The 72,089-nt window shown below is 34.6% G+C and overlaps 2 protein-coding genes and 1 pseudogene across 2 annotated transcripts; all 3 read right to left on the bottom strand.

Moving 5' to 3' along the window:
* Positions 1-9,386: 9,386 nt before the first annotated feature.
* Positions 9,387-12,400, bottom strand: LOC142611673 (uncharacterized). The gene is made up of 3 exons (XM_075783774.1): positions 12,068-12,400; positions 11,507-11,922; positions 9,387-10,805 (listed from the first exon to the last, which is right to left on the bottom strand). The coding sequence occupies exons 1-3, from the start codon at positions 12,131-12,133 to the stop codon at positions 9,620-9,622; spliced, it is 1,668 nt and encodes a 555-aa protein (XP_075639889.1). The 5' UTR covers positions 12,134-12,400; the 3' UTR covers positions 9,387-9,619.
* A 20,733-nt stretch (positions 12,401-33,133) lies between these two features.
* On the bottom strand, positions 33,134-41,289 carry LOC142612159 (membrin-11-like; annotated as a pseudogene).
* Positions 41,290-42,687: 1,398 nt separating this feature from the next.
* LOC142611556 (putative beta-D-xylosidase 2) lies at positions 42,688-50,271 on the bottom strand. The gene is made up of 7 exons (XM_075783618.1): positions 49,806-50,271; positions 48,304-48,582; positions 46,995-47,164; positions 46,610-46,707; positions 44,853-45,203; positions 44,115-44,528; positions 42,688-43,713 (listed from the first exon to the last, which is right to left on the bottom strand). Exons 1-7 carry the CDS (start codon positions 50,220-50,222, stop codon positions 43,112-43,114), a joined length of 2,331 nt encoding a protein of 776 aa, XP_075639733.1. The 5' UTR covers positions 50,223-50,271; the 3' UTR covers positions 42,688-43,111.
* Positions 50,272-72,089: the final 21,818 nt, after the last annotated feature.

Genomic DNA, 72,089 nt, shown 5'->3' with positions numbered 1-72,089 from the left:
TATTCAATTTATATACTTTTTTATTATTAATCCATCCATTATAAGAACATATATATTTTTTATGTCATCATAGCTAGTATTGTTACCATAAATTTTTTTTACAAGTTTTTTATCCAAACTAGTTTGAAAAAATTTTCTTCAAACGTGACGATTTATAAAATTATTCATAAATTTTATTTTATCAAGTCATATAACTCATTAAAAAACTATATATAACTAAAAAGTACTTATAAATAGTCTTTTAACCTCCAAGTTGTGGGTTGGAGGAAGTTTTTTCCAAATCAATTTAGAGGTAATCCTTTCCCATACCCAGGCCCCATCCCTCCAAAGTTTAATTCAACAAACTTGAGTTAAGTGGGCCTCTCTAGTCATGACATTAAGATTGAAGAACCAGGCTGTTTTAAGAAACTATGGGCTAACCCAACGTGCCTTCCCTCCTTCCTGCTAAAAGAGTAAAAACTTATAAGGCCTTTGTGATGAGTATTTTTTTGGTTTATTAACAATAAGTGACCAATTTATTCTTTTATCTCTTTGTTTGTTTATCTATACTACTTATTAAAATAGAATCTTTGGTGTCCCTTTTTCATTTGGTAGCAAAAAATAATTCTTTTGTTTAGGGTAAATTTGCTTTTTCCTAAAGGACAAATGAACGAAACATAAGTAAATTCACCGACTCCATATTGATAAGAAAATGTTCATTCCATTATTCTTCCCACAGAAACAAAAGAGTTAGGTCTTGCTATATATCCACATGATAATCACTCCAACAAAATCCAAGAAATTAAACTATTTTGTTTGCCTATGTCTATTAGTAAGTTTAGCACATTCTTGAACCAATATTTGGAGGTAAGAGTCACCATTAGTAAAGTTTAGCGCATTATTTTTCATGAACATTTCTCTTCCCTGGTCTAATGACTAAAGTGTTAGAATTTAAGTGATAGCTCAATAGTAATAGTATTTTTTTGTCATGTATTTGAAGTTCAACCCTTACTTCTCTTCTCTATCACTATTTGTATTACGTCAGAGGATATCATTCTTTCAATTCATATTTGATATATGACTAACAGATTAATATAGTAGTTGATAGTTTTTCAATGACAACTTAGATTGATCAATTGGTATGGATGCAGTCAAGAATTCAAGATATTTACTTATTTAAAGATCACCACGAGTAATTTATTCAATATTTTTTTGAGTAGTGATTACCATACTTACTAGCAAGGACGGACCTAGGTGGGGGCTCTGGTCCCCCTAGGTCCAAAATTTTTTTATAGTTATTATATATCTTATTTTTGTAGTTGGACTCCCTTCCAAAACCTTAGGCCCTCTTTTTTCTTAATAAGTCTATTTAACTTCACTCAAATAGCAACTATCCAACCCAAAAACTTAATTAAAAAAATTCACAATGATGATTGTATTATAGCCACACAAAAACAAAAACAAAAACTATTTTACAACCAAAGAACCAAAAAATCATGGGTTATAGGAGAAGCTAAAGCTAATTACAGTAAACTGGTATAAATACCAATTGACTGTAGTAAATTGTTAAAAATAAAATACAATATTGTATTAAGATTCTATCTATTCCTTCAATTAAAAAAAAAACTCAAATTATTTCTCTTCCTTTATTATTTTAATGAGTTGTTTATATTATTTTAAATGAAATGATAAAAAAAATAGAATATTTGATATTGGGTGTATTGTAAGGTAAGGTGGTAAAATAGATAAAGTAGTTTTTTAAGATGCTAATAGCTAAAATTTTTAGCAATATCACTACGATACTCTTAACTTCAACAAAAAAAAAAAAAATCTAGCCAGCTTAGTATTAAAAAAATATTATTTTGTTTTTGTTTTTGCCTTTGATGGTAAATGATTGCATCTTAATGTATTTAGAAAAACGATTTTGTGTATTTATAATCTTTTAATATTATATAGATGTTTATTTGGAGTTTTTTTTTTTTCTTTATACTCTAACCCCTGCTAGCTTAAAATCTGGAGTGTGTCCATGCTTACTAGTATATATATCTTTTGTACACACTATTACTATTCACATCTTATTATGGATATCTAAAAAAATATATATATATATATATATATATATATATATGTATGTATATAGAAGACACTATTGTGAGTGTAACAACAATTTTTCTAGCTTAAAGCTTATGTACTTTTTACTGATAAAGTACAAGTGTACAACACAATGGCAGTGGTTGGCTACATGTTCTTCTTCCACCTCAGTCCTATGCTCCCCATCTTTACCACTTCTATATATTTTAAAACTTCAAAGTCCAAACATTGTACTTTTTGGTACAGATGGAAGAGGCAAAAAGAAGGGAAAAAAAAAAACCATCCCTTCTTAATATCCATTTGGATCCTACTCACAAGTAAATTAGTCTTTTCTGTAGTCCATTGTTATTCCTACAAATTTGTAAATGTAATATTTCTTGTAAGACATCTGTGAACCATTTACACCTAACCTGCATTAAAAATGCAAGTAAACCAAATTAGTATTTAAACACGATCCTACTCATTCATTAAGGAGAGTAGGGTTTTATCTACAAATTTGTAATGTTATTTCCTATAGGATATTCGTGTACCATTTACACCTAATTTGCACTAAAAATGTAAGTAAGCCAAATTAGTATTTAAACACGATCCTACTCATTCATTAAGGAGAGTAGGGTTTTATCTACAAATTTGTAATCTTATTTCTTGTAGTACATCTGTGAACCATTTAAAATGCAAGTAAACCAAATTAGTATTCAAACACAATCCTACTCATTCACAAAGGAGTGTGCTATATTACTTTTTATTATTTTCTTAAAACCGATGAATTTGACAAATTTTAAAGGTCATCCTTTCATATAATTCCAACTTGGTAAAACTAGGACCTTTGACATGAGGATCATTCAAAATAGGATGCAAAAGGTTAAGACTCAGAGCATTTACATCTGGTCTCTTAAATGTCATATGTTGATATATTTTACCATCAAAATACAAAAACACTCTGTTACCCAGTCTTGTATCCTAAAAAAATTTACAATAGTGCTATAGTAGCATCACAAATTTGTGACCATATTGTAGCACAATTGTAAAAATAAAATATTCTTTTTTACGCAGTCTTTCTTTCTCTCTGACTCACTTGTCTCCCTCTCTCTTTACTCATCCTCTCTCTTCTCTATTTTATCTTTGTCTCCTTCTTCTCTATTTGTTGCCATGGGGGGGGGGGGGGTGGTTGCTATCATGGGGGATGGATTTCTACATCGGCGTGGAGATCGACATTAGAGACCGGCGTTTGGTTTCTTTTGGTTTTTTTGGCTCCTCTCTCTATTCCAATAGTCACATTCCAATCAGTTTCTTTGAGATCGGCATGGTGGTTAGGCTGGTAGTGCGATTGAGATTGACGTTATGGCATGGAGGTCAATGTGGTGGAGATCGGCATGGAGACCAACGTGGAGACCGGCGTGGAGATCGGCATAGAGACCGGTGTTTGGTGGGTTTAGTAGTGGTTACATGGTGGCCAGTTTCTGGGTTTGGTGGCCGGCGTTAGGGTTGTCCATGGGCTGGGTCGAATTGAGTTTGGATCTAACCCGTACCCAAATCAATAGAATCGGGAGATTGAAAAACGAACTCGCGGCCAACCGAATATTCAGTTCTCAATACAATTTTTTTTTAAGAAAAAAATAATAATATTTTTTTACTAACCCATAGACTACAAAAATTAGAGGAGATTTCAAGTAGATTAGAGGATGGATTCATCAAGATATGGAGTTTCAAGTTGATTTTTGAGTCAGCGACAGCGGCAGGAGGCCCAACTTGACGACAGCAACGATATGGAGGCTAGGGTTAGGGGTAGAAATAGAACCCAACTCAGCGACAGGAGATAGCGGCAGCAAGAAGGCTAGGGATAAGGATTTTAGAGAGAGATCAGTGAGTGAGAGATCAGAGAGAGAGAGCTTTTTGGAAACTAAAATGTTTGAGGTGTGTTTTTTGTTTTTGGGAAAGTTGTTGAGGGCTGACTGCTGAGGCGTGTTGTGGCTGAAGGCAAAAGATAGAAGGTAACCTAGGTCAAAGATTCTTTTTAAAATTATGAGCAGTCGGGTCGGTTTAGACGGGTTAGAATTCAAGAGACCCGAAACCGACCTGTAAAACCGAATTTTAAACTTATAAGACCCACACTCGACCCGTCTGAGGATTTGGATCTGCCTGTGGGTCTTCAGGTCGGGCAGTTGGATCGGGTCAACGAGTTGATGGATAGCCCTAGTCGGCTTTTGGTGGGTTTGTCTGTCCTTTGATTCTCACTGTGGCTATGATTGGTGATGCAAACCTCAATCGACACGCTTTGAGACCCAACAAAAATATTGGAATATTTAATACCAAATGATGCGAACCTCAATCGACACGCTTTGAGACCCAACAAAAATATTGGAATACTTGCCCAAGAAAGCTAAAATTCAGATTTTTGATAGAAACCCTGACCCAACGTTTATAATCGAAACGCGAACCAAAGGTATAAATTGACATTGACCCAATGATTATAAAGAATCACGAACCGAAAGTATAAAGTTTGAACGCCACAAGGAATAATCCCTGATAAGTTCACAGTTCTTGAAGAACCAAAAGAGAGCAAAGCCTCACCTTTTCTGAATTTTATTCAATAATATTCTAAAAAACGTTTACAGACTTCAGAGCCTATTTAAGGGCTCCATAAAACTTGACAGACAAGAAAATATATTCTAAAATAACTCCTAATTGATATCTTACCATATCAGGAATCAAGTTTGACCTAATAAGCATTAAATGCACCTAAAAACAAGGAAAATACCTAAAAAACGTACTAAATAATAAAACCCTAAACAAAAGTTGATTTGGTCTGAAATTAGCAGATCCAAAATAGGAAAAAATCTGCCTTAACTGATACAGAGCTGGAAAGTCAATCAGCCATTAATTCATGCCATAAATCACTCCCAATTAAGTCAGATCAGCCCTAAATAGCTTGAATTAAATTTACTACACTTTCATCTTCCTTTGGACCAAGCTTGGAATATCCTGCGTTAGAATCAGCCCAAATCTCTTGAATCAGCCCATAAGTGCTTCTTGGATCTTGCTCTTGTAATAGGCCCAACTAAAACATGCAATGGATCCTTGAATGCTTGTTGATTCTCATCAATTGGTGTTTGGATTGGTTGGTTGGGTTGCTATGGCTTTTTTGGGTTTTTAGTGGGTACTTGGTGGGTTTTGTTTTTTGGGTTTTTTGTTCCGGTGGGATTTTGATGGGCAGAGGGCAGTGGTGGGCATGGTGGTGGCAGCGTGGTGGTGATTGTTTATTTGGTTGTTGAGAAAGTGAGGGAGAGGAATGGACAAATGAGAAATAGATAAATAATTTGTTTATTATTTTATTGTATAATTTATATTATTTTAATTTGTTGTATTGTAAATTAAAAGTTGGGATGTTGAATGTATTGTAAAATGATATAGTACAATAAATAAAATAATTTTTGAAATGATAAAATAAAATAGTCTGAAAATATCAAGGGCCTGTTTGTTATACCATTTCAAATTCACATTTTTACATTTTAAATAACATTACAAACATTTTTGCACAATTTTTTACCCACACGTATTTCAAAAAACTACAAAATTCACATCTCAAACTATTTTACCAAACATCCCTAAATGTGAATGCTCTCATATCTCACTATATTGATCCCAATTCTCAACTACTACAACCCAAAAAACAAAAACAAAAACAAAAAAACCCAAAAAACAAATTGACCTCAACTACTAAAAAAAAATAAAATAAAACATATTCTTTGTACTTATCCTCTGTTTTACGTAGGAACAAATTAAATTAGCTAGTAAATGTGAATGAAATTTGTCAAATTCTTTCGATGGCTATTTGGTTTTGACAAGACTCTAGCTAAAGCCATTAAGAACCAAATTCTGATTTGTGAGAGAGAGAGCCACATGATAGCATCACATGCTATTACTGACATCATCATATCTGGCCACGACTACCCCTCTTTCCAATGTTCCCAACATTCAAACATCACGTGTAATTTTTCCCAAAACCCCTATTCTCCTTTCTTTACCAATATCAAACCCACACACCCCCCAAGTTTACTAATCTATCCTTAAGTTTTCTTCTTTGGATGCTTGTGTTTACAAAACATGGGGTATTACTGTCACTCTATATAAGGAATAATTGCAAAATGTGTAAATTCACAGTACCAATTTTGTGGATTAAATTTAAAAAAAAAAAAAAAAAAAAAGAGATGCTTCAAGTCCAAAGCCTCTGACCATAGAATAAAGTAAAAACAAAAATTGTTGTCCTCGTGAGTAACACCTTTTCTTTCGCCACAAGATATTCTTGAAAAGGGAACTACAAAATTTAAATAGTGCAGCAATCATATACATTAACCTATTAAAAGCAAAAAATAGTATTATTTTGTCAGAGATGTATAATTGAAAATTACTGAAAATTAATTCTGGCTCCAATTCCCCCTATTGCCAATTTGCCAGAGCTTAAAAAAAGAAAAAAAAAAAAAAGATGAAGACGTGCGAGGCTTGTTTCAGTTTTATACACTTTCCCATCATTTTGCGGCCCTTCCAGGCTTTCACCACTTTTAAGTCTTAGTTTAAATCTTTTTTTCTTTTTTTCTTTTTTTAAATTTTAATGCTAGTCTTTCTTTTTTTGCTGTATTTATAGTCTTTTAGTATAATCAGAAGCTGTGCATGTATTAGGCAAGCAGAGCTAAAAATACATTACATACAGCTGGTGTTTGCCTCAGTTTAAAATCGGAATTATTCACAGAAAGTCCATACAGAAATCTTCAAGTTTGACAAAAATTTTCTAGTGAAAGTGGGGTTGTGGCTGTGAGACATACAACAATGCTGCTAGCAGAGAAGTGGGCTGTCATTATTAGAACATGGGGTGTTTTGCATTTCATTATTCATCTCTGTGGAAAACAAGTTAAGAGAAACGTGGACAGACAAAAAAAAAACACACAATTTTTCATGACATTAAACTTAAGTAGAGTATATTTTATTGTGAAAACTTAAGAAGCTTACAAAAAGTATAAGATATTTTCGTTGATTAATTACCATACTGGTGGTTGTGGATTCTCCATTGATTGGTCATAATAATTAATAATTTAACCTCCCAGATAAAACGTCATACCACTTGAAAATCGAGCAACAGATGAGAATTACCATAAGTCTATCTCAAGCTAATTATATGTTACAACAAAGTAGAATCGATTAAGTACAAGGTTCAATGCTCATCGATAATAGAGGATTATCATATTATTATAGCAAGGCCCTCTCTATGTACCAAACCGCTTGAGTTCTATAGTTTACTCATGAATGGAATTTTTTTTTTTTTATTAGAACTTGCTTAAAGAAGTCCTGAAAAGAAAAGGAGCAAACATAATCATTCAGTAGCGTGGAAGCATAAAGTCCAGAGTCCGATTCGTAAAAGAGGGCTTAAATCACTTGCAATGGAAGAAAAGTTACAAAATTTTAGGGCTAAAGATAGCTACTATTTGAGTGAATTGTAAGATTAGATTAAAGCCCCTTTTTCTGGACTAATTTCTGGACTAAGCAAAATGATATGGATAAAGAAATATAAAAAAAATTAAAAGAACTCAACTTAATTTGTACAAATGTCTGTTTTCAAAAAAAAAAAAAATTGTACAAATGTCTTTAATTGCTCAATAAAATAATTCCAACACATATTTGGCAAATTAATGTATTGATACATTGGCTAAGTTTTTGTCACCCAATTTTTTGACCATGCTAATTTTGTTAACTCACTGACTATAGTGGAGAACTTGCTAGTTTTTTATAAGACCGAGTTTTATTGTAATAGACTTATTCGTAGTTAATATTATTTCAATGCTAGTTTACCAAAAATTTTTTTAAAAAAAATGTCTTTTTAATTGAGGATGGAGAAGCCGCAAGGCCCGCAACTACAACTACATTCTCTCCCTCCACAATTCCCTCTCTCATTCTCAAAACATTTAAACACGTCAGGGTCTTGCTACTTTGCACTTGATATTGCTTAACATAAGTACTTGCTTTCATTAACCAAGCAACTCATACAATTTTGGGGTGTTTGGGAGAAAAGTTTGAATTATGTTATTTAGGTGTTTTTAATATAGATGTAGGTGAAAAAATGTGTAAAAAAATGTATAATATTATTTAAAATATGAAAAAATATATTAAAAATAACCTACCATACACCCCTATAACGCTTTAAATTTACCTTTAAAAAATTCAATATTTTCTGGCAACAATGGCATACCCTTTAGCAAAGTGACAACTGGGATCAGTAACACAATCATGCAACCTTTTCATAGCTCAGAAAACACAGGCTTTCCCTTTGAACCGAAGCCATGCCCTAAAAACCAATTTGACATTATTAGTCTTGGGAGGTTGAAACCCTCATTGATTTCTTCCAACAACCCCCTTTAAGGGCCTCATGAATTATTCTAGGACCTAGGCAAGAGAATCCTAGATAATAATAAAAATCATAAAATATTGTCCAAGGCATAGACACAAATTAATAGCCCTTCCCTTCTATACCATGCTGAGCATAATTATTTTGGATTCTTGTACACTGCTTACTCATTTTTACCTATTTTAACCATTTTAGTGTTGGCAAACAGTGCATAAAGGAAGCAAACCCCAAAGCAGTTATGATTCAAAGCAAAGGTTGATTTGACATCTCCTTTCTAAACCCATGTGTATTATTGTATTGAGTGTAAGATTAGACCTTTCCCTTGTTTGCATATTAGCCAGAGTACCAGAACCAGACCTGAAAAATCGAAGAAAAAAAAAACTGACAAACCCTTTTCCTCCATGGGTGACTTCACAATGTCCTTTGAGCAGTTTCCACCAGTGGAATCCTGCCACGACTTCATAAGATGCACGCAAAGCCATAACATCAAGAATCAAAAGGGTGCTCCCATTAATAACAATGGCAATTGCTCTTTCTTTTCCAGTTTCCACTACGATTCTTTCACCGTATTAAACTATAACCAATGGAGTGCAAGAAGCAATACTTTTGGTGGAGGTAGAAAACAAAATTAAATCTAGTGGAATGTCAGAAATGTCAGTTTCTTGGATAAGCTAACCAGAGAAAAATTAAATGAGACCACATAGGACATTAGAGAGAAGCCAAGGCCATCTTCTGTTTCTCACTTTCTGTCACTCTCTGAGCCACAACATTTACAACAACAATAGTGTCCCACCATCTTTCCAACACAAAGTTGCTAACCGTTAATGGCCCAGATTTTTTTATGGTCCAAAATTGTTTCCCAAATAATAAATATGAAAGCAAAGCGAAAAAAAAAGGAAAAAAAAAGAAAATGACATTCAAATTTAAGCTAAATAAAGCATACGCTGCTGCATAACCAAAAGTAGATAATCCGGTACTGAAAAATTCTGTACATGTAGTAGAAAAGGAAAATAAGAAAAAGGGTGACAAAATTTTCCGGCCAGTCCTAAATTTATCTTTTTTTGTACAAACAGAGAAAAAATGGACCAGAGATTAATCCCAATACCGGTGTAACATCTCAAAGAACATAGAATTTTCTACCCCCCACCAATCCAATCAGCAACTCAATGCCTCATACTTCACAGTAATTGGGCGGTTAAATCCAACTTGTGAAAGCAAATTCCCAACCACAGCAAGGTCCCGGCAAAACACCCCTTGGAAAACTGAATTATTCTTTTCTGATTCCAATTTTGCCTCTTGGGCTTGCTGGACTTGGATTGCCACAGCTACTTGTGCTTGTGCTACTTGTAATGCAGCTGCGGCTTTCTTTCTTTGCTTTTCAGCGGCTTCCTCATCCATAATGGTAGACATTACACTGGTGTAACCCTTTTGGAGCAATCTGTATAGCAACAAAGCAGACATCTTTGATCGGTCTTTAACTGAATCAAGATCACCATCACTAGCAAGTTCACACCTTTCAATAAAGTTTGTGGCTTTATCTGGCTTGTGCTTCAAACACAGCAACAGATGTGCTCTCTCTAACTCAGACCTTGAACACCCACGTCTCAAACCAATTAATGCATAATAATCCACATTCCCAGTCTCCCCAGAAGCAACTCTTTGCTTAAGTTCTTGAATCTTTGTAGTGAGTGCACACAGCTTCCCAGGAATCTCTCTGTACCTCATGTTGTGTCTCTTCCAAGCTGGCCCTGGAAGCTTCCTATCCCTCAAAACTGAATTGTACAAAAGCTTAAGATGTTCTAAATCATGCAAACAATCCGGCAAGCATCGAATTGTTTCTAATAGAGATGCTCTTGTATCAAGAGCTTGAATGCAAGCTGGGTCTAATGCCAAAGTCCTATTACAATCAGCTATAGACTCAGCAATTCTACCAGCTGCTCTGTATGCTGAGGCTCGGTGCATGTAGCATTCAGCTAAGAACCCTTGTGGGGCACCACGGCGACCATCAACAATCTTGGTGAAGTGGCGGATGGCCTCAGAGTAGAGGCCAGCATCAAGGGCTGCAAGCGCAGCCGTCTTGCGGCGTAAGAGGAGCTTAATTTGGGCAAGGAGTTGGTTCACACTCTCTGGATCAATTGGGTTGCGCGGGGGCGTGCTGGGAGCATTGGTGATTGTGATATCACCGGAAACAGGCACATTGGAGAAGGAAAAGCTGTCATCAGACCAGCAAATGCTCTCGCGGCGGAATGCAGCCGAGGCAAGGCGCTTGCCGGTCTGAAGAAGAGCCATTGCATCCTCCATTAGGCCTAGATGGCAACAAGCTTGCCCAAGAATCAAGTACCTGTGATTAACAATTGCGTATAGACCAAGTTACTATCAAATTCAAAAGGTGTTTCAATGATCTATATTTTCAATCAATAGAATTATTTTCACAATTTCTACGCCAAAATGTTTTGTACACATCTCTCATCCACATACAGTGAATATCAGTGATATAAATTAACAATGTGTCCATTGATAAAGGGTATACAAGAAGCATCTTTCCATTTTATTTATTCAGGATGGTGGTTAACAATCTTGGAAACTTAAATTAAGGGAAACAGCTACTATTACGAGATATAGTACTATTAAAAATCGCCAGCGAATATTTATCATGTTTATTTTTTATTCTTTATTTCGAGAAAGCTATCATGTTTAATTAGTTGTCATTTTTCTCTCTGGACAATTTTGTAACATTCAACCACAAACTCTTTTTATAAAAAGTTCTCAAACCCATTGAAAAAAAACGCATCCTATTAAGGAAATTTTAGAACATTGCATATGAATGAAGAAAAAGCCAGAGATATTGGCTTTATTGATAACAATATTAAAGTCCATTAAAGGTTCAAAAAGCTAGAAATTTTCATAATAGCCGGCTGTTCATTTACTCAAACCAATAGTTACGTTTCAATATTATATACCAAATAGTAATCATAAAAAGAAGAACCAAAACAAAAGGACAATTTCAAAAATTATAACAAATAGAAAAGAGAAGAATATTACCTCCATTGCCCTTCCTTGTCGCAATTTTTACTGAGCCCAGCCATGACTTTCTTCTTCAAGTCCGAGACAGAAAAGCACTTGAAACTCGGGTCCCGACCAGGTGAGTAAGAGGACGAGTTACCAGACCCAAGAAGCTTGACTCGCTCCCTTGAAAGATGCTGAGACGAGCTCTCAGATGAGAGAGAGCCCGAGTCATCACTAGCCATTTTAAGACTAGGAATATAGTCTTGTAGCATATCTGCCACGTCCTTGAACCGCTTCAGATATAGCAAAGCCCTGGCTTTGAGTTCCAAAGCTTGCTCAAACCTCGGAGACAGAGCTAAAGCCGAGTCTAAAAGGCTCAGTGCTGAAGCTATCTCACTTTGTTCTTGGGACCCCATTAGATTGCGAGCATCTTTAATGTACTTCTCCACCATCTATATATTAGTGCATGTAAAAAGCCATGGTTACCTTATAGTAAAAATGCAAAAAGACCCAACAAAGACTTAAACTTAAAAAGAGATCAGAAGCAGTGTGTGTGTGTGTGTGTGTGTGTGTTTGAGTAGTTTTTCTTTGTTTTACCTTTCTGTTAGTAAGCCACCAATGTTTCTTTTCGCTACTAGTTAGGCCTGGAGAAGTAACAGCCATTGTTGCTCTTCTTGTTATTGTTTTTGTAGAAGAAAAAGACGAAGAAGAAGAAGAATGAACCCCTTCTCTTTCTTTTTTCTCTGATGGGGAATATCACATTTTTCTCTTTGCTCTAATAAAGGAGAGAGAGAGAGAGAGATATATATATATATAGGGGAAAAAACTAAGAGAAAGAGAGGGAAAAGAAAATTTTGGAAGAGAGAAGTGAGGTAGTGAGGAAGATATGAGAGAGAGTGAGAGAAGAATGGGGGATTTAAAATGAGTGTTGAAGATTTTCAAGTGTTATAAATAATAAGGGAAGGTGATGGAGAGAACAAAGGAGCTAAATAAAAGATAAATTGCCAGCTTTGACCCTCACTGAAAGCTTTCATCCTTCAACTTCATAGCTGGCACCACACCATATAGATTCTCTCTCTCTCTCTCTCTCTCTCTACCAAGTTATGCTGCCTATCAGGCTAGGCCTATATGGGACAATTAGTCTATTACCGTTTTTTTTTGGGAATAAGTCTATTACATTATTAATTACCAAAAATAAAATTAGCTTCCCACAAATTATAAATGTATACAATATTTTGTGGCATTATTAATACAAATTATTGTGATAGGTATATCAAAAAAATGAGGTTAATAATAACTTAAAATATTTATTTATTTTCCCTTCAAATATATATTTATTTATTTTATGTTGAAGTGATACCAATTATGTATATATAAAAAATGCTTAAAATATTACAAATTTGACTATGTATTCAATATATACGACAATAAATATGATTAGTGAATTTCTGCCACCAAATAAATAAATTTTTGTAAAATTTTTATACTAAAATTTGTAGTATACGTAACATCACATTTATAATTATTAGGTATTTGAGCATATGGTATTATCATCAATAATAGTTTATAAGGAAAAAAGTTTGTAAACTTCAAAGTTATTAGTATCTCTAATTTCACTCTATATTTATTATGTGTTGGAATATTTTGTGTTACCATTTGCAATAGTTTTATGAAAAAAAACAGGTTTATATCTTTTTTTTTATATATACAAGATAAAATTCTACTCTAACCTAATCTAAGGTCTCGTTTGGGAGGAGGGAATGGAATAAAATAAAATGGAAATGAATGAAAAATAATAATTTTAGAATATTCATCCCTTCCCTTATTTGGGAGTTTTAATGGAGGGAATGGAAAGTTCATTCCCTTATTTGAGAATTTAAGTGGGAGGGAATATAATGAGTAGGAGGGAACACTCATTCCTCTATATTCCCTTAAAACTTCAAATTTTGATTCCCCTTGAAATTGGGAGGAATTTGAGAGAATGAAATTAGATTTAATGAATTTTTTACTAAAACTCCCAAAATACCCCTATATATTCAACCATTTATTTTAAAATAGGGGTTAATAGTAATATTGTCATAAAATGATTCCATTTTATTCCCTCCATGTTACTTCCAAACAACATTACTTACGCTCTGTTTGTTTCAACAATGATATTTTCTAGAAAATGAGTTATTTTCTAAAAAACATTTTCTATAAAACTATCTTATTTTCCCATGTTTGGTAGCAACTTTAATTGAGTTGAAAAAAATTTCTTAACTTTCCTTATTTAGCTTGTTGTGAGATAGAGTTGTTTTCCAAAAAAATTTAATGGAAAACAATCTCTAAAAATAAGCCATACTTTTTATGTTGACCAAAGATAGTTTTCCTTTGACTCGTCTTTTTTTTATGCAACCAAACACTGAAAAATAAGGAAAATTATCTTTATACTAGGTTTTCCATTGAAACAAACGGAGCGTTACAATCCATTCCATTCCATTTTTTTCCATTCTTTTCCCTTACTTAAATACATTTAATTCCATTTCATTTATTCTCATTCCCTTATGATCATTCCATTCCATTCCATTCTCTTCTCTTATGAACTCCCAAACGGAACATAAGTGTATATGTGTGTAAAGCTCCCTCCTGGAGACTTGAACCCCGATCTTTGCCCCCCACACTTCACAAGCATTTATATTTGTGGAGTGATCACCGCACCAAGGGTGCAAAGTGGTAAAAAAGTTTCTATTTTTAAAATTTGTAATAATAATAATATTAGTCAATATTTATTATGTATTGAACATTTTCTATTAACATTCGTAATAGCTTTATAAGGAAAAAAAAATGTTATCACCTTTGAAGCCAATTGATAAAATCATACTTTTAGTCATATATGTGGTTTTAAAAAAAAAAAATTGAGAACACTTGTCTCTATCATATGCAATACCTATTAAACAATACTTAAGTGATTGCATATAATTATTTTAAGTGAGTCATGTTTATTGCATATGGACACTATGTTGTTGGATATAACACTCCAATTAAGTTTGTAGCAAAACATCAATGTATATAGAAAAAATAAATACCTTATGTGAAAGAGCATGAAATTTCGCCATGTGACACATTCTTTGCAAAGAGAATTAAAATACTCTTAAGTGCCACATCAGAGTTAAGAACAAGTGAAATATTGACTTTTTGTTTTATTTAGTTTAATGTTTCAAGACTTTTCAAATAAAAAACAGAGATTATTTGTTTATTTTGGTTCAATGTTTCAAGATTTTTTCTCCTTCGCACATACACACAAAGCTCTTTGCATTTCAATTCACAATTTTCACTTTTGACACTTCTACTCTACCATTCTATATATACCTACCCATAGTCCTTCATGTTATCTTATATCAAATATACAAATAAAAAACGATATTATTTACATTCAATATTTCAACACCTACCTAGCTCCAGTATTGGGGTTCCATCTAATCCTAACCTGTACAAGTAGGCTACAATTAGGGAAGGGGGTTTGCATTTTATATTGAGTGACAGTGACAATTAATAACTTGATGTTGAGGTCGGATGTTGTGGACTTGTAAGTTTTCTAAAGGTTATGATTGTCTATGGATGTTTGGAATGTTGATATGTGAAAGTCATAAGTTTATTTTTTTATAATTAAGAAGAAAGAGAAAAACACGTTTCTATATAAACTTTTATTCAATAATATTCTTTCAAAGTTGTTATTTGTTTATTTATTATTATATCTTACTACTTGAATAATTATAATAGATATGACGATATGTGCGTGCAATTTATAATTATTGCTTCTTATAACAAACTCATTACTAATAAAATTTTATAAAAATTACGTTGTAATATATATACAACATTCTTCAAAACCAATTTCTATTAAACATTAGGCAACTTATTACTTGTCCATAATTTTATCAATAGCCCACATAATGGGAGGAGATTCCTTCAAATTTTAATATTTTCTATATTAATTTCAGAGAAAAGAAATGTTACTTCTATCAAAACAGGTTTAATCAATACTAATTAAAAAAACAAAAGTGTGAAATAAGTTTTGTCCTAACATTATTGAATTAAAAAATGAGTGGAAAAACACAGGGGTCGGATAAGTGACCGGGTGCATCAGGTGAGTTTCATGATTATGACCGGAAATAGGAGGTTAGGCATCACGGGTCCTTGGGGTTCAACTACCGGAAGGGGAGAGAGAGAGAGAGAGGGAGAAGAAAAGACGCCAGCAAATTGCCCGAAAAGTAAGTAATAGAAAGGAAGAGAGTTGTGTTGAAACTTGAAAGCTGAAGGAAAAATTTCCGGTTATTTATTTCAGGTAAAGTTGAAAATACAGCTTTACCCCCTTGATTGATTGATTGAGATTTGAGATTCTTTTTAAAGGTTTGGTCAATTTATTACCTTCACTCATTAATGTCATTAACCTAATGGACCAAAAAGTTTGCAGATAAATTTAGTGATCATTGATTACCATCGGGCATTGACCACAGTGAGTATAGTTAATATGATAGATCATGTATCATCATTATTATTAAGATTTACTTTATGATCTTAGCTAGGTTTATTGCTATATTCTTATTGTAGAATTTAAATTAATTTCTTGGTATTCTTTTTAATAAAGTTAGGTGTCTGATTAAATAAGGTGTACTTTATATCTGTTTTCATAACTGATCATGATTGATACTGTATTTTCTTTCAAATCCGTTTTCTAGTGTGATTATACATTCATATCATGTTGTAATTGATCTTTGTCCAGGTGAAAACTGAGATAAATATTGTTGGATGTTCAGACACTGCAATTATGTAATTGAACTTGTGTTTCCATGAGGTTGTACACGATTAATTACAATTGGGTGAAAACTAACATAAATATTGTCGTTGAGGAATAGTATTCAGTAAACTATAATTGAAGTGTGGAACAATGCAAAATAGGGCCAATCTTATGCAACTTGCAGTCCTCTGGACAAATCTTTGGTAAAGGGCAATAATGGAACCAAAGATGCTTGGAACTGTGATGTATGAGGTAAACCATGGATTTTTGTTTCAACAGGATTAGAAGGGATACTTTAGAGCTTTTAGGGTAGCTCTATTGTTGAGTTTCTAAAATCAAAGTTCACTCATTTCAAAATGAATAAAATATAATTTTAGAAATTATTTTTAAGAGTCTTAACCCATTCTAATAAGAAATGCAATAAATATATATATATATATATATATATTTCTTTTTTAATCTTAGATGATCTAAATTAGTTTCTACTACTCCTAAATCAATGTATATTGTTTTAATAGATATGTTATTGTATTATGTATAATTATTCAGTGTACCAAATATTTATCTTTAAATGTGAGTTTTAATTAGCTTAACTTATAAAATTTTTTATTTTTAAATAAGAAATGTAGAATTTAATTTCCGCTTCACCTAAAATCATTTGATGTCTTGAATTTGATAATAGAAAACAATCATTATGATTAGGACGATAAGGTTGTTAAAGAGGATACCAAAGTGAATAAAGAAATGAAGAAGGATGAATTAGTAAAATGGAGTAAGCATATTTATATGGGGGGAGAGATGGACTGATCTCTCGTAATCCACAAGAATCATGCTTTTTCCTTTTGGGGTTTGCTTTGCTTTTTATTTCACCCACATTGATTAATGAATGCACATGAATATGGATAGATGGCCAGATGGGTTTGTCTTAAAGGCTCTCTAACTTCCCTTTCCACTGCCCCACACAAAAACCCTACATTTTTTCAATTTATAATATAATAAAAAGGAACAGTTCCTACAATCTCATGCATACCCAAACACTCTTGCCACGTCACCTCCTTCATCTAGCCTATCTCCACGTGTCATTTCTGTATGTTGGGTCCCACATATTACAAGGACTACTCTGCTGTCCAGATCAACAACAGTTTTTTGCCTTTTTGGACAATGCAGTTTTTTGGTATTAGAGAATTAATAAGGAGTTGTTTGGTTGATGCTTTTTAACAAAAATTTTCAGTAGAAATGACAATTGTTACTTGACCCGCTAGTATCCGACCCAATCCAACCATAATGAGTCGAATTTTACCCAATCCAATAAACAGTAGGGTTGGATCTGGGTTTTTAAAATAAAACCCAAAGCGGTCTAGGTCGAGTTCGGTTTTTTGCAATACTCGCCCGTACCCAGAGCCAACCCTGACCCGCTTAGTTTAGCTAAAATTACAAAAAAACCTAACTATATATATACCCTTATACTTAACCCTAACTCTCACTCTCTTTAGCAGCCAACCCTCATGCCTCACCCTTACTCAGTACCCACTCTCACTCTCAAGTCTCAAGCCCTCCCTCAAAGCGGTCAAGCCCTCCCTCAAGTGATCAAGCACCACACAATTCACCCAAACCATCACAGCCACAACCAAGATCCAAGAAAAAAAAATTCTTTACCAACGAATCATCCCAAATCCTTGTCGACAAGTTGAAACTCTCATTAATCACAAAAATCTCCACAACCACGGTAAACCACCCCTCACCCATTATAGACCCACAATCGATTGGGTTTGATTTTTTTGTTGTTGTTGTGTTTTTGTGAGCCAAATTTGTTGGATTTTTTTTTTTTTTTGTGTTTTTTGGGGGGATTTTCAAATTTACTAATTTTCTTTATGGGTTTGCAAAATTTTTGGGATTTGTTGAATTTTTGGTATGGATTGGTTTGTTAGATTGTGGTGTCTGTTTGGATTTTTGGGATTTGTTGGGTTCGTTTTTTTTTTTTTTTGGTTGCTTTTAATTTCATAAATCAAATTTTGAAACACAAATTCTGATTTGGAATATATGGTAGTCTTAATTTCAATGGATGGTGATTTTTTTTTTTTCCAGACATGACTGGATGGATTAGGCCACAGATTGAGCCCAAATTTGGCATGGCTAGGTGGGGCCTGTGGGGGCCCGACAGGGTGGGTTTGGGGGTTAAAAAAAAAAACCCATTTAATAAACGAGGTGAGTTCGGGTAACAAAGGCAGGCCCACGGGTCGGGTTCAGGCATAAAGAAACCTGCCCTGAACCAGACTCATTGTCATTCCTAGTTTTCAGTGTTTAAGCACTAAAACATGTATTTCCAATTTTTCACAATACTTTTAACCCACACATATTTCCACAATAATTAAACAACGATACTAGAAATTTTTAACTAAACGGCCCTAAGCCATTATTTAATGTATGACTACTGCCAAATGTACAGTGTACTATTATAGGATCAATGATTTAAGGGTTGCATATGATGCATGGCCAAGTTTTAAACAAACAAAATTTTGAACATGGGGAAAAGAAAGGCATTCCCTGAAATAAATAGTTTGAAAATTTAATAAAAGAGTGTTCATTAATTTCTTAATTATTTTTCTTTATTAAATTAACATTTGTTGCTTTTCATATACAATTATAGGAACACAAAAAAGAAGAAAAAAAAAACTGAAAAACAAATCCTTTGCTTTGGAAGTTTGCATCATTGTCTTCAACAATTTTCTCTCAAACATTATTGATTAATAATCAACTACTGATATTTTATCTATTTTATTAGGACCTAAATGAACTAAGTTGTTTGCTGTTAAATGAGTTAGGTTGAAGCCTAAGTTTAGATTCAACTATTAAACAATTTGAAATTAATTAAATATAATAATCTGTTAGTGAACAAACTTTTGAGTGTAAGGCTCAATTAAAGTATTATACTATTATATGTTTATTGATGTTTAAGCTATACTTATATAGTGATCTTGAGATTAGATTATGTAGTTTTGTATATAATTTTATAAGATATCAAATAATTATTTGTAATTTATTGATAATATAAATGGTCTATTTTGTAGTAAAATTGTATGTAATTTTTAACAAAACAAGGTTGGTGGATCTAATTTTTATGAGTTTATAAACAAAAACCACTCAATCTAATTAAATCAAGTAATATAATTTCAATTATAATTTGAATATTACTTATTAGCTTTGTGAGGAAATAAAAAATTGTAGTTGTTGTGTTCACTACATATGAGAAAGTAATAAAGTTAATTAAGTAGTTCGTAAATAACTTATTTGATAAGAATATAAGTCAAGGCTGAACATACATGTAATCACATTTGGATTTGAGCTCGAGATTGACTCATATTTGAAATAAAATTAAATGAACAATTTTGAATTTTTAATACAGGCTTAAGTTCAACTCACTTACAAATCTAATTCCCGTTAGGGTAGTTGACATTTGATCAATTTAATTTCATTAATTATCACATTATATTTCTCAGGACATTACACAAGATATCATTCTATTGCTGCAACCTCATCTTGCAGCAATTACATTATTTCATGGAGAAACTTTATTAAGCAACAAACTCATGTTTGTCACATACTTCAAAAAGGCGACATATGCCGAATTTGTTCCCCCCCCCTCCCCCCCGCCCCCCCCAAAAAAAAAAAAAATTCTCCGGAGGGCTTGATATAGAGAAGTTTATTGTACCCCCATGAAGAGATTTGACACAATGAGTGCAATGTTTACTACATATATAACGAAACGTAAACATGTATTGCTTTTTCTCAGTGAAATTATAAATGTTTGAAAGCAACCATTCCTTGTTAACCCACTCTGTATTTCTTTGGCCCTTAGTCCTTACCCACCTCAAATTCTAGTGTAGCCCCCATTATTGAATAATGAAAATGATATACTCTTTATAGGACACAGGTCCTATTTGTGTAGCTTATGTTTATTTTGTTCTTGTTCCCATAGGGTCGGGACCAATGGACCCATTGACAAGCCATGGTTTACAGGGGGTTGGTTTCTTCCAGAAACATTTGCCGAAACTCCCTGTACAGCTAAGTATTCCAGGTTGTAAAAACTGGGACCCTAATTTTGAATTAGCTAGGCAACCCATTTTCTAGGTGGAAATCATCAATGACATGAAGCTCTGGCATGGCCTAGAGGCTTGAGGGTCCACGTTGATGGAGCTTTGTGAACAATATTTTAACAATTCCAACTTCCAAGAACTTCTTAGATATGTCTCATTTATATGTTATTTGAGTTTCTAGCTTTACATTTCATTAAATTTGAAACATTTTCCTCACCCTTGACTCTTTTTTATTTATGTTTTCATCTGAATGGTGGGGGATATAGGTTTATCACTTTTCTTGGGTAGATGTCTAATGAAGTCTATGCTTGGTTTATGCATGAAAATAGATCAGCAATTTCAAGAATAGTATGGAGAAAAACAAATCATATACCCATTTTTCTTATGCACAAAACATGTGGTGTGTCTACCACTTTCAGATTTGAAATGACAATTCTTACAATGGGGCATTAAACCTGTTTATCTGATCCAACTGCTTACCTGTAAAGTGACTATCTCATTCTTAGGCATTGCTCCATAGAAACATATTCATTGGTGCTGTTTTTTTCTGCATTCTGTTGGATCTACCTCCCTTCGTTGCATTCCTTCTTATTATTGCCAATTGTTTGTTTGCATGTACTGAGCAGACAACTTATTTATGCAACCGAACTAACAAGTTTTTGTTTTATTTATTTATTTTTCCTTTTCGTAATCTTGCAGCATATATGTATTTGCGGTGTAAATAGTTCCAATTGACTTCAAATAAAGCGAAGTATATATATATATATACCCAGTTGTGGCGGACAAAAAGTAGAACAGGAAATAAAGTAGGAGTGAATCGTATTACTGTTTGCTCATCCAATTAATTTTTAGTGAAAAGTTTTCTGGCATTTTCTAGTATTCGGTACAATATTGGAAAACACGAGTAAATGAAAAAATTATGTGGAATGGATAAAAAATCTAATTAACAATATAATGGTTTCCAAATTGTTTATATACCTAATTGAATTAAAAATCGAGGCGTGGTACGGGTCTAGTAAAACCTTGCCATGTGGAGAAAAAAAAAAAAAAAAAAAAACCTCTCCAAAGCTTGTTTGTAAAAAATTTGGTAAATATTGTTTTCGCACTTTTTTTTTTTTTTTTTTTTTTACTTTCTGATCTACTATATTAGTAGCACTTGCGATTTACATCTTCATTTGTTTGAAGATTTTCTTGTTTTTTTGCTCTGCTTTCTTCTAGTCTACTCGCTCTGCGGTATGTTCTAAAAACCTTAATTGAACTTTTTCTTGAAGTTTTTTTTTTAATTTGTTTTCTCTTTTGCTGTCCTCTCTTCTGCTCTGTGAACTACAAAACCCTAACTTCCCTCTACATTCTCTATTGTTATTATTATTATTATTTCAAATATAAGAATACTACTCACTTTTGTTATGTCTTCTTTTTGTCATTTCTTATATATAAAAAAAGCTGTTTATTAATTTTGTTATCAAACATGTATAACAATTTCAAAAATACTTCACTGTATCTTTTCAAAATTTCTAAATAGACACTAGATGTTTCTATTGAAAATATCAAAAAATGTCAATTAAACTACAAATTTGTTTTGGTGAAAAATTTTCTAGTGTTCGGTACAATTGAAAACACAAGTAAATGAAAACATTATGTGGTATGGATAACAAATCTAATTAAGAATATAATGTTTTCCAAAATATTTGTATACCTAACATGTCACCACGAATGAGCACTAACCAACATTGATTTTTTTTCCTAAGTGACTTTTTTCTTCAAATCAATTGTTTTGTTCACTTAATTTTTTGTGTAAATTCTAATATTTTCTGTTTGATGTTTATTTTTGTGAATGAAGGTTTTGTTTATATAATTACTTTGAATTGCATTAAATATTAATGAAAATTTCCAAGTGATTCAAATTTTTTTTTTTTTTTTGGATACAAGATAGAATTTCTATTTTAAACTAATCTAAGTGTATATGTATGTGAAACTCTCTCCTGGAGACTTGAACCTTGGCCCTTGTCCCCCCATATCCCACACCCCACACTCCACAAGCATTTATACTTGTAAAGTGACCACCGCACCAAGGGGGAGCAGTGGTCCAAGTGATTCAATTAATAGAACATGGTTTTGGTTTATTTTCCAGATATTAATTAAGCATATGGAAATGAGTTAATTTTTTTAAAAAGAGTTATTTTATTTAAAAAAATTCTAATAAAATTCATTTGTTAAACAAGGTTCTAATTACTTGACATATTTTGATATTTTCAATAGAGCCGTTTAGGATTTAAAACTCCTCTCCCATATTGTAACTATCAAATTATTGACTAACAAAAATGTTTATATAACAAAAATGTATTAAACTAAAAAGAAAAATACTCAACAAAACTTTTCATTTTTTTTAGAGTATCTTATGCTAGGTGATGTTCAATTATGATTGCTCTATCTACCGATTAGCATGATTGAAATGAAAGCTATTTATTTCTGATTCAGTCTTTTAAATTTATTAAAGTTACAATATTAGTAAAGGACTGGCTTGGTTCGAAATTGATCAGACATTCCCACCTAATAATGAAAATTGTAATAAATTGGGTTAGTTATTGTTGTATTCATATTCCTCATCAATAATTCTGATCTACCACCCATCATTTAAAATTTTGTAAAGAGAAATCATAGGATACCCTTCAAGTCGCCAGGGTGGCCAATAGTTACAACGAGATCCGTATTTAATGGTGGAATCACCATCATCATAAAGGATCTCTCTTTGCCAATCTTAGTATCGGTTTAAAATTTGTTTATTTTGCTAAAATTAAAAATTTTTTGCTAAAAATACTGTAGATAAAGATAAAAGTTAGCTGAAATAGTACAGTGACACACATAAACAGTAGCAAAAATAAGCTAACTTTTTAAGCTGGAGCCAAATAGACACTTAGTATTGTTAAATGGGAAATTGATTGTTAAATTTAATTATTAATCAATTAGTATTTGATTATATAATTTTAGTTAATGGGAAACACTCCCATTTTCTAAGACATGTTTGTATTCAAGGGGCAATATGTGACGTGAAGACCTAAAGATTACACACACACATAGATAAGGTTCTTATATCTTTGCTTTGCACTTTGCTTATATATATATATATATATATATATAAAATCTATCTCTCTCTTTTTTTTTTTTTTTTTGAAGGCATATTTAAGCAAAATAATAACAATAACAGTGCCTTAATGGCTTGGTTTTAACCAATCATATATGTTACTTTTAACTTCATCCAATGTGACTTCTTCACAAAGTTTGAAACTTTGTATAAAACCTCTCTGCAAAAAGCTCAGGGAAGCTCTGAGGGGTGCACGTGTCTGGTGATTAAATTTCACGTGGGAATGGTGACCCATGTGCAAGGACGTGCAGCTTTGTTAAGTGCTGTGCTTATTAGCTCAAAATGGCCAACAAGTCCAGCTTAATTTGGGTGGTCCTTTGCTCAAAAGTTTCTAATTATTAACCCCAAATTTCGCAGGGAGTTTTTCATTCTTAAAAACTAATTGTTCTCTACAAAAGGATAAAAAATTTAGAGTGGGTTATCTTATAATAAATCTTTGTTTTAAATGAGATCTTATTTGCCAAAACCTTATCCTTGTTTTTGAAATAAGATTGCACATGGCAAAAAAGTATTGGGAATAAAAACTTTTAACACCTTAGACATAGTAAAGCGAGTCAGAATTTTTTGATCCAACCCCGAAAAATACTCAATCCGAACTTGATTTTTTTGACCCGAAGCAAAAATAGAGTGACTCGTAACCTGACCTATGTTTTTTTGCGGGTCAACTTGACTCGACCTGCGACCCGACCCATGACCCAAACCATTTTTTGGTAAAAAAAAAAATAAAATTAAGAGAATATTGATTTAATTGTTTGTTGTGAGCTTTAAGGAAAAAATTGAGACATTTACATTACTACATGCAAATGAATTGAAAAATAAATGGTTGAGTATTTTGTAATGAGTAAAGATTTTTAGATATCAAATAGCAAAGTACATGCCAATAGTAAAAAATATAGATTTATAATTGTAGATATGTATGAGAAACATTCATAAGTGTGAAAATAGTGAAGCCGAAGTATCAAATTAACATAAATTATGACTGCTTAGACCTATTTTTTAACAATTTATGTCCAAAATAAACGGTTTTTCAAAATAAATTATGATATTTCCTAGAGTGTGTGTTGTTTAACAATGATATGATATTCATAAAAGAGACCATGTATAAATAAGTAAAAAAATCAAATTTTAATGTATATTCTCAAATTGAAATAAAATGCTAATCACAATTGATAGTAGATTATAAAATTGATTTTCAAGACTGAAAATTTCTTATATGTTTTTATTATTTGTCAAATGAGTTATCTAATAAGTCATTTGTAATTTTGTTTTTATATTTTGGGATGTTGATATTGTGTAGAAATAAAACTTGTGTATTTGTTTTACTAATCTTTGTGTTATTTTGTTTTAGTTAGCAATGTTGGGATTTGTATAATTTTAAAATTATTGAATAAGTATTAATAAATTTAATTTAGTTTATTCTTAATATAAGTGGTAAATTCAAAATAATGCATTTTATATCAAGTAATTTGTTACATGACTTTTTAAATGGCAAATACAAGTTGTTTTTTTTTTTTTTTTTTTTTTTTATTGAAAAAATCATGTGAAAATACGGGTCGACCTGACTTGCAACCCAATTGACCCAAATTCATTTTGACCAAAAACTCGTTTAACTCACGACCCAACTCGACCCGACCCGTCTGTTTTACCATGTCTGAGCACCTAGGCAAGATTTGAGTTTGAACCAGAATTTTGATAGACACACTCATTCTGAAGAATCACGGTTAGTGTTTATCCATCACCATAAGAAAAATTTAGGAGTACAACAAAGAAGTCAATCCAAAATAATAGATGCTTAATTTCAATATTTTAAAACTTACTACTAGGATGAAATTGATTAATTAAAAAACATGTAAATTGTCTAGCTCTCCCAACTGCATGATTCGTGATACAATTGTATAAAGAAAAAACTTTTAAAAAAATGTTAAAAATTGAGTAAGAATAAGAATTTGATTGGTGAACTAGAAGATTATGATCAATTGATCCAGAAAATTAATGCTTTGGAGTAATAAATTACTATATATGTTAACCTAACCATTGAGCTGTGTATACAAATGTGGTCCAAATACTTCCACGTTTTCTTCAATTGAAAGTTAGATAGCATTAGATTTTAACAAAACAAAGACTATCCATTATTGATTATCCAATTTAGCTAGTTCATTTTTTAAATGTCTCAACCACATCGGTTAAAAAATTAGGTCAACTCAACCCCATCATGTCGGAATTGTTAATTGAACCCATTACTGAATGTAAAAGGTCATCCAAATGATATGATGCATAAAATTGACATTTTATTTAGAACTTGATGAAAGGCAGACAATTTACCAATGTGAAAAGAGCTAACCGAGCCTTTGTATTTTCAGTCTACTCAGTACTCACGGGGGTTTTGACAAAGCCACCGGCACAAAGAGTCAACTAAGAATTCAGAGCCATTGACAATTCCATGCATTCATACTATGCCTGTGAAAGAATCCAAACATTTCTGACCACATGCAATGGGTTTCATGCAAGCTCCTTGAAAGAAAGGGTGTTTCTGTTTCATAAAGTCAACTCTTAATTTCATGTGCCATTTTGAGTTTGATTTTAATTTTGATTTTGATTTTTTTTTTATGTGCCTAGGAAAAAGTAAATGGCTTTGATTTTTGGCATTGCTGACCTGCCACCATATATAGTGGAATTTATCCCCTATATCTCACATTTGCCAACCTGATTAAAGCTAAAACTGATGCAAATTAAGGTATAAAAATAGGTACAATGGTCTTGCAATAATTGGAATTAGTAATGTATAGAAAGTGGTATAATGAAAGCTTTATAGCAAAGTTTTGTATCCAGAGTCCAGAGTGGTCAGAGCCTTCTTTGGATTTTTTTTTTCGAGCCCACCCCCACTGAAATCAGCCTTTGCTAAAGTTTTCTCTTTAAATAATTACCAATTCAGAAAGATAAATTCTTTGCTCTACTCCCTGTGTATTCCTTTTGTAGACGAGAAAAAGAAAAAGAAAAATTGGAAGACTCTTATTATAGGACTATCAAGATAGAATAAAGATGTTAAAGAAGAACCAGACAAATGGGAAAGGTCAAATTAAAGCAAGGGTATTAATTTTGCTTTAGCACTGCCAGATATGCATGGGATTGTAACATGTAGCTGCATCATATACGTCACACGTGACAAGAGCACCAAACTATCTTATAGTTTTTAGGTAAAACTAGGTGCACTACGGTGCAATATATTAAGTTTATCAACTAAATTTAAACACATAGTTTTGATGACTAATTATAAAATACAAATCATTTCTATCAATTAAATTTAAGCACATAGTTGTAATGATTAATACAATATAAATAATGTTTTCTTTTCCATGAATAATTAAATTCAATACAACTAAGTGCAATGGCGTAACTACAGCCAAGACCCCCTATTTTTTTTTTTTTTTTTTTTTAAAATATCAAATTCTTTATATTACCTATAACCTTGAACATTTTTTAAGATATAGCCTATAAAAATAGGGTTGGGCCCCATGCCCCTCCCCCCCCCCCTCCCAAATTTTTTTTCTAGTTTCGCTCTTGACCAAGTGTTTATATATATATATATTGGGAAACCTAAAATACTTTACCTAAGGTACTACTCCTAAGTATTATCTATAGTGTTCTCCCTCGATAAGTTTAATGACACAACATATTTAATATATTTTTATGTACTAAAGTTATAGATTATGATTGATATATAATAAAAATGATATTAGTAATAGTTCAATAAGAAAATAACATTGCACTAATCATTGTATGCCACCTTAGTAAGTTGTGAAATTTTTTGTGTGTATAACATTTTTCCCCCTTTATTTCTTTTGAGCGTCAAATGATGGGTATGTTTAGAATTATAAACGAGCTAGGCTAAACTGAGTATTAAAAGTTAAAGATTGTTCATTTAATTTGATTTCAAACATGAGTTGAGCTCGAATTCATTACTAAACTAGATTATTTTGTTTATGAACTTATACAAAATAAGTTCACCAACATTGTATTGTTAGAAGTTTTACTACAAAATGGACTTCCATAGTATCAATAAATTATAAATAATAATTTGATATTTTATGAACTTATTTACAAATTTACAGAATCCTATATCAAGTATATATATATATATATATATCGATATACTTTAATACATGCATACATATAAACATGTAATATATTCTTAACTCGTGCATCATACTTACAATATTGTTCACGAGCACATTATTATGTTTCAACTCCATTTGTTTAGTAATTGAGCCTAAGGTTAGCTTGATTCATTTTTCTATATAAACAAACATAAACAAACATTTTTCCTAGTCTGAGTCTAAAGTATTCATAAACATATGGAGTTTATTTTTGTTTAAGAGGAGAAAAGTGTACTATGCCTCCGTGCACATAAAGATAGATCTCATATTTAGGACCAACATGTGGAGTCTATTTTTGTGTAAGAGGAGTGATGAGAATCAACAAGCATTCAAGGATCCGTTTCATGTTCCAATTGGGCCTATTACAAGAGCAAGATTCAAGAAGATCAAAGAAGCACTTAATGGGCTAATTCAAGAGATTTGGGCTGGTTCTAACGCAGGACATTTCAAGCTTGGCCCAAAGAAAGATGAAGGCGTAATAAATTTAATTCAAGCTATTGAGGGCTGATCTGGCTTAATTGGGAGTAATTTATGGCGTGGATTAATGGCTGATTGACTTTCCAGCTCTATATTAGTTAATAGAGATTTTTTTCCTATTCTGGAACTACTATTTCAGACCAAATCTACCGAATTTAGGGCTTTTATTATTTAGAACGTTTTTTAGCTATTTTCCTATTTTGGATCTGCTAATTTCAAACCAAATCAACTTTTATTTAGGGTTTTATAATTTAGTACGTTTTTTATATTTTCTATTTTTCAGACATGTCTTATAAATAGCATGCACTCATTGTAATAGAGGATTATTGAATAAAACCAGACAAGGTGAGGCTTTGCTCTTCTTTTGGTTCTTTAGGAACTGTGAACTTATCAAGGATTCTTCCTTGTGGCGTTCAAACTTTATACCTTCGGTTCATGATTCATTTATAATCACTGGGTTAAGGTCTGTTACTTATACTTTTGGTTTGCATTTCACTTATAAACGTTGGGTCAGGGTTCTATCAAAAATCTGAATTTTAACTTTCCTGGGCAAATATTCCAATATGTTTGTTAGGTCTCAAAGCGTGTCGATTGAGGTTCGCATCATTTGGTATCAGAGCACAGGTTCTAAAATCAGTTTTCTATCCCTTTATCTTTTGTTTCCTGTTATCATCCTATCTTGTTCCTTTTGTGTTCTTTATTCATCGTTCTTTTTTTTTTTGACGTGCACTAGGTTAAAATCGTGCACCCAGCTCGGAGAAAAAAAAAAACGTGAAAAAAAGACGTGAAAAAAAAGACATCAAAAAAGAAATAGAAAACAGAAAAAAAAAAATTGTTTGTAGTTTCAGTTCTCAAACTTGAATATTGTTTTCTTTTGTCCTCTTCCCTTGATTTAGTGTTTCTGTCATATTTTCTTGCCGTTGGTATTTATTTTGCACTACAAGTTGAATTTCTTGATCAAGTTTATTAGTTTAATGCAGAATTGAAAAGGGGAAGCTACGAGTGGAAAAAGGCAAGAGAGTGTGAGACTAATATCGGGAAAAAACCAATTTAAGAGTGAAACACGATTGGAGTGACATAATTTGAGTGCAAACACGTGAGGAAGTGTTGTGAGGAATTATTTCTAACAATTCTCTGTAGTTTCAAAATTATGTCTTCTAGGGGCGAAACATCAAATAGGGAAGGAGGGGAGGAGTTGTCCATCATTTTGCAAGCTATACAACAACAATTTGAACGCATGAACGTGGTGTTTAATGAGATTCGGGATCGGATGGATAGTCAAGACACTGTTATTGCTACTTTGCGTGAGGAGTGTCCCCAAAGAGGCCCTAATGCTAGAAGGCAAGAAAGGCATGCGCACATGGATGATTTTGATGACTACCATAAGGATGAGTTTGAACATAAACAAACATTTTTCCTAGTCTGAGTCTAAAGTATTCATAAACATATGGAGTTTATTTTTGTTTAAGAGGAGAAAAGTGTACTATGCCTCTGTGCACATAAAGATAGATCTCATATTTAGGACCAACATGTGGAGTCTATTTTTGTGTAAGAGGAGAGTAGTAAACTGCATACACTAAATAATTTCACTTAATTAAAATTCTCTATTCTAGGAGAATATTAGGTAGTAATTGTTGTATATATAGGTTTATACAAGGATAAGTTGTAATAATGATGTTTGAGTTTGGAGAATATTGTTTCATAAAGTGAAAATTCAAGTTCTGGAATTTTTTAAGGGAAAATTCGAAATACAGAATTTTCGATTAGTCAAAACTTGGGCTCGATCGATCAAAATAGTAAGAAAGTAATCTTGGAGTTTCAGGATGTCTCGATCGCTGTTCGATTCCTATTCGAAAAGAGCACTCGATCTGTCGAAATTTCGATTGATCGAAAATCGTGAAACATGATTTTCTGCAAAATTTTCTAGTGATTGTTTAGAACGGTTGAAGAGGTTTCAAGTCTTGTGAATGGTTTTATGAAACATTTTAACTCTCCGTACATGCCTTTTAATGAAATATAACCCTATGAGTATAAATAAAGGCTTATGTTCACTTGAAAAAATAACTAAATAGTAAGTTAGAGAGAAACACAAGAAATCCTGTGATCATTTTTCAGAATTGCTATCTGTAGAACCTAACATCTTGGTTGTATTATGGACACAAATTTGTGATAACCCTTTACAGAAAATAGTGTGGGGGGCAAATATTGTTTAAGGAAAACGATATAGTGCTTTCAAGTTATCTATTTTCTGTTTGTCTTTTGTGTTAACCTTATTCTTCCATTATTACTTTGCGTAATATCCCCAATAGTAATTGTAGTAAATTTTAAGTTAAATTAGTACCATGTGTTAATCATATTTGATTAATAACAAGTTTTAAGTAAAAAATTGTTAAAAAAATATCTTTATTAGTTATACCGATGTGAAATATTTCTCCCCCACCTCTCTTTTACTCAAACTCAAGATATAGTTTCTAAGGAGGTTCTTAAAAAACCAGGATAATGATTAGAAAACAAGAATGAAATTGGATGGTCATCCTTCATGACCCAAGCCATAAGCAAACCAAAGAACTTGTGGATGTTTAGGTTGAGGAATGGACTTTCAGAAATCATATCCTTTGGTTGTTTTTTTCAGAGGCCATCATCGACTCTTCTAGTTCATATATAAATGTCAAAATCAGTCCCATACTTTTGCTCTATAATTGCAATGTCTTGCACTTGCATGCCAGCTTCTATTATCACTTATCAGAGTATGATGCACATGGCACATGATTGAGGGTTGGGCTAGCCAAGAATTATAGCCTAGGCCGTGGTACTTGGCCTTTGCCTGTTTGGGTCATTGATAATATTCCATTTTGCAAATGTAAAAACTGTTTTTATTTCTCTCTGGGAAAAAAAGATTCAAGATCTTAAGAATGCCATGGGCATATCCAATTCTCCATATCAAATGCTTTGATTGATTTACAGCTTAGACTATGGAAAATTTATGTTATGTGATGTTGTACTCCTTAAACAACTTCCTACTGCTTTCACGTGCAATTGATGAATAAGATATAGCAAAGAGTCATGAAGGAGACAAATAAAATAGACAAGTCTATGATGCATGGAAGTCCATATTAATCCTTCCTAGTCACTTTGGTCCTTACATCTACAAGAAACTTAATGCATTGCCTAGAATGGTTGTGTTTTGGGACCATGAAATGCTACGACAGCCATATTAGGCCAAGGGAATGAGAAATTGAAAGTTATACTAATGGCGTTTAAAAAGTTTTTCTGTACCTAAATTTCAATGCATATGGAGTGAATAAACAACTGGTCCATTGCACTATTGATAACTCGCTCGAGTAGCCCTATTGTTATGTGTTTAACAGAACGGCCACGGCTATCAATATCATTGGAACTTCTGACAAAAAGATATCTCTGTACAGATTTCATTCATTAGAAGAGATAAGAGATTCCTAGAAAATTAATATAAAATTTGTGAGATTGAGGATCAAAGATACTGGTACATCATCTAATAATCAAAGGTGGTTATTGTTCCAGTTTATTATTTTTGTAAGTCCTATAGGTAGTGCAAATTTTGTATTGGTTGGGCCTTGTTAATCCTACATGCAACAAGGAAGGCCCAAGGGTCCAGTTAAATAGTATCCGCCCTCAGGTTCATAGTAGTAGTCCCTTCTAACTCAGAAGCACAAGGGCTACGACAATGGGCTGTGAAATAGATTTTCCCAGGTTCCTCAGGGCCTCCACTGAGCACAACTTCAAACCTATAAAAGGAGCAAGTAATAAAGAATTGAAAAAAAAAAAAAATGATTTGCATATTCTCACCTCCTAAATTAGAGGCTAAATAAAAAATTTCTAAATATTTAAAACTGAAGGTTATTATCTCCTTCCCCCCCCCCCAACCCCCCACTCCCGCAAAAAAAAAAAAAAAAAAAAAAAACCAGAAGGTTACATTTGAAGTGCATTTTAACCCTAGCATGCAAATGTTATAAGCCCCCAACACTCAACTTGCCTCTCCATAAATAGCTGTGGGAATAATCTTTGCTTTGCCGTTAGATTGGTTAGGGTCCGTTTGGTTAGAGGGATTTTAGAAAATATGGAAAATGGGAGAAGGAATCCATTTGGTACAAATGGAAAACTGGGAGGATGTTATGATAAGTGACAAGTAGTCATGTTTTTGGAGTACTTACTGAATAAAGAGTAATGTGTACTTTGGATTGTTAAAAATTTGTAAGAAGTATTTTCTATATATCAAATTCAACGGACGTTAATGGATGTGAAATTTGAAATAAGTTAAAAAAGAGAAGCATTCGACAACAAATTATGATTGAGAGGCCTGGCTCCCTCAAGTAACAACTACAATTACCATTCAATTTGAACGTTACACAATAATTCTCGTTTTCTCAAACATAAGTTTGAGAAAAGCTAGTATGTGGCTGAAAAACAAAGTATTGGCTTTGCACAGGCTATTCGAGTTTAATTTGATGGTCTCTCTCAGAATCTCTAGGATGGATGCTATTAAGTTGCCGGAAAATCGAAGTATTGGCTTGGTACTATGGTACAAACTATTCCCACCAATGCAATGTCAAGGTTTGATGTTCTCAAAATTGTTCGAGGAAGTAGATGGATGCTGCTATTTACTGGTATGTAGTATGTACGTACGCCTCCAGTACAAAGACATCAATTATGGAGAGTGGAGACCTACGATGCATCTTCAGCAAGACAACAATATACAATTGTATACTTGTATATCAACAAAGGATTTACGAAGTACACAAAAATTAACCAAAAATGGAGCTGCAATACATTTAGGAATTCAACCATTGACGTGTAGAAAGTTTCAAATGGTAGCAGCCTCTGTATGTAAATCAATTTTAGAAAATTGTATTGTCAAAATTGGCCTTTGTACAACCTCAATCCTTTGATTCCTTCGCAATATAACACCGCATTAAGGAAAAGATTAATATCTTCCATTCCAAAAAAGTGATGACAACAAGTGCCACCAAGCCTTAGAGAAGATCAAAGTGTCCATCTCCAAATAATGAACACAATAACAAGTGTCAAAATCAAGCCTGCATATTTAATCCAATTATTAACACGGTGCCGCCTCTAAATCAGCCTCAATACAGAATTTGAAAGCCCCACTGTGTAAAGAACATCCAGTGCTTTCCGATGTGCAATCTGAACAAAGGAAAAAGTATATTACAAGAAGTACTTATTAGCATCAGGAGCTACATTCATGTCAAATAATCACAAATCCTATTTGTTGAGGAGATAAGCTATCCCAACAATTTAGACCTCGGTTAACTTTTAGGTATTTTAACTTGGTCCAAAAGGATAAAAGAACATACTACTTAAAAAGTAAGCAAAATAATTGAGAAATCCATTTTTTTTTTCTTTTCCTTTTTGATACACAGAAACCCAAATTTCTCATGCAGCATATCCAAAGATGCCAAATTACTAATTAAAATCTCTAATCATTTATGGCTTTATCCAAGAAAAAAACCCAGTGGGACCAATACCTACTATAACTTTTGTCTAAATGTTTATACAAAGATTATCAGAGGAACATTATGACAGTCTACAGGCACAATCATAAAGCATGCCAACTCTGAAATCTTATGTTTTGAATAGAGGAGAGAAAGAGGGGGTGGGTGGCATCAGAAGGACTGCCTTCAAAACCTTTGATGAATGTAAAAATAACTTACGTGAAGAATTTAAATCTGTTTACTTAAGAAAAAAATAAAATTCAAAACAACCACCACGACCAAACAAAAAGGCTGCTGCAGCTGAATCTACCGGATCAATTACCATCAGACCACAAATAAGTGAACACATAATTATATTTGATAAACCAAGAAAGTATTGATCCCTTTGGTAAAATTAATCAATTAATTAACCAAGTGAATTAATTAGATTCAATTACATGTAATAAGCGTGGTAGCACAAACAAATCACCAACTAAGTTAAATGCAGCGGAAAATAAATTTGACATAGGTGATTTATTTACGAATGGGAAAAATCACCGAGGCAAAACTCTACCGGGTGAATTTAAGGTCATCACTCCCGAGAATCTACTATTATCAAAATAGGCGGTTACAGGTAAATGAATCCTAGTTCCTAATACCAACCTACAGTTGAACCTTTACCCCAATACCCAATTGCACTTGCAATGTAGTGACAATCTCTCTTTTCAATGCACGACTTCTAGTACGTGACTAACCAATTGATGCACGGATCCAAGTACGTGACTAACTCAACAAAACCCTTTGATTGTTGTAGTTGATTTGCAGCAGCTTCACATAGAAACACTAATAAGATCTTCAATATTGATGCAAGAGATTTTGCTTGGTTACAGAACCCAAAGGCGTACAAGAAACATAGCAAGAACTCTTTCTTCTGTAGGAGGAGGCTAGGGTTTAAAAAAGAAAATTTTATGAAGCTCACTAGGGTTAGGTTTTTTTTTTTTCCACCTCCATTAAATAGGAGCTTAATGAGCTCTCCTATTCCAAATAGGTTTACACAAACCTTGGGCTTTCCTAGTCCAATAAGAATTATACAAAACCCACAAACTTTGGGTTTTCCTAGTCTTATAATGATTATACAAACTCATAAACAGATAGCATTTTAGAAAAAAAAGGTTGCTGGCTATAGTCTGAATCTCGTAAGATTGATAGATCGAGACATGTGTCGAACTTTAGTGAATCTCAACAAATTGAGCTTTTGTCAAGGAGGTATTGAGACCTGCAGATTGTACTTTTTTTGAGCAGTTCTTGAGTAATCTTCATGTCTTCAATGTAACCACTTGTAATGATCATTTTGAACCTACTTAGATTTACCTAAATACAAGTAAAATGCTTTTTGTCAAAGGATATGCCAATTACATAGAAATATGTCCTTAACAGTCTCCCCTTTTGGCAATCTGTGACAAAGCCACAAGAGTACATTGAATGTCCTAAAATACATTTTACTCAAAATTACAAAAATAAACCTAGTCTAAAAGATCTGAACCTTGGAAGTTGTTGCAAGAAGAAGGTTCGAAATCTTGACTTGGCTTTAACTTGTCTTTCCTAAAAGACACTAAACAAAACACATCAAGATACTATGTGGAAAATAATGACAAGTTAAATAAACAAGAAACATGTGTATAAAGAGAGAAAAGAAACAACACATGTGAGATAAAGAGTGAAACACATACATCATCATCAAATATAGAAACAACACATGATGCATGTAAATGGTTACAAAACCAAAAGATACACAATACAAAAATATATCAATACCAATGTGTATCAAACTAACTCTCCCCCTGAGTAAGTTACATAAAAAACTTTCTTCCCTTTAATATGAAATTCTCCCCCTAAGTCTATTACTCCCCCTGAGGAATGACATTCAATTCTCAAATTTCGCCCCCTTTTTGACACGATTGTCAAAGGGCATAAAAATGCAAAGGGCTTGATTGGAGACAGACAAAAAAACAAACATAGAGAGAACGAGGAGAGCAAGGAACCATAGACTTATAAGAAAAAGAAAACAGAAACATTGCAGGAAGAGGTTCAGGAAAGAAAGAAAAGATAGAACAATGCATGGCAATGTTATAATGACCATAGAATGCAATGCATGAGCATATAAGATCAAATAAATAACACCCATCCCAAAAATTTTAGCAAGACAAAAATAAAAAACCAAAAATTTTCCTTAAAAAGAATGAAACTTAGGTCTAAATGCATGAAATGCATGAGAGAATAGAGAAAGAAGAGATAGGAATCAATAGCAAAAGGATCTCGATAGATCGAAGTATCTGTCGAGAAGAAGCCCAGAAACCTCGATAGATTGAGAATCTGTCGAGAATTTATCGGCCAAATAGAAAGTTGCTTAATGGATCGAAGAAGCTATCGAGATTCTATTGAGAAGAAACTCAGATAGCCGCTGTCAAGTAACCTCCAAAAAATGAGTCTGCATCAGATTCTAATCATCCTAACACCGCTGGTATAGGCCGTAGATGTTTCAAAGGCTTTGGGGACATATTGCTTCTGATTGTCCAAATCGCAAGATAGTTTCTCTAGTGGTGGGAGATGTGGAGATAGAAGATGAAGATGAATCAACACTGGTTGTTCACAAACTTGCTATTTACAATGAGGAGGTGGTCTTTGTTGACCAAGGAAAGACACTTGTTCTTCAAAGAAGTCTCAAGGTAGCCTATACAGAAGATGAATGGCTTCGGAACAATATATTCCATACCAGATGTATTTCTCATGAAAAAGTTTGTGACGTTATCATTGATGAAGGAAGTTGTGAGAATGTTGTTCCAACAACCATGGTGGAAAAGTTGAAGCTAGAAACTGAAAATCATCATCAGCCACACAAATTCTAGTGGCTTCACAAAGGCAATGAGGTGAAAGTGAATAAGAGGTGCTTAATTCAGTTTTTTATTAGTAAGAATTATAATGATGTAGTAATTTGTGATGTAGTACCCATGGATGCATGTCATTTATTACTTGTGAGACCATGGTAGTATGATAGGAAGACTAGTTAAAATAACTTTGGCTCCATTAAGAATGATCCGTGTTCCCAAGCCTTCACTTGGGGAAGGAAGCATCTTATTGACTAGAACTGAGGTGGAAAGAGCATTGATAGAATATGGTGAGGGGTTTGCTATTGTGGTTAGAGAAAAGAAGGATCCGGCGGATATTCCTCCTTTGTTGGTACCCATTCTTGAGGAATTTGGTGATGTCATTCCTAATGAAATTCCTTTCGGTCTTCCACCTATAAGAGATATGCAACACTGCATTGATCTTGTGTCTGGTTCTGTTTTGCCCAATAATCTAGCTAATATAATGAATCCAAAAGAGCATAAAGAGTTGCAGTGGCAGGTTGAAGAGTTGATAGCAAAAGGCCTTGTAAGAGAGAATATGAGTCCTTGTGTTGTTCTAGCCCTCCTTGTTCCCAAAAAGGATGGTTCATGGTGTATGTGTATTGAGAGTAGAGCAGTAAACCATTTTATGGAGCTATGGTTTTCTCAAAGATTGATCTACGCAATGTTATCATCAAATTCGAATGAGGCCAGGTGATGAATAGAAAACATTTTTCAAAACTAGAGAAGAGCAATATGAGTGGATAGTAATGCCTTTCGGACTCTCTAATGCTTGTAATACTTTTATGCGCTTAATGAATTATGTCTTTAAGCCATTCATTGGTCACTTTGTTGTTATGTATTTTGATGACATCTTAGTTTACAACAAGTCTCACCAGGAGCATATGGAGCATCTTCATGAGGTGTTTCGAACTCTTTATAGTAGAAGTTTTATGTGAATTTGAAGAAATGTTATTTCTTAACTGACAGTCTTGTGTTCTTAGGCTATGTTGTTTCAAGTGATGGAATCAAGATGAATTTAAGCAAAATTGAGGCTAAACTTAGTTGGCCCATGCCAAAGTCTCACTATGATGTTAGAAGTTTTCATGGGCTTGCTTCCTTTTATCAGCGTTTTATCAAAAACTTCAGCAGCCTCATTGCCCATGTTACTAAATGTTTGAAAGGAGGAAAGTTTTAGTGGAATGAAGAAGCCCCAAAGAGTTTTGAGCTGCTTAAGAAGAAAGTGGCAGAAGCTTCGATTCTGGTACTTCCAAATTTCAACAAATTGTTCAAAGTTGATTGTGTTGGTTCAAGTGTGGGAATTGGTGTTGTGCTCAACCAAGAGCGTAAGCCTATTGCTTTCCTTAGTGAGAAATTAAATGAAATCAAAAAAAGTATTCTACTTATCTATACCATTATTCGTGCCTTGGATCATTGGAGTCATTATTTCCTTCCAAATGAGTTTCTATTTCATTCTGACCATGAAGCTTCTAAGTATTTGAGTAGTCAGTAGAAACTTAATAGTCGGCATGCTAGATGGGTTGAGATTTTTCAATCCTAGACTTTTTCTATCAAACACAAGCTTGGAAAGTTGAATCAATTGGTAGATGTTTTGAGTAGAAGACATTCTTTGCTAAACACTATGGAGGTGTAGGTCTTAGGTTTTGAAGTTCTCAAGGAGCTATATTACAACGATTCAGACTTTGGTGATGTGTAGAAAAATTGTTCTAAAGGTATTGTTAATCATTTCTTGAAGCAAGAACGTTTTCTATTCAAAGACAACAAACTGTGCATTCCTCAATGTTCTTTACGAAGAGCAATTATTCAAGAAGCTCATGGAGGAAGTCTTGCTAGACACTTTGGAAGAGACAAAACTCTAACTCTTGTGCGAAAAAATTTCTATTGGCTCAAGTTGACTCATAATGTTATGTATCTTGTGAGAAGTTGCAGAACCTACCAAATTGCTAAGATTCACAGTCAGAACACCGGCTTGTACACACCATTACCAGTTCCCAAGGCTCCATGGGAAGATGTCAGCTTAGATTTTGTTTTGGGTTTGCCTCAGATTCAAAGAAACAAGGATTGTAGTTCTATCATGTTGGTGGTTGATCGATTTTCAAAGATGACTCATTTTCTTCCTTTTAACAAAACTGCAGATGTATCTTCTATTGCTGATTTGTATTTCAGAGAAATAGTCAACCTTCATGGTGATTTAAAAACTATCACTTTTAATCGTGATTTGAAGTTTGTAAGTCATTTTTGGTGTACTCTTTGGAGGAAGTTTGGAACTACACTACAATTCAACTTTTCTTACCATCCACAAACAGAAGGGCAAACTGAAGTTGTGAATCGAAGTTTGGGAAATCTCTTAAGAAGCTTTGTGGAGAAGAACATTAAATAGTGGGATCTTCTTTTGGCCCAAGCCGAGTTTGCTTATAATCGACCCACTAGCCAAACCACTGGTCATAGTCCTTTTGAAGTAGTTTATGGCTTTTATTCTATTGGACCACTTGAATTGACACCACTTTCTATTACCAAGAATTTCATTGGTGATGCTGACGAAAGGGTGAAGGAAATAAAGAAATTGCATGAACAAGTTCAACATAAATTTGGAAAGCAAAATGAGAAGTATTGAAGCAAGCAAATAAGCATTGAAAACCAGCAACTTTCAAGGAAGGTGACTTGGTTAGGATTCATCTTAGGAAATAAATATTTCCCTCCAAAAGATCTTCTAAGTTGAAACCTAGAGCAGACGGACCTTTTAAGGTGTTGCAACGAATTGATGAGAATGCTTAAAAGATTAAGCTGCTTGGAGATTATGGTGTTTTAGCAACCTTCAATGTTTCTGATCTTTCTCCTTGCTATGAAGCTCAAGAAGATCAAGTGGACTTGGGGGCAAGTCCTTTTCAAGCAGGGAAGTATAACACTAGAGTGTCCCAGGATCCAACAAGCCCAATTTGATGTCAATTAGACCCAAAAACTTTCCTTGAAGATCAGAATAACAGTCCATTATTTTTAAAACGTTATTATTATTATTAATTAAGTCAAATAGTCTCTATATCTTTTATTCAAAAAAAAAGTCAAATAGTCTTTATTTAGTGTCTCCTAGGATAAATTAGTCTTTATTTCTCCTAGGGAAACAAGTATTTTATTGTGTTTCTAAAATTCCTAAGAGTCATATATGATTTTATTCAAGTTAAGTGAATGTATTTATTATTATTTTTCGTTTTCCTATGCTTGGTAGGTTGTTCTAAGCTCTATTTAAGCCTTTGGCTAAATCAAATAAAATTTAAAGTGTATTTTCAAAATTTTAAAAAATCTTGTGTCTTTCAGAAGATGGATTTCTTCTAAATCATCTCTTATCTCTTGGGTGAATACCTTTAGGTGGCGAGTGTATCTCTTGGGTGGTGTTAATTTGTATCCCATAGAGTGGTGAACCAAAACAGTTATGTATCCTTTGCTAAATTCCTTTGGGCGGTGCTATCTGTATCCTTTTGGGTCTATTTAGGTGGTGAGCTTATCTATGCTTTAAATTATTGAGTGTTTTTTTTTCTTATCTCATAAAACCAGAAAATACAAAATATATTCATCCAGTCTATTTCCATTTATTATATCAATTAAGTTTGGGTTGCCCCATATGAATTCGGTATTATTTCCTAACCAAAAGAATGAATTACATACAGCTCTTCCAAGCAATTCTGCCCTCTCTTTGGCTTCCATCACCCTTTTCTGATTCCTTAAGAAATACTTATCCAAACTTTGTTTTAAGATTCAACCTCTTTTGTTACTTGTTCCACTTTTCTACATAATAATAAAAGAAGAAGAAAGAATTGCATTGCTTCTAATCAAGATAAAAGATCATTCAATTGCATCAACATTACCTACAATGGTGAAACAACAACAACAACTAATGGATCCTCAACAGATTAGTCTAGGTTGGTCACTGCACAACAATAGGTGAAATCTACGGGTCACTACAATCCACCCTGCTCCTATGTCTCCTTGCATGTGGGGCCCATATCCCTCATGGTTTTGTTCTTCCCCAAAACACATAATAGTGAGGGAAAAATTCTTTAGACATTTAAGGGAAGTCATTCCTTATAAGCACGACCCCATGTGCTTCCCTAGGCGATGTGAGATTCCATTGATTAGAAGAGCCCTTTTAGGTCTGTAACAACCCCGCTCCAACTGTGTAGAAATTATCTAGGGCCCATACCCCTCACAGTTTTGTTCTCCCCCAAAGCGGACAATATCTACACAGTTGGGGCGGGGTCATTACAGTAAAGGCTCAAGAAAAATTTAAATCCAATGCTGGAAGTGCAAAGATGAAAAGATAATTAGAACATACAATGTTGTAAAGGTCAATTATGCATATACTTAATATATGTCAAATTAAAATATTAGCAAATTTGAGTATGAGAATAATTATCTCTCTCTCTCTCTCTCTCCTTTTTGATAAGAAAAGAAAAAAAAAACAAAAAAGAGGATTTAGTTGGTTTAAGTTGTTTTAGTATGAATTCAAGTACTCACATTAGGAAAGGCCAATTTTGATAGAGAAACAACATATTTGGTCAAGCACAATGAGATTTGGAAATTATTGTAAATTAGATAGTAGCTAAAGAAACATTAAACCTATTTCTAAGTAGTTTATTAGAACAATAATCTGTTTTGATCGAAAACGATAGTTTTGGTGAGTCAAAGCAACGACAATGGTGGAGTATTCGAGAGCATCTCTGGTCCTCAATTGTACCTTCTTCACATTTTGGTATATTTCTAATAGCGTATTGCCTCCTCCTCCTCCTCCTTCTGTTGTTGCTTCCATTTTCATACCCACTCAACAAAGTCAAAGAAGAGATGGTGTTGAACTGGGATATGCATATGCTGCTTTCTTTCCAGTAGTCATATGGACCATGGTTCAATCAATGGTATGGTAATTACTGGGCTTGTTGTTCTCTTTGTCTCTCTAGATATCAATTAGCATCCCCAATAATTGAGTTCAGCATGCTTTTAGGGAGGCAAATACCGTTGATGCTCTGGCCAGTTTGGGAAGGACCTAAGTCCTAGTTTGCTGTTTTTCCCTCCCTCGTTTTTGTTTTGGGGTGTTTTGTAATTGTTTTGTGGTGTCTTGTAATGGATAATTCAGCGATGACTTGCTCTCGCCTTGTTCCGCTTTCTTACCTTAATATAAATCTGTATTTATCCAAAGCAGATCACAAATGGAAATCACAAATGGTGAGGAACCTAAAAACAAGAACATGGTTAATTAATTGGAAACTAGGCTAATTGGAAATCACAAATGGTGAGGGACCTAAAAACAAGAACATGGTTAATACCATTGAAATTATGTCCATACTAGCCTAAAGGATTCCCTTCCATTTAAATCTTCTAATTTTCTCCAAATTTTTAAGGGTGTGGGGATTTAAATCCTGAATGTCTTTGTTGGAAACACTAGGAAGTACAGACAAGTTAAGCACTTAAGCTACAAAACTCTTGGAAATAGTCTCCAATTTTAATTCATATTAAAGATGTGTTGCATTAAAAAAAAAAAAAAAAATCCCATGCTCTTAAAAAAATTGTAAATCCACAAAATTGAATAAATGTTGATGAAGTAAGATTTCTTTTTGTCAGTATGTTCCTCGTCAGTACGATGGACGACCTGGAGATCCTGTATAAGAGAAAGCACTATGTGGATAATGGCATTGGTTTGAGGCCTGCCAAGGACTCTTCGATACTTAAATTAGCTTAAACTCTTTAGAAAAATAAGTAATCTATAGAGCGATTTGTATGTGTATGTTTGTATATCTATTTACTTGGTTTTCTTGGCTTTATATAGCCTCTGTGTGAATAAATGCTCTGTGTAACATCGTACTACAGCTAGAGGAGTTATGGCTCAATGATGACCACTTAATCCCAGCATTTTACAGTCCGTAACGGTTATTTAAATACACATTATTGGACGGTAGTAACAACTTCGCTCATTTATCTCTCAATCATTGAATGTTGTCTGGAGTTAATGTACTTACGCTTGTCCATACTCTTACTCGTCATTATTATGGATGGTTTGCAAGTACGGACAACCGTTTATATGCTACTCGTCAAATGTAATGTGTCACATTTTGAACAAAAACTAGAAATAACGAATTTGAATGATTTAATGGGAAAATCTTATAATGTTAGTTGTTAGAGAATGTTTATACACCATGTCATCGTAAATCAATAATGTGCACAACAAATTAATGACATGACCATAGTCATGCATGTTATATACTAAGCTCACTCAAAATATTACAATAGGAGCACAATTGAAACAATCGGCTTCAATATCAAAGCCAAATTACAATCACAATATTAGAAAAAAATTGGGGAAATTTTTTAAAATGTAGGAATATATTGGTATATCCTTTCCTCTTCATACAAATACAAAGCAATCTTAAAGCTTCCGCTCTTCTTTGTAATTTTTTTTCCCTATTTTCCTTCTTGTAGACCATTATTTCCTTCAATCTGTACCTTGAAAAGCCTACTGTAATAGTTGAAAATAATGAGTGCTGATTAGCATCTAGAAATATTCTCTACTACTATGCCCATGACCATGATACAATTACCATAACAAAAAATGGCACCTGGGTGTCCTTCCACGAAGAAATTTAAGACTTGATAACACCAAGTTTTGCTTCTTGGATTGACACTGAGTGTTTGGTATCACCAATATGAAGACTATGTAAACCCATTGGAATTCTTCGAATTCCAGACTTATCCACAACACTAAGGTACTTGCACACATGTATATTAATCAGGACTCGCCGTTGAGCCCTAGCTGGGACATGTACTTTCTCAAAGGCTACCAATTGTTTGTGTGGAACCCAATGCCCAGCAGGTGGTGCAGAAAATACAAGCAAAGTGTGAGAGCCATCCCTAGAGCCTTTGTTTCTCACATCTACTTGCACTCCTATTGAGAGCCTATTACATTTTGCATGGGTCACCCTGATTGCCTTACCAGATGTGGTTGTGTTACCACGAGCATGGCGACCATCAAGGGGAATAGAAATCACAGATGGAGCACTAGCTATGGTGTGAACATATTTTGTGTAGCTAATTCCGTACCCAAATGGGTACACTACTGGACCTTTGTAAAATCTGTAGGTTCTTCCAGGGTAGCCTGTGGATTGGCTTGACCTCATTGCCATGGTTGTCATAGGCAAATTTTTTAGATAATCTTGTGGGTACCATGTCATAGGCAACTTGCCCCCTGCAAAGCACAGAAAGGTTAGTTGTTGTTTTTGGGGAAAGGCCAACCTGAGCAGCCCATAGAATCAAAAAATAATGGGAAAATTACATAAACCTTGTAGTTTAGGGTGTAATTTTTGAAACTATTCGATTTAAGTCTGTCTCAATTGTTACTATTTTTTTTCTTTCTATAATTTGATAATTTAGAAAGAGAGGATTTGAACTTCGATGTCTTCGTTAGAAACCTCAGGAGTAATTCTTAAAGAAAAAATAGTGCCAAGTGCCAATTAGTTGAATTACAAGACTTTTGGCTTAAGTTGTTACTTTTAAAACTACTAAGTTTAATTTGTTACCCTGAAGTTTAGGATTTAAATGTGATTTTCCACAAAAAAGGGAATTGCATTTTGTCAAGGAAAAGCAAACCTGGGTTATATGCTCCAAACAAGATATCAGCAATGGCAGCTCCTCCGGCTTGGCCAGGGTAACCAGTCCATAAGATGGCAAAAATGCGTGGATCATTCTTAGCAAAAGCCACATCAATAGGCCCACCAGACATCAACACCAATATGGTTGGACCCTTTGAGGCTGCAGCTACTTTAGATACAAGCTCTTGTTGGCGCCCTGGTAAAACAAGCCCAGCTCTATCCTTGAATTCTGCCTCAATCGTTTGGTCAAGCCCAACCACTAAAATTGTTGCGTCTGCTTGACTAGCAGCGTTAACCGCTGCACTAAAGAGCTTGTTGTCAGTACAAGTTACGTCGGCACAACCCTGTTGGTGAATTGTCTTTATGTATCTCTCAATTCCTTGTAGGGGACTGGTGTATTCACATGCAACACCTAGTAAAACAATAACAACAATCAAGCCTTAGTCAAATTTTGAATAGGATTAGTTAGGATCGACGTGTTGTTTTTTATTTTATTTTTTGGCATACTAAATAGTAGCTATTAGGCCAACAAAAGAAAATGGTGAATGCTTTGAGCCCATTTTGGATGAAATATCTATGCACCTAAATTTGGGTCTTAGCGAACACACAATATATTGACCCATGCCCAAATTAGTGTCCCAAGAAAATGAGAGGTGGACTTTGGTTTTTGGATAGCACTTACAAAAGGCTTAAAAGGAAGGCAGAGTGAGTGAAGAAAAAGAAAACATAAGTTTACCAGCATAGTTGCCAATCATTGTATTTGTGACATTGGAGTTAGGCCCAATAACAGCGACAGTACGGTAACGCCGAGTGGATAAAGGCAGTGAAGGCCCACGATTCTTGAGAAGAACGATGCCTTGTCTGGCTGATTCAAGGGCGAGCTCTTGGTGAGCCGGGGTGCACACATCTTTTGGGCCAAGGTTCCCAAATGGATGCTTGGACAGTTCTCCATCAAACATCCCAAGTCTCACTTGGACATTGAGTGTGTTGGCTAAAGCAGTGTTGACATCTTTCTCATTCAACAAGCCTTTTTTAACTGCATCCTCAGTGTGCGCAGCCAGGAAAGGCCCACAGTCCAAATCTAAACCTGAAAACATGACCACAATATTCCTTCAAGTCAAATTTTATTTAACTTATCTATTTAGGTACATTTTTTAAATTCATTTATTTCACTTACTATCATATATTTTGTTTACCAAACCTAAGTTCTAAAAAGAGAATGGTTGCGGTCGGTTGATAGATAACATAAAATTTAGTCACTATTATTATTGAAAGATCTGTTACGAGAATATACGTTGAAGTCTTGTTTTGTGGCCTACTCTAGCTTAGTATAGTGTAATTTATTGCATTTATGTACAATTTTTTTTTAATTATATAAGATAGAAATTTTAATTTAGTATAATTTAAGTATATATGCATGTGTAAAACTTTCTCTTGGAGATTTGAACCCGGCCTTTGCCTTTGTACTTTATAAGTATTTATTTTTGTGGAGTGACCACTGTATCAAGAGTGTGTAGTGACCATTATCTTTTTCCTTGACAATTTTATCGATTGCTTTTAATGGGTTTTTCACCTTACAATAAATGAGAGAGTAACTCGGATCCAATTCTTTTAATTTGAAGAATCAGGCAATATTAATTGATATGCTCTAGAACGTTGTCAAGCTTATGGTCTTTAAAAAAGTTAACTGAACACAAATGATTATCTTAATAAAGTGAGGAAAGAAATCGAATTGGTTAACAGTAAAGTTCCCGTTTATCGAGACGATTTTTATGTCTATGGTTTGGATCCTCTGTACATCTTCTTCTTATAGGTCCTATGTAATGAGTGGTCTCTATAAAGTCCCACAATTTAAGGGGCTATTTGTGTATACTAAATAGCAATTTTTAGTATTTAAACAAAGGAAATGTTAACAATCACCGGACGTACTTGTTAATGTTTCCTTTTATAAATCTTACTTAAAAAAGTAAAAAAAGTTATCAAAAAAATTACTAAAAAAATAAAAAATTGTCAAAGCTGCAAAAAGCTGTCATAAAGTTGCAAAAAAAGTTGTTATTAACAGTCACCTTTCGGTGCCCGTTAACACAACTCCTTAAATAATATTATACGTATTTTTACACATTTTTTTACCCACACATATTTTTTAAAAATACAAACAGTATTACTAGAACAGTATTAACAATCGGGCTAAATGTTTTTATAGTTGATTTCATTTCTTTGGTAAAATACTTCTGTATCATTTTATGTTTTACTTTATGTTTCATTGATCACAACTTGCCTTGTCTTTGTTTAAATTTTCTTGTAAAATAGTCAAAGTTTAAAATGAAAAAAAATAAACTCATAACAATTTCTTACTGATGAATATAAAAAGAAATACAAAAGATGATACACATTTGTATGTAAAATAGGACAAACTATTGATTTATTTAGCAAATGATGTAATGGATAAGCTTCTAGGGCAAAAATGTTGACTATTATAAAAGTGTTTAAAACCTGCTTTAATGGCATCAGCAGCTGCTTCTTCTGGTGTCGATGTATAATGTTGCTGATCATAATAAACCCTCACTGAATCACAATCTGAAACAATGTACCTGCGGGTCCACAAGAAAAAAAAAAAAAAAAAAAAATTTCAAACAGTTAATACACATAAGACGTGTTATTAAAGATTAGACCATGATTGGATGATGCAATGGTTGAAGTCAGATCTGATCATGCAGTGATAAAGAAGATTCTAAGATCAAGTCAAATGATACAATTTGTGCCATAACTGTATATGTCTATGAAAGTGAAAAAAAATTATTAATTCATATAAAAATAATAGGCAATCAGTCTGTAATATTATAACTATTTGCCATAATAATACTGATAGCAAACTTACCCATCAAGACCCCAAACACCACGTACTGTTTTCTTTAGGAGATTAGGGTCAGCACAGGTAGGCACACCATTGACCTGATTGTAGGAACACATAACACTCGCTACCTTGCCTTCCTTCACACACATTTTGAATGGCACATCGAATGTGTCCACAATGTCCTGCTTGCTAACCTGCATGCAATTGTGGACCATGTGGGATGTCACTTCCATTATCATATTTTTTGGTACTGAGTATGGATAGGATATCAGAAAGTTATGAAACATATAATGGAGCAACGACCAGACAATATGATAAATAATAGAGAACGGATGGAAAGACGAGCTGTAAAAATATTACTTTAATAGAGGACCACATTATAGAAAATTGCATGTGCTAATAAAATAGTGGGTCATTGAGAAATCTCACCAATTTCATATATAATAAATGAACTTATCAAATCTTAAAATGATGAGTCAGAAAAATAATGCATCAAGAAATCAAAAGGTTGACATTTATAATTCACTAGTGTACATTTATCAATGTTAGTAACGCAGAATGAAAATTTTTACAACCTTTTTGCATTCATTTTAGTTACTGTTATTAAGTGTGTATTTGGGATTGCTTAAAAAGCTATTTTTAAATTTTTTATTATTATTTAGTTTATTTTTGTTATTATTCATGGGTCTTATTGCACTTTTTGATACTATTCATGATCCCATTGTATTATTTTAACTACATTTTAGATTTATTTACAATATTTTTAACAAAAATATTTCAATTTTAGCTAAATAAACTGTTTTCAAACAAACACTAAGTGATATGATTAATGTTAATAAAAATATGTCAATAATAATTCGATGCGAAAATAATGTCATTTCAATTATAATTTTCATATTGTTAAAAATTGTCTCGCATTATCATTTTTATGTATCTTTTAAAATTTTAAGTATGGGAAAGGAATTCAAACATTTGAAAACACAAAAAAAAAAAAAAAAAAAAAAAAATCTATATTTGAATTAAAGACCATTGATTTTACTCGTACTTAAATTACTTGCAACATAAGATTTCTTCTATCATTTGCAAACAATAAAGAAAAAAAATTATAGACATGATCAAAGAAAGAATTAAGATGGTCCCAGATTCTGATGCCATAAATTTCAAAGAGTGGACCACCAACACTGACCCTTGCAATTGTAGCTGCAACAACCGTTGCTCCTGCTATTGACAGAGATGATCATATATAATTGAACAATCAAATCCGGCGGTCTGAAACTAATAATCATACCCGCGTGTAATATCTTAAAATACACAGCTCCATAAATTAGATTACCTTAGCGTTAAAGTGATAACGATCAATTCCGTTCCAATTATCGAGGTCATAGGCCGTGAAGTGTTTGCAACAAGCCGCAACTTTCAACCGGTTACCGTCATTTCCCTGTAGGCCTCTAACATAACTGGCTGCATATTTACCGACTAGCACGGGGTCTTCACCGGGAGTCTCCTGTCCACGGCCCCACCTTGGGTCTCTGAATATGTTCACATTTGGGCTCCAATACGTGAGCCCAGCTACACCACCATTGTACATTGCCCTTGCCTCGTCTGACACTACCTGGAAGTGGGACACCGACTATTCTTTTAGAATTTTTGTAGCTTTGCTTTTATAAGGGCCAATTTGCCCACCTTTTTGTTGCCAATGGGCAAATTGAAACACAAACAGACTTGGAAAAATAATTAATAAACAAATATACATAAATACTCCGACACTTTAACAATAAATTTTTGAACTTTTTTTTAAAGAATATATATATATATATATATATAATTATTATTATGAATGGTGCAGTGTAAAAGTGTTGTTGTGTCAATATTATTACACCAATCATAATCTGTCATTTTAATAATTATAAGAAAAATTTTAAAAATTTATGGGTATTTAATCTTATCAATAATACTGTTCACGATTTTTTATAAATTTTATTATTATTTATGATTTATCGTTGATACTCGTTGTTACCTTAATAATTATGAAAAAATGAAAAAGATTACGATATTTCAACGATTCAAACAATAATGACTATCTTTGAAACCTGCCAGCTGCTTGATTGGAAAGGAAGGGATAAAGTGAATGTACTTAGCTTTATTGGGTACCACTAATTTTTATCTAAATTGAGCAATAAATTAAAGTAAAGCTTAAGTATGAGTAGAAAGACATGAATAATTGTCTTGTAGTAACACGCTTCTACATTATTTTTATGTACTTTAAGATAAGAAAGAAGTCATAGAATAAATAGAAATAGGATTATATGTTCAATCTAAACAAGTTAAAATGAACATTTTTTTTTATTTTTTTTAAAGTGAACGCTACTCTTATTTCTTCCCTTCCAATGTGGCTTGGAGTTTACACTTAACACATGAAAAGGATTATGATCAAGAATAATAAGAAGAACGTCGCATTGTGTAGCCCATTGTTAAAGTGACCAATTTTCTATAGTACTAATAATAAACTATTTCATTTGTATCAAAAAATAATAATAAACTATTTCATGAAGCTTAAATAAACAAAACATACAGCAACAAAAAGAGATTATTAAGGGTGTTTGGCAAGCAAGTTTAAACATATTTTTAACATTTTAAATAATATTACTCATATTTTTTCATCCACACGTATATCAAAAACACTCAAACAACATAACTTAAATTACTCTCCTAAACCCCCTAATTAGCCAAAAGCCAAACTAGATAAGATTACCGGCATAACCTTTGTGTAAAAAAAAATGATAGTCAGAAAATTAGCAATTGGTCATTTTTCTTTTTAAAAGGAAGTATTCTTACCCGTCCGATTGATTCCCACAAGGATGCATTGAAAGAAGCAGCGGTGGTGATTACTTGAGGGAAGCTAGTGGCCCCAGGAAAGTCCCCACCAAACTTAGTTCCTGGACCCACATTTGAAACACCGTGTAGAGCCTCAGACCACCACTCATAGCCTTTGATTCCCAGCCGTGGCACAGCTGCAGCATTGTTCACTAGCAGCTTTACCTTCTCTTGCAGTGTCAACCTTCCAATAAGGTCTTTCACTCTGTCTTCTACTTCTAAGGACGCAAGGCAAAATGGCAAGCCCTTTGTCTTTGCATCTTTTGGGTCACAAGCAAATGGCTCACGAGCCTCGATGGTGTAAAAAGAAGCACCCAATAATAATAGGAAGAGAAGGAAGGTAACAGAGAGTGGTGAGGGCATGGCGGTGGAAGCCATTTAATTATGGATAAGAAGAATATTGTTTGTGTCAGGGTACAAGCAAATGGTGGTGAAAGAGTGTGGTATATATAGGTGAGACAATGGCATTGATGATATAAGAGTATTTTTTATGTGTTAAAGAAAAAGCATAGTGGATGGTGAGATGTAAAACATTTAATAAGCGTACTTTACCTGCCATTTTTAAGTTGTAAAGAGTAACATTGTGATAAACTCTTTGAGAATATATAGGCTGAAAGGTGGCAAATGTTAATTGGTTCAATTTTTACTACAATGAACATTGGTCGTATACCGTACGTGTCCAAGAGACTGTTGGTCCAACTTCAAATTATATGAGACAGTGTTAGGATGATCAGGTGGAGGTAGATCAACTGATTGACTTCCATGAAATACTGAAAACTCCCATAAAAGCGTATCTGTTAAATTTCTTCTCGATGTCGGGCAAGCATTTACAACTTTGGGGAACAAGAGAAAAATCAGGTGGTCGGAAGGGAAGAGCTTTGAAATTTTTTGGTATATATTTGGAGAGAAACTCTCCAAACTCATCATATATCTTTATATTGAGTGTTAATTTTGAAAATCTAACCGTTAGATTGCATATTCTTATTACTTCCTAGTTCCTAATGCTTACAAAATTTCAAGAAGATCAAAGATCAATTACTATATCATCAAAAAAATGTTATAATTTCAAGTTTTTGTAATCTAAAGTTGTCTATAAAAAATAAGTTAATTGATCAAATAGTAAATAATATTAAATTTGAATGAAATTTGATACGTATGTTAAAAATATAAGGAACATGAAATTCAACGGTTAGATTCTCAAAATTCACACTCAAAAAGAATTATATAAGGACTTTGAATAGTTTCTCTCCAAACTAGTTTGAAGAAAAATTTTGTTCATATTTAATAGTTTTATTTTACTTTGTAGCCAAATCTGTCTAGGCCAAAAACTATTATTTGTACATCTTTACAAAAAAAAAAAAAAATTAAAGAATTATACTTAGAAAAATTAATCAAAAAATTAAAAGGAAAAAAAAAAAAAAAAAAAAAAACTAGTCCACACGCACCTATGACACATTTACCTTAACACTGTATTAAAAAAAAAAATCTTAAAACTACAAGAGACCCTCATGTCCATGAAAGAAATCACGAGTTATCAAGAGTTAATGATAAATTGCCCGATCCTTAGACCTTAGGAAGGAACAAAATTACACAAATACCTGCAAGTGGCAAGTACTAGGTACCGGGTAGCTTCGCTTGGAAGAGACGGCATTGGACAGAATCCAGAAACATACTCTAAAGTCTAACCCATACTGGATTGTGTGGTGAAACCAACGACATGCATGATTGCATTACCGAAAGGCTAGAAAGACATTACTTGTAAGAACCAACCAAGCAACAGCCTTTGAAGTTTGATCACTTTGAGAAATAACTACGGAACTATCATTTTGGTTCGTGGACTATAGGAATTTAATTAAACAAAATTAAGAGCATTCACATCCGGAATGCTAATTGTTATATGTTGCTTTTAATTAGCATTTGTCCCTCAAAAACCTCCCATGTCCAGAATTGCAAAAGTAAAGAATTGTAAATTTTTTTACAATCTTGCTAGAGTGCTATCTTACATGTAGAATGGCATTGTAGCAAAATTGTATAATTTTAAATAATATTTTATTCTCTCTCATATTTATTACGTCTCTCTCTCTCTCTCTCATTTTTCTTTACATTCCTTCTCGACGTGGGTCTTGTTCTATTCTCTCCTCTCCTTAAACTTGAAACCCTTGTGTGGTGGTGGTAGCGGCAGAGGTAGGCGTGGTCTAGGTCGGTGATTGATGGTGGCGGCATGGGTTGGTCTCGATGGTAGTAGTGTGAATTTGGGTCAGTGTTCAATGGCAACGACATGGGTCTAGGTCGATGGTCAACGGTGGCATGGGTCTGGGTTGGTGGTTTTGGGGTGGTCTGTGATGGTGGGTTAATCTGGGTTTATGTGGGTTTGCTTGGTTTGGGTTGATCTGGGTTGTGGGGTGATTCGTAATGGGGTTCGGTGGTGTGGGTGTGGGGTTTTGATTTGTGGGAGTGGGTTTTGGGTCGTGGTGGTGTAGTGGCGGCGTGGGGCAGTGGTTGTGGTTGGGTATTGATCTTGTGTGGGGTTGTGGTTATGGAGACAACGCCGGTGGAGGCGTGGAGATCAGCTTCCGATGGGTTTTGATGGGGGTTCAGGTGGATCGGCATGTGGTAAAGGTGATGGTGATGGGTGGTTGAGAGAGAACAATGGGTTTGCTTGGTGGGTCAGGTGGATCGGCGTGTGTTGTTAATGGTGGATCAGTGGATTTTTTTTTGGGTTTTTGATAAACTGTGTTGATGGTGGATCAATGAAGTTTTTTTTTTTTTTGGTTCTGTGTTGGTTTTTTTTTTTATGATAAACTGTGTTGGGGTTTTGGTTCTTCACGGTGGTGATGGAGAGAGAGAGAGAGAAATTAGAGAGAGACATAAATATATTTTATTGTGTAAATATATTATTTTAATGTATTGTATAAGAAAATAAAAGTTGGGATGTTAGGTGTGTTAGAAAATGGTATGGTATAAATGATATAGTGGGTTTTGAGATGGTAAAATAGAATTTTTTGTAAATTCTAGATGTGAATGCTTTAAAGGTTACAAAGTTTCGGGTGTGAAATACCCAAAACATCCAAAAATAAATGATACAAAATAGACGAAGGAGGGGTGTGAATACAAAACAAAACTATCACTACTGGAGATCATTCATTTGCCAAAATATATATGCATAATACTCTTTGCAGAGAATGCGGTTGTTGTGAGTTTCCTCAAAGGACTAGAAGAGGGACCTGCGTTCAAAGATCAAAGCATTACAAAAGTGAGATGAATCAAATAAGCTGTCATATGATGTAAGAATTGTGACCACAACTTTTACATCAAGCTCAATAAAGAGTTTTTTTTTTTTTATTATTTAGATTTTTTGCTACGATGAGACCATCATGAAGGCCCCAAAGTTTAGCAATCTTAATTAGAATGATTAATTCCCATACTTCTAGAGAAACCTCCAATCCAAGCACTCATGGAATTTCTAATGAGCCCGTTTGCACTTGCTCTTTTGCGACAACATATCAGTAGGCATAATAAGTATCAAATTATCGAAATGAGCTGATACCGAATTTGTAAGGGGTAACCCAAACTTAACTGATATGATAAATGGAAATAGGCTGGATGAATATATTTTATATTTTCTGGTTTTATGGGATAAGAAAAACACTCAATAATTTAAAGGATAGATAAGCTTATCACCAAAGTAAACCCAAACGTATACATATAACACCACCCAAAGGAATTTAAGTAAGGATACAAAACTATTTTGGCTCACCACTCTATGGGATATAGATTAACACCACCCCAGAGATACAGAAACCGATACTCGCCACTCAAAGGAATCCACCCCAAGGGATAAGAGATAATTTAGAAGAAATTCATATCTTCTGAAAAACACAAGGGTTTTTTTTTTTTTTTTTTCTTTAATTCTGAAAATACACTATATTTTTTATTTGATTCAGCCAAAGGCATCAACAGAGCTTGAAACAATCCCCCAAGCATAAGAAAACAAAAATAGTAATAAATACATTCACTTAATTTGATCAAAGATAGATATAACTCTTAGAAACTTAAAAACACAATAAATTACTTGTCGGCCTAAGAAAAATAAAATATAAAGTCTAATTCATCTTAGGAGACACTAAATAAAGACAAATTGACTTAATTAATAATAAAAATATGTTTTAAGGAAAGCTTTTTGGGCCGGATTGTCATCAGATTGGCCTTGCTAGAACTTGGGGACACTTCGGTTGGAATTTGGGACACTTTGGTGTCAAGAGGAATAAAACATAATGGCTGAATGTTAGGAAACCAACATTAAATACTCTTTGACTTCTTGGAGACAATGACTTCAAATATCTTTTGAATTTTTGGGCAAATAATGGCTTTATTTGCTGAGCTTGAAAATCAACATGGTTGAGCTTAAGAAACTGATTAGATTGGGTTGTAGTCTTATTCGGATTCTCCTCATGCAACTATGTTTGTAACTGCCACTTTACTCTCGTGTCATGAGCAATCTCACACAAGGAAATCATAGAACTTATTCTAATAGCTATTGCTCCTAAATTAAAGTAATACTGTGTCTTATTCAGAAAATGCTAATGAATATAATTGATAGACTTTAAACCATGTCATAGATGAAATATTTAAATTGTATTTTTGTGGTTGGTGACATCAGTTTGTAAACGCCATGTAGTAAAATTATAGTATCCATATTATTATTTTTATTATTATTATTATTATTACTACGACTAAATTCTATGTTCCACGTGGTATAATCATGAAATATGTTATTATTGGTTCAATGTCTCCAAAATAAAATTTATACATACATCATATATATTTTATTAAAGTCAAAGCAAAATCAAAATTCAAATCCATTATTTATTAGTTTCCAAGTGCTAACTATTTTTGCCCTAAGTGTCCAATTTATTTTTCTAAATTTTGATGCCAAGTCACTCATTAATAATATTTAATACAAAAAACATGAAATAATCACTCCCTAGATAAGACTGTCTGTCATCACTATTATTGAATGTTCTCGTCCATAAAAACAAATTACAAAGTTTCTGCTATTTTTCGACACACTCATTAAAAATGAGTATTTAAAAAATTTCCAACGATTTCTATAATTGCATTTTTTAATTCCTTGATTTATATTGCAAAAATAAAAAAATGGTTTACTAACATTTACCTAACGTTTTTTATTGTTTTGTTTTTTGGTTTTCCAAGAGGATTAGAAACAAAGATGTGTTTATATTAGGGGCTGATAATTTAAATTTATATAAAAAAATAAAAATACAAATACAAATAACAAAAGAATATTGATTTTCACACTTTTACATAGGTACTTGGAGTGTAACAAATATTGTATTCTGTGCGTGCGGTCACGTTGGGCAATGTCTAATGCGGAAGAAAAAAAAAAAAGACGCTGCTATCCAGTATCCACTTCTGAATGTGGTTCGTTTGTGTATGCTTGGTTTCTTTATACATTACACAACTCAACGTGTGTTTTTTGGGAAGGTGTCCTATATTGTGCAGCAGAAAGTTTGTCTGCTTGATGCTAATGTCTAATGTACTTTCCTTTTCCATCTTTCTTATCCTCTTCCACTTCTCAATATTACCATTACCATTAAAATATACACTCAATTAAAAAAAAAATCTGCTACGTATTGTCATTTGCACAATTCCTTTGAATTCTGTTTCGAAAAACATTTTGGTTTAATTATGTATTTTGATACTGGAATATATTGATGTTTTTTTTAAATTTTTTTTTATTGCTCTACACACACGTATATAAAGTTTATAGTTTGTCTTATATTAATTAAATTTATGAAAGATTTAAAACATTAAAACAAATATAGTTTGAAATATTTTGAATTTTGTTGGAATGGCTAATAAAGTTTGGAATTTTAATCGAGAATTATTAAGTGAGTTGTATAAATCTATGCATTGATATAAAAAGGAGGTGGAATCGAGTGAACCTGCTTCACACACACACACATTGTAAATCACACAAGTGCATGATGCTTGCATAATGTGAGTGGCTTGCTCCATAGAGCATGCTCATAAGGTGTTTACTACTTAGAAAGAGGTAAGGCAACAACAGCTACTCAAAGACAAGGCATTCTGCATTCTTCATTCTGATTAAGCAAGATAATTGCTATAGTTTGTAACTTGCTTAAGCATTCTACAAAAGCGTTACATGTATTTCAAGGATATGAAATTAATTAATTTCATATTCTTGATTAATAGTGCTACTTACATTAAAGTAGCGTTTGGATAGCGTTGATGCGCGTCTAGTGACTGCGTTTTCTGTTTTTTTTTTTTTTTTTTTTGACCAGCGCTTCTTGCACTGTTCATGGGACATAAATAGTGCAATCAAACAAATGAACAGTAATCCGAGTGTGAACAGTAACTTTTTAAATATTTTTTTTTATTTTTTTCAGTTTTCAACAAAATAAGCGGTATCCAAACGCACCCTAAAAGTAGGAAATTAATTAACTTAGGTATAGCGAACATTCTTCACTTCGCCTAACCCATCTTATTTTCACAAATTTTCCCTAATTGGTTAAAAAGCGAGGATTAGTTTTTCCAGCACCGTTCCATCTTGCTCGTCCCAATAAATACACGAGCAAAATATAGAGAGAATTTAATGAGTAGAAGCCCAAAAGCAAAAGCGCTGACTGATGGGCAATGATGCCAGTGCCCATTTGCGTGTATATGTGTGTTATCCATCTTTGCCCATTAAAGATCCGACCTATGAAGCACTACTATAGGTGTCCGACACGGTACGTTGCAGTCCCTTTCATTTCATCATGAAACAAACCTATCCGCCATAAAATACTTCCTCAAATGCAACTGTTTGCCCCTACTAATAGGTTGTGCTTGTTTGAAAGATTTGATTAGTGTATGAATCCAACATAAAACACATTAATATTGTAAATATGTGATTTACAACTATGTTTTTGTTGGCTTTAATTCCATATTAAATTTGATTGTATTTTGTTCAATCATTTCCCTGTATGTTTGTGGAATTTAATGTAAGGGTTGAGTGTGAGAATTTTGTGAAGAATTGTAAAGACAATGAAGTTCGCGATTGGCTTGCAAGTGGACGACCTGCGAAAGGCCACATGAGAAGCGCATGCTAAAAACTGAAAGGACTTATGCCAGACTGGTTTTCGTGAGTCACTTTGCGACTTGGTTAACTGCGAATGACTTGCAAAAATCTATGCCTGAATGATTTTAAAGAGTGCTTTCTTCATTTCTTTACGCATACTATATAAGTCTGCATTATCCACGAAATTGTAAGGAGACCATCAGAGAAAAAACCCTAGCAATAGACTTGAGAGTTAGAGATTGTAAACCCACAATCATCTATACAAATTCTCTTAGTTTTCCTCTACTCTTACCTCTCCAATTACAAATCCTTGAGAGGTTTTTAGCCCAAACACTTACCTCACCCAATATGAGTGTTAAGAGAAGTTTAGAGCCATAGATTATCGGATGCAATTTGAAGCTAATTGTAGGATCTAGATAACTAGTAAAAACATGGCTCGGTGAAGTCCGTTGGTAACTAGAACTTAGAGAGTTCAAGTACATTAGGTAGATTAGGCTTGGAAGGTCTTTTTGATATCCTTGTACTCCAACTTTATTCACTAGTGAATTGATTTGGCTTAGAGGGCCACGAAGAGATTTTTCTTCGAGCACTTCAGTTTACTCTTTGATAACACATCTCTGTGTTATTTTGTGTTTGCATCTCTCTTCCCTTACTCTTTATGCTTTACATTTATTGTTTATTGTATTTGCATCAGAGAAAAAACCTTAGCAATACACTTGAGAGTTAGAGATTGTAAACCCACAATCATCTATACAAATTTTCTTAATTTTCATCTACTCCTACCTCTCCAATTACAAATCCTTGAGAAGTTCTTAGCCCAAACACTTACCTCACCCAATTTGAGTGTTAAGAGAAGTTTTGGTGGGTATGGGAAGCATTAGAAGAAGCCATTGATTGTCGGATGCAATTTGAAGCTAATTGCGAGATCCGAATAACAAGTAAAGACATGGCTCGGTGAAATTCGTTGGTAACTAGAACTTGGAGAGTTCAAGTATATTAGGTAGATTAGGCTTGGAGGGTCTTTTTGATATCCTTATACTCCAACTTTATTCACTAATGAGTTGATTCAGCTTAGAGGGCCACAGAGAGGTTTTTCGCCGAGCACTTTGGTTTGCTCTTCAATAACACATCTCGGTGTTATCTTGTTTTTGCATCTCTCTTTCCTTACTCTTTATGCTTTACACTTATTGTTGGACAAGGATTTGTTACAAACAAGCTTGCTGGAGCTGCTGCATACAAGGGTAGGTGGCAAAATTTTAAAGTAACATGTGTCCAGGGCACATGACCAGCTATGAGTGGAATATCTCCGTTAACGTTTCTCTCATTTCTCTGTCAAATGGCTTAGGCAAAACCTATTAGACTCAAAACTCATCTCTCCCCATCATCAGATTCTCTGTTCCAACTCTATTCCTCTCATTAGAATCCCCAGCCCATCTAACCCATCAAAAAATAACTCCGCCCACCACATGCACTCACCGCCAACCCATCTGACCGTGTTTGTCTCTGTGGGTTGCTTCGATTCGAACTTACTAGGTTGCTTCAATTGGTTACTGGACCATAGATTTGCTAAAGGGTGGTTCAAATTGGCTTCTTGGATTGTCATCAATGGAGTATTTTTTGGGTTGATGGTTGCTGGGTGGTTCGATTTGGTGCGTTGCTTTATCAACATCGATAGGTTGTGGTAGGCTGCGTTTGATATGGGTGGGTCATGGTGGGCTACTGGTTTGATATGGGTAGGTCATGGCTGGGCACAGTGGGTTAATATGGGTTAGGTGGCTGGGGTTTTTTAAGTTTTGAGAAGAACAAAGGAGGAGAAGAGAGAAAGGGATCTGGGCTTGGAAGAAGGAGAGAGAGGGCAAACGTTAACGTCGTTTGTCATCTCAAATTAATTAATTGGTCATGTGCGTTGCATGAGACCACTAAACATGTGTCACTTTAATGTTTTGCCACCTAACCCTGTATTCAGCAGCTCCAACAAACCTGTTTGCAGGAAATCCTTGTCCTTTATTGTTTATTGTATTTGCATATGCTATAGAGTAGTTCCAGCCTTATTGCATTACACTTACTCTTATTCCGCACTTAACTAAGTAGAGAGTAAAAGCAATTTAACTGTTTATTTAAAATTGGGGGTCTAAACAAGAAATTGTGTTTCACACTATTTGAGCTTTCAAATATGACAAGCTTTTTTGGATGAATAGCATCCATTACATAAAGAAAGATACAACAATTTTATGTATCAAAATGGTATAAACAAGTAGCATTGGTTATAAGAGTCAACATTATTCTACTTAATGGTTAAACAACAAATTAAAAAATAACAAAGTTTTCTCCAAACCAATTATAATGAAAGGAAGATCCAATGTTTCAAAATAATATACAAGCACAAACAGCATAAGTTACAATAGAATAACTGTGTGTTCCAAAATAGGGCTGCTGGGCCTCAGAGGAGTTTGGGCTCACAATCTATTTGTATAGTGGGCTTTTGGATTTCCTACCACGGGTGGCACTATGCTCGGCAGGCCCGTTTCCTGAGTCTCCCCTTTTTTCCCACTAACACTCCTCTTTCTTCCTTGGGGATGATTTGTATTACTTTCTCTAGTCTCTTCACTCTGGAATTACCAACCTTTTCAACTGAATCTTCCCTGCCTATTTATAGCCAAACTTAGTGGAACGGTCATGATTATTTTCCTAGTGGGTGGAAGGAAGGGTCCAATATTATTACCCATAAGTGGGGGTTTAGTTGGGAGTGGGAGGAAAATGGGAGTGGCATCGGAACTGGCTCCACCGTTGGATTTGATGCTCGGCAATGGCGTCCCCTGGGCAATGGAGGGAGGTCCAATACCGTTTCACCTAAGTGGATGTTTGGTGACGGGAAAGAGAAAATGATAACGGCGTTGGGACCAGCCCTGCATGCAAGTTCTGTGCTCGGCAGGGGCACGTCACAGGCTACTTTGAGTACTCCGAGCTCAAACCCCTCAGATGGCACTTGCGTTACCATGTGTGATTAGTGCGGGGCTCTTATAAGAGTTAGTCTTTATGGGCCTTAGGGCGATTGGGCTTAACGGGGGGTGAGGCCCGTACAATAGCCCCCCTTGATTCATGCTCTGCTTCAGGCGATGAATCAAGGATCCCCGACAAGTCGTAGTGATGGCTTCCCGCGAATGTATACTCTCTGCACACGGCCAAGGCGATCGTCATAGTAGATTTCTCGAAAATGGCGTTGCATCAGGTCGTCACGTCAATAATTAATACATGGTAGTTGGCGAAACGCCCGACGGTTCATGAACCGTGCCCACGCGTGTGGGGGGTTATCCAAGAAAGGGATTTGGGAGGGTTTTTTTCCCGCTCCTGGCCTCATTAAACGCTTCAAGGTCCTATAAATAGCACATTCTGGACTCCTTTTTCACTTTTCGCATTTATCTCGCTCCCAACCCCTCCTTTGCCGAGCATTCTTCTCCTGCACAAAAACCTCCTCAGTTCTCGACTCCCTAGAGCCCCAAGTAAGTTCTTTCTACCTCTCTTTCCTTTTCGATTCTCTTCCATTTCATATTCTAGGAATGGGGTTTTCTCACCTACTTACCCTTGGGGCTGCCTTGGCTAGTTTTAGAGAGACCTTTGGCGTCCTAGGGGATGTCGATGTTGCATGTTGCAATGTGGGCGACCTCAAACTTCAAAGGACTGCTGACTCAAATGCAGCGTTCTTCCCACTGATGTCGATACTTGAGGGTAGGGTTAGGTTCCCTGTAGACCCTCTCGTAATAGGTACCCTAGGGTTTTACAGCCTGTGCCCCGACCAGTTTCCCCCTAACTTTTATAGGGTTGTTAGCTGTGTCATCCGGTTAAACCACATGTTTGAGCTGCAGTTGAACCAACACGACATAAACTTCTCGTCTCTTCGAAATTGGAAGACCACTTTTTTCTTCGTCTCTAGTGACAGTTAGGAGTTCACCCCAGGTGAGGACTTAGATGATGCTCCTCAGTTGCTTCATAGTTGGGGAACTCCTGTGTTTGGCGCATCTTTTCTATTTCTTTTCTTTGTATGCATATAGTTTTTTATGAGTGGACGTGATACTAACAATTGTGCATGTGTTGTTCACAACTTCTGTTCGACCTCACTTGAAGAAAAGGTACCACGCTCGTGTTGAGAGAGTCAGGGAGTACTTTGAGACGGTTAGAGACTTTGACGAGCTTATCTTCCTCAGTCTCTCTTTCTCCATTTCCTTGGTCCCGAGCCTTCCAACCACATCCGAAAGAATATTGAGATTGTTAAGAAGAGTAAGCGAACTGACCTTTGCTCTCTCTTTATTTTCTTTATGTTTTTTTTTTTGGGAGTCATTGTCCCTTCACTTTTTGTTTTAGGGATGACGACTAGGTTTAGTAAGGCAAAACTGGTCGAAGTTCAGGAGAAGAAGGCTAGGGCTAGCCTGACTAGCAGCCTTCTAACAAGAAAACGCCAGAGGGATGCAGAGCCACCTAAGGACGATCTTATGATGACTTCACTCGTTGCTACGTCTATCCCCTTGCGTCCAGCCTCACCTATTTCCTCTCTAGAGTTGATTGCCTCTACTATTGGTGTTTCCAAACCCAAGAAAAAGGACAAGGCTTTCCCAGGTTCTTTCTAGGACGATGCAGGAGTAGCAGTGCTCAAGGCCCATGAGGTGATATTAGTCGACGATCTTTCTCCTTTGGGGGTGAGACTGTCACATGAGTTGATGACGTCTTGTGCACAAGGTTATGCAGGTACGAACTGTGAAGGAAGGCCTTCTTCTCTTTTAGCCGTGATTTGCTTTCTCATGCTTCTTTCTCTTCTTTGCAGGTGTTAGGTGAATCCCTGTACATTTCGAAGAAATACTTGGATTATGAAGGAAAGTTGGCTGAGGCTCAATCCAAGACCAATTCTCTTTCAACCGAGAACAAGTCATTGAAGGACTAGATCACTGCTCTTATTAACGAAGCCAAGAAGGACAAAGATCGTCTAACGATTTTGGAGAAGAGCATTGATACTGAGAAGGCTTTCTCAAAGTTGAAAGATAAGCAAATAGACGAGGCTCTTTCGAAGGTTAAGAAGGCAGGGACAGAAGCAGTGGAGAAGTTCAAGGCTTTTGACGAGTACTCGGAAAAGTTGTGTGACTACTATGTGGAGGGTTTTGAACTCTTTAGAAAATACCTGGCCAAGCATCATCCAAAGTTGGACTTCGCCGATCTTGATATGGAAGCCGTTGAAAAAGAGGTGTTATCTGATCATTAATCTGCAGAGGGGATTGGAGAAGGTGGTGAAATGGCTGTTGCTGACGAAGTTGTTCGTGTTGATCCGTCATCTTCTACATTACCTTAGAATTTTTTTTTTGCAAGATAAAAACAGTATTATTTTTTGGGCTCGTTGTTTTGAGCACGTCCACTTGCTTTTTCTTTTGAACAATTTTTTGGGCTCGTCTATCCAAGCATATAATTTATGAATGTTTTATCCTTTAATTGGTTTAGCAACTGTTTTTATGATGTTGCTACTGTGTGTTGATTAAATCATGCCTGGGTGGTGATTTGGGTTATGTGTCAACAACTCCAACTTTTCCCAAGTCTTATGACTTCTCTTTAAGTTATGTATGAATGACGGTGTTATGAATTAACAGCTTTTCTTAAGTCACGTATGAATGACGGTTTGGTTACGTACTAATAATTTTGTTTTAAGTCATGTATAAATGACGATCTTGTTATGTATTGATTACTTTATTTTAAGTCATGTATGAATGACGATATTGCTATGTATTAATAACTTTATTCTAAGTCATGTATGAATGACGATCTTGTTATGTATTAATAACACTATTTCGAGTCATGTATGAATGACGATTTTGTTCTGTATTAATGACTTTATTCCAAGTCATGTATGAATGAAGATCTTGTTGTGTATCAATAACATTATTTCGAGTTATGTATGAATGACGATCTTGTTATATATCAATAACATTGTTTCGAGCATGTATGAATGACGATCTTGTTATGTATTAATAACTTTATTTCATGCAGGAGTGGTGTTTGTTAATACGTATTAATACTTTTCAACGTCATGTATTAATGACAATTTGGCCAATAGTTCGTAATGGAAAAATATGCTATGTATAATTCCTAAATAGTATTTCTTCGTATGTTTTATTGATAGAGTGACAAAACATTCCTTCATTTATGTAAAGCAGATAATAATAAAAAAGAGGAAAATAAAAGCAAACAATGTAAACATTTTGGAATACTTAGGGGCTATCCAAGGTAGTTCTTGGCTATCTAAGGTCTTCAGGTAGTATGATCCTTCTCTAGAGTGGCGAATGACTTGGTAGGGCCCTTCCCATGCTAGGCCTAGCTTCCCTTGGGACGAGTCCTTTGTTGCCTGCGAGACTTTCTTAAAGATGAGATCACCTACGTTGAATCTTCTCACATTCACCTTCTTGTTTTAGTAACTGGCCATTGCTCTCTTGTACTTTTCCATCTACTTCAAAGTTTCGTCTCTCACCTCGTCGATCAGATCCAAATTATTGTTGAGTTCTTGGTGGTTCCTTTGCTCTTTGTACACTTTAACCCAGATGTTCGTCAATTCTACTTCCACTGGTATGATAGCTTCAGTTCCAAATGTCGGTCTGAATGGTGTTTCTCTCGTTAGCACTCTTGTGGTCGTCCTGTATGCCCATAGAACTTTAGGCAGCTCTTTTGGCCATGCACCCTTTGCCCCCTCAAGCCATGTTTTGATAATTTTGAGCAGACTTCTGTTCGTCACTTTTGTTTAACCATTAGCTTGAAGGTGTCTTGGAGAACAGTAGTGGTTTTTTATGTCTAGATCTTGGCAAAATTTTCGAAAATTAGGGTTGTCAAATTGCTTCCCATTGTCTGATATGATTATGTTTGGAATGTCGAATCTGCAGATTATGTTCTTCCATACAAAGCTAGTGATCTTGGCTTCTGTAATCGTTGCTGTTGGCTCAGCTTCCACCCACTTCGTGAAGTAATTGATTGCGATGATGAGACACTTGTACTGCTTCTTTCCTATAGGGAGTGGTCCCATTATGTCGATCAGCCATTGGGTAAAAGGCCATGAAGCGGTTATTGGTGTCATTGGCTCACCTAGTCTCGTTTCTACTTTCACAAAGTGTTGGCATTGGTTGCATACTTTAACGAGGCCATACGCATCCTTCTATAGCATTGGCCAGTAGTAACCTACTCTAAGTGCTTTTCCTGCCAGAGATCTTGCTCCCGTGTGGTACCGCAGATTCCTCTGTGTATCTCTTAAAGTACGTAGTTGGCTTATTCCTTGTTAACACTACAGAGATAGGGGAGGGAATGTCCTTGTATGTATAAGGCGTCGTCAACAGTGACAAAGCGAGCAGCTCTGATCGGTATCTTTTATGCTTCATTCCTATCTTCTAGGAGTTGACCTTCTTTCAAGTAGTGAATGATGGGAGTCACTTATTCGTCCTGTTCTTATATCTTCATCGCCTGTTCTCCCTCAGTGCTAAGCTATCCCCTTGTTTCCATGCATAACTCTAGAGATATGCCGTGTTTGCCTAATGAGGCCAGACGTGCTAAGAAATCAGCTTCAGTATTCTTTGTAGGGATTTGCTGGAACTCGACACTGTCGAAGTGTTGTTGGAGTTCTTTGACGATCTTCAGACACTTTTGCATTCTTTCTTCCTTCGCTTCATAGTCTCCTTTTATTTGGCCAACTGCAAGCTGAGAATTGGCTTGGACGATGAGGGTCTTGGCTTCAAGGAATCTTGCTAAACTCAATCCTGTTAGAAGTGCTTCATACTTAGCTTCATTGTTGGTTGCTGGGAACTGTAATTTGACCGCGTACTTCAGGATTTCTCAACCTGGTGATATAAGGACCACCCTTGCTCCTCCGACCTTCTTGGTGGCAGGCCCATCTGTTTGAACCGTCCATGTCTTCTTTTGGGGCTCTTATTCTTCTTGAGGATAAGTGAACTCTACAATAAAATTAGCAAGGACCTGGGCTTTAAATGTGACCCGAGGCCGATATTCTATGTTGAACTGGCCAAGCTCTATAGCCTATTGGACAAGGCGCCCCACTGCGTCTATCTTATTCATCGTCTATCTTATCGGTTGTTCTGTCATGACGACAATGGGATGTGCCTGAAAGTAGTGGCATAATTTTTTGTAAGCAACTGCTAGGACAAAAGCAATCTTTTATAACCTTAGGTAATTCGCTTCAGCTTCCTGAAATGCTTGGCTGGTGTAGTATACCAGCCTCCGCATGTCTTCCTCTTCTCTGATCAGTGCCGAGCTTACTGTTGTATTGATACTGCCAAATAGAGTTGCAGTTTCTCTCCTATTACTGAAGGGCTTAACAATGGCGGCTGTGTTAGGAATTCTTTTAACTTCATCAAGGCTTCCCCACATTCATTTGTCCACTAAAAGGCCTTCTTCAAGACCTTGAAGAAGGGTAGTCACTTGTCTATCGCTCGAGAGACGAATCTGTTCAATGCCGCAACTTTTCCTGTTAAGCTCTATACATCCTTTACTGTTTTAGGAGACTTTACCTCCATTATTGCCCTTATCTTGTCTAGATTAGCCTCTATACCCCGTTGGGATACCATGAATCCTAAGAATTTCTCTGATGAGACAGCAAAGACACATTCTGTGGGGTTTAGTTTCATCTTATACTTGCGTAGCGTGTCGAAGGTTTCCCTCAAGTCGTCCAAGTGGTCCACTTCGTCATTGCTCTTCACTAACATACCATCTACATACACTTCCACATTTCTTCATATCTGATGAGAAAACATGCAGTTCACTAATCTCTGGTATGTGGCTCCAGCATTCTTCAGTTCGAAAGACATCACCTTGTAATAGTATAACCCTTGACTAGTGTTGAATGCAGTCTTCTCTTGATCTTCCTTGTCCATCATGATCTGATTTTAGCTAGAGAAGGCGTCCATGAAACTTAAAAGCTTATGTTCGGCAGTTGAATCCACTAGTTGGTCGATCCTAAGTAAGGGGAAGCTATCCTTCAAGCATGCCTTGTTGAGATCTGTAAAGTCGACACACATCCTCCACTTGCCGTTGTTCGTCTTTACCATCACTACGTTGGCTAGGCACTCAGAGTAGAACACTTCCCTTATGAAGCCTACCTCTAGGAGTTTCTCATTCTCTTCTGCTACTGCCTTATAGCGTTCAGGCGCAAATATTCTTCATCTTTGTTGCACTAGTTTGCACTCCGGATTAACATTGAGACGATGCTGGATGACTTCTTTATCGATTCCTGGCATACCTTCGTGCTTCCAAGCGAAAACGTCTTGGTTCTCTCTCAGGAAGTTTGTTATCTTCGTATTCTCTAAGGCTGAAAGTGTTGAACCTATTTTTAAGACTTTGGATGGATCCCCAAGGACGACCTTAATTTCCTGTGGCACTTTTGACAGTTCAGGGACGCCTATCATCCACATGTGATTTTCTCCTGATGCTAAGGCAACTTGATACCATTCTCTTGCAAGAACTTGGTCTCTTCTGATTTCCCCTATGCCATGGGCTGTAGGGAATTTAACCTTTAGGTAATAGGTTGATGTCGCCGCTTTCAACTTGTTAAGCATTGGTCGTCCAAGGATGACGTTGTATGTTGATGGGCAATCTACTATAAGGAAATCAATCTCCTTGGAGACTTGTGCTGGATAAGTGCCTGCAATTATGGTTAGCTTAATAACACCTTTGGAAATAACCATGTCCCCGATGAAACTTACCAATGGGAAAGTGAATGGTCGTAACCTTTTTTTGTTCAGCTTCATTTGTTGGAAGGCTGGCAGATAGATGATATCTACTAAGCTTCCATTGTCTATCAGTACCCGATGCATGTTGAATTATTCCATTCTAAGCATTATAACTAGTGAATCGTCATGGGGCTGTCTAATGCCACGAGTGTCTTTCTCTAAAAAGACGATATTTGGTTCGCTGTATCTAGGCATTTTTGAAGGAGGGAATTGCAAGTGTACACTGTTTACTTCTCTTGTGTACACCTTCTTCAGTGATTTGGAGGATCCGTCTACTGCCAATCCTTCTAAGATCATCCTTATTTCTCTTATAGGTGCTTTGTTACTCCCTGTCTCCGGCTCCTTTACCTTCTCCAACCCCCTCTGTTGTCTTCTATATGGCTCCGTTCTTTGTACAAACTTTTGCAATTTTCCCTGACGGATTAATGTTTCTACTTGATCCTTCAGATGCCGGCATTCATCAGTGCGATGCCCGTGGTCCTGGTGGAATTTACAATACTTGCTTTTGTCTCTTACTTTTGTTGGAGCGTGAATGGGTCTAGGCTATTGCAGAGAAGGTTTGTCCTTTATCTACATTAGTACTTGCTCGATAGGCATCACTAGAGGAGTGAAACTAGTAAACTTAAGTCTTTGGTTTGGAAGGTTCTTCTATTTTGGATGCATGCCCAGCACCCCGTGTTTCCTTCTTCCTATCAAGGTTGTGACTGGTTCCTTCATCTCTTTTCCTTTTAGTCTTCACTCCTTTAGCTATTATTGCATCCCCTGCATTCATATACTTCTGGGCCTTGTGAAGTAACTCTGCCATTGTTTTCGGTGGACTCTTGGTGATTGAGAAGAAGAAATCTCCTAGTAGCAATCTTGCTTGGAAGGTCGTCAAGATCACTTGGACTTTCGCTTCGTCCACCTGCAACAACTCTTTGTTAAAGTGTGTCATGTATTGTCTCAATGATTCTCCCTTTGCCTGGCATATGTTGAGAAGATGCCTAGTTGGCTTCTTGTGTCATTATCTGCCAATGAAATGACGAAAGAAACCTTTGCTAAGCTGATCGAAGTTCGCAATGGTACCTGAGGGCAGTTTGCCAAACCACACCTTGGCTGTGCCCTTCAGCGTTGTTAGGAAGGCCCTGCACATTACTTCGTCTGGGATCATCTGTAAAAGCATCAAAGTCTTGAACAACTCAATGTGATCCAAGGGATCGCTTGAGCCATCAAAGGACTCCAATTGGGGAAGACGAAACTTTGGTGGAAGTAGACGGTTCAAAACTTCTATGGTGAATGGTGAATCTGTCCTTCGGATCATTCCATCTAAGTTCTCCACGACTTTGTCTTTAACCGCATTCCTAAGTTCATCCATCTCCCTCCTCATGTTACGAACCTCGCTCTCCATTCTGGATGAGTTTTCTTCTGACGTTCTCATCCTCCTGTTCGCCTGGCTATCCGATCCTTCCTCGTTATGGTTTCCTTCGATCCTCTAATGCTCTTCTTCATTCTAGTTCTCCATGATCTGCTGTCGTTCCTCATTCTAGGATTCAAGGGCTCTCCTTAGCAAGTCACTTTTTCCAAGCTGGCTATTAGGGCTTGGATTTGCTGTACATCTTGTTCAGCATCCATCTTGTGCTATGACGTTCTTTTTTGTCACTTAGGGAAGATGATTTTGAATGATTAGCGCTTCCCACAGATGACGTCAAACTGATGATGTGAAAAATCACCAAGTTGAGGACCTCGTCTCAATGGATGGACGATCCCGTAACTGATCGTGTCTCTAGTGAAAACATGCAAGAAAGCTTGGGAAAGAAGAGTAATACACCGGTGTGGTGTTTGCCAAAAACACTCTGATGCTTAAGTCAGAAAGGAAGAAAATGATTAGAGAGAAAAAACAACTTGGAGTGGTTTTTGGGTGAGTATTTGTGTGTACCTTTTGATTATGTTATTCCTCCCTTTTATAGTTGTTTCCTCCCTTTATGGATAATGAATGTCTATATTTATGTTTAACGGCTACTGTGTTATCAATGAGAGTCCTGAGGCGCACAGCTCATTTGTTACTGTTGCTCTGTCAGTTACATTTTATCATCAATACGCGTAATAAATGTGTAACGCTCGTTTGGATTGTCATTAACATGGAATGACAATCCCATGTTATTTTTTTGACTCATTAGAACCTATCTCTTTCCAAATTAGTTATCATAACATCTTCTTCTTCTTCTTTTTTTATGTTTCTCAAAAAAAAAAAAAATCTTTTTTTAATTATTTTTTTTATAATTCAATAGTTACAATAAAATAAGAAATATTTGAATCTTGGATGTATTGGAGACCCCATATTCTAGGAGATTTCTATCAATTAAATTATAAAACTCTTGACATTTATCGTATATCATTGATTAGTAGTTTTTTTCCTTGTTATTTCATTAGAATGCATAACGTTTGATCTGAATGTAATTAAATGAAATTATTAAGACTTAGTTGAACTGATAAAGATTGTCTTAAAAGTTAAAAGTAGTTATTGAATAATTCTAGTATTTTTTTTTTTGAGAAGAAAATAATTATAGTATTAAAGGCTCAAAGTCCTTTGGGACTTGCTTTGATTGATTGCTTTCATTAGTCATTGGAGTGAAGGAGGAGGTTTTCACTTGTTTACACTTAGCACTAGCATGAAGTTGGTTAAAAATCACATTGAGATTGATGGTGGTAGTTAGGACAATAATGATTAATGAAAGGTAATGTCGACTAGTAAGATGGTAATCATAAATGATAAGCTGGAGATGCACCAGAAAATCACCAAATGGTATCATTAAAGCTGTGGAGTGTGGACCCTTTGATATATGAAACAGAATCAATTGGGTGAGAATGAAAACAAATAGCAACAAGCAAAATAGGATCAACGTACTTGTCCCAGACTGACATATATGCTTTCCAGCGAACCACTAATCCTCCTCTTATCCATTGGCTCCCAAGTTGAAAGAGAGAGGTCAAAAAGAACCATCATATACCAAGCTTTAGTTCTCTCCTGTATGAGACAAAATGGAAGTAATTGGCTAAATGCTTGCAGTGTGTGAGATAAGTTGGTTGAAAATTACTAGTTGCTCGTGTGTTCCATAGAACAACCCAACTGAAAAACAAAATAATTGTCCCCTATAGAGCTTTCTTAGTTCCCAAAAGCATTTTGAATTTTCAAATTGACATTGAGTTCATGAAATTGAAGATACAAAAATTTGAATGTCAATGTCAGAAGAAGAAGAATTATTTTTTGTGTATTTTGTTTTTAATGGTGACCATAAAATTCACTATATTTATGAGTTACATCTCAAGTAAATGAGCAATTATTAGCGGAAATCAACGCAAGTTATCAAATGTAGCCAATCCCATTATTACCGTATCTGACTCCAATTATCAACCAGCTTTAATATTGAGACTTTCTAAGAAAACAATTTCTCAATATCTTCCAAGCAATCACTCCCCTTATACCATGAAAGAAATCAAATATTAGGGGAAAAATATTGTATATTTTCTTGCCTAGATGATGTGATTACATCTCCTTTTATAATACAAAAAGTCTTACATCTCTACATAGTAAGAATTGTAAAAATATACAATCAATTATAAAAGACTAAATTAGCACCTCTCCATGTGTAAAGTGTTTGGGGGTTCAGGGGGGAAAGGATTCAAGCTGTGGGGTTAGCAGCATGTTGTAATTATCTATCAAAAAAAAAATTATAAAAGAGTGATTATTGGAAGAGATAACGTGATTGCTTCTTTAGAGGGCTCTAATAGTAATGGAGGTTAACAAAGACCAGATTTGGTATTAGGGGAGTGATTGCTTTGACTATATTGTGTGAATGTTTCTTTAGAAGATCCCAATATTAAAGATGGTTAACTGGATTTAAATATGTTAATAATGGGATTAGTTCGATTTTGTATCTTACTTTGATTTTTTTTTTTTTTTGGGTAAGGAAGAGCAATTCATTAAAAACTAACCAAGAAAACCAACTGTTTGAGGATAAATCCTCTCATACTACATGCCAATTTGGTCATAATACAAAAACATAGAAATGTCCATAGGCGGACTTTCAAACACAACAAAAGATATATGATATTTGGTCTTACTTTGATTTTCGCTAATAGTAATGTCATTACAATTTTCATCTAAAATATATGATACGAATATGCTCGGTAGAGAAGGTCACGTCATCTACTCAATTCATTAAGAAATCAGGTCACTTACACAGCCCAATCACAACAAAGTAATGCCTATTAGGTTCAACCCTTATAAGATCAGACCATCAAATGACCTATTTGACAGCAACCTACAATAGTGATCTCAACATGAGAAATCAATAAAGGCACAAACTAAATTATACCCCAAGATCAGCACCAACGGATACAAGCCAAGCCATTTGACACTAAAATTGAAGAAAATGGTTCTCTTTCAATAACCACTTAGAACAACCTTAGGAAAATGACAAGAGAAGATACACAGAAGCCAATCCCTTAAAAAAATATTTTCTTTTCTTTTACGAAGAAAGCTTGATCTCTAATTTAAGCATCAGATTATCAATGTCATTTTGCTGACTCTTTTTGTTGGAATCTATTTTCCAAGTCACCTACCCAATAAGGGAAATTTTTACAGCCATTACTGCAATGTATTCCCTAGCCTTCTTTTAATAATTGGAGGCCCAATTCTATTTCCTACTCGCAGTTCTTTTAGTGCTGATAGGGGAAGGTGGGCCGACTTTTTTTTTTTTTTTTGTGAAATAAAACTCATTATTCAACTTTATAAAAAATTTAATCACAATATACATTGTGTATAATTTAGTTCATAAACTTTCAATCACTGCATTTGACCTCTAACGTTTGGATTAAGTCAGAGTTCCACCTAAAATAAGTGTGTTTACATATGCGTGGGGCAAGTGACCCCTACTGATTTCATTTAAAATCAAACTTTAGGACCAAAATGTAGTAATCGAAAAGTGTGTCTACAGTCTTTGAAGTTTGAACGCAACCAAAAGTTCAACAAAAGTGTGCACTCATACAAAAATTATTGCAATGGATGGCTAGCCTACTCCAAATTAATTAATAGGAGAGATGGCATGAGAAGGTCAGCCCTTAATTTCCAGCTTGAGCACCACCAAAAATGCCTGCTAGTTTTCACTACAACAAAAATAGAAAATACGTGCTATACTATTAGTAAAGTTTCGAGATAATCATGTCAGGAACGAAAATTCCTGATATTTGTGGATGGAGATGACTATGTCCCATTTTACAGTTTACACGAAATTTTGTAATAATTTATGTCCCTTCATTTTGGCATTGTTTGTCAACTTGGCTAATCTTATCATAACAACCAGCAAAAAATGAAAGAGTTCTCTCTATGAATGATGGGTCCTTCCA

This window comes from Castanea sativa, chromosome 10 (genome assembly GCF_040712315.1).
Source record: "Castanea sativa cultivar Marrone di Chiusa Pesio chromosome 10, ASM4071231v1".
NCBI lineage: Eukaryota > Viridiplantae > Streptophyta > Magnoliopsida > Fagales > Fagaceae > Castanea > Castanea sativa.
This window is presented reverse-complemented; position numbering and strand designations above follow the sequence as displayed.

Excerpts from the sequence above, each read along its gene's own strand:
- LOC142611556 (XM_075783618.1), bottom strand. The coding sequence starts at position 50,222 with ATGGCTTCCACCGCCATGCCCTCACCACTCTCTGTTACCTTCCTTCTC. Across the intron at positions 48,583-49,805 it reads TGTGGGAATCAATCGGACGG|GTAGTGTCAGACGAGGCAAG; the intron begins GTAAGAATACTT and ends TCCCACTTCCAG. Across the intron at positions 44,529-44,852 it reads AATGATTGGCAACTATGCTG|GTGTTGCATGTGAATACACC; the intron begins GTAAACTTATGT and ends TTGTTTTACTAG.
- LOC142611673 (XM_075783774.1), bottom strand. The coding sequence starts at position 12,133 with ATGGCTGTTACTTCTCCAGGCCTAACTAGTAGCGAAAAGAAACATTGG. Across the intron at positions 11,923-12,067 it reads GGTGGCTTACTAACAGAAAG|ATGGTGGAGAAGTACATTAA; the intron begins GTAAAACAAAGA and ends ACTAATATATAG. Across the intron at positions 10,806-11,506 it reads GACAAGGAAGGGCAATGGAG|GTACTTGATTCTTGGGCAAG; the intron begins GTAATATTCTTC and ends TGTTAATCACAG.